General features: G+C 57.7%; 2 protein-coding genes across 5 annotated transcripts in view; both read left to right on the forward strand.

Moving 5' to 3' along the window:
- Window positions 1–31,333: 31,333 nt before the first annotated feature.
- Window positions 31,334–57,664, forward strand: LINGO3 (leucine rich repeat and Ig domain containing 3). 4 transcript variants are annotated; one of them, XM_058858319.1, is made up of 4 exons: window positions 31,334–34,204; window positions 43,231–43,382; window positions 45,540–45,643; window positions 55,688–57,664. In XM_058858319.1, exon 4 carries the CDS (start codon window positions 55,721–55,723, stop codon window positions 57,533–57,535), a length of 1,815 nt encoding a protein of 604 aa, XP_058714302.1. In that variant the 5' UTR covers window positions 31,334–34,204; window positions 43,231–43,382; window positions 45,540–45,643; window positions 55,688–55,720; the 3' UTR covers window positions 57,536–57,664. The 4 variants fall into 4 exon arrangements, with proteins under 4 accessions (XP_058714302.1, XP_058714304.1, XP_058714305.1 ...); XM_058858320.1 differs by lacking the exon at window positions 31,334–34,204 and adding an exon at window positions 34,933–35,022; XM_058858321.1 differs by lacking the exon at window positions 43,231–43,382.
- A 5,729-nt stretch (window positions 57,665–63,393) lies between these two features.
- The window catches only part of PEAK3 (PEAK family member 3), a 4,195-nt gene continuing 1,165 nt past the window's right edge, over window positions 63,394–66,423 (forward strand). Inside the window, exons 1-4 of the mRNA XM_058858318.1 lie at window positions 63,394–63,787; window positions 64,407–64,528; window positions 64,839–65,488; window positions 65,981–66,423. The exon at window positions 65,981–66,423 is cut by the window's right edge and continues 1,165 nt beyond it. Coding sequence (XP_058714301.1) covers window positions 63,624–63,787; window positions 64,407–64,528; window positions 64,839–65,488; window positions 65,981–66,423 — 1,379 coding nt within the window. The 5' untranslated portion in view covers window positions 63,394–63,623. The remainder of the gene's footprint in view (window positions 63,788–64,406; window positions 64,529–64,838; window positions 65,489–65,980) is intronic.

Consider the following 66,423-nt stretch of genomic DNA (forward strand, 5'->3'; position numbering starts at 1 on the left):
TGGTTTGATCTGCTGGCAGTCTCTGGTCAGAGGTGGGGGGTCAGTGTGGCCACATGGGCCCAGGCCACTGCTGAGCAGGAGCTCTCCTGACTCCTTTTACACAAACATCAATCACTGCCTGTGTTCCCACACCTTCTGATCCTTCAGGATCCCTCCAGACTGGCTTTTACTCTTTGTTTCAGAGACCAAACTTTCTTTGGAAGGTTTGCCTTTCCAATGTCAAGGCTGTTTTTCTGAACACCCCAACACTGAAGTTCCAGCTCTTTCTGTAACTGCAGCTCTCCGTACATGGCTCCCTCCTCTCTCATCCTTCCTCCTCTCTCACTCCTCATTGCTTCCCCAGAGACACTGCAGCTCTTTCCTGCTCCTCAGCACTGCCTTTCATCTCCTCCTGTTCCCTCTGGACCCCCTCCCCTGCCCACGTCAGCAGGAACACTGCAGCAAACAGCCAGTGCCCTCCAGGCCACATCCAGGAGTTGGAATCATCTCTCCAGAACTCGTGTCCTTGGAAAAAAACAGCTGAGTGGAGGTGTTGGCACAGAGGGGATGGAGCAGCCCCTTTCCATTTGCTGACTTGGCCCTTGCCTGGCCGTCCCCAGGGCGGGGACGCAGCGTGACAAAGGTGACAAGGCAGGCAGGTCCTGCCTCAGTCAGCACTTTCAGAGAGGAGGTCACCTCTGCTCCGGCTCTGGAAGTCAGCTGGTGTTTGTTCCACGTCCTTGGAGAGAGCTGCAAGAGGGCTCAGGGCCTTGGAGAGCTGGACATTGGGAGCCAGGAGACAAAGGGGCTGCTGGCAGCTGTCCTGTGGGCCAGGCCATGGGCACTGGACCTCTCTGTGCTGTCCTGCACAGCCTGGACAGCCTGGAGCAGCAGTTCCAGTCAGTGCCATGCCAAGTCCCACAGTTTGGGACATCTCTACATGTGGGACAACCTCATCCAGGACTGCAGAGCAGTTGTGGGGTGACCCAGCTGTGTGTCCTGACACACACAGGGGACTCCTGCATCTCCTCACCTTTGGTGATCACTTGTCTGTCCTGCTGCTGTGGGGCTGCCTGTCCAGCTGAGCCACCCCACGGGACCGGCCCTGTCCTCACAAGGGCAGGGTTAGAGGGGTGTTGGGAAGAAATTCCCTCCAGCTCCCCGTGCTGGTTGCAGATCACTGTGGGATGCTACAGCACCAAGGACAAGGAGGGGAAGGCTCTGGCACAGGGAAATCACAGCCCTGGGGAGCAGGACCTGGGGCTGAGGAGGGATGAGAACCTCCACAGGTCCTGGCTGTGCCCTGGCAGCCCAGAACCCCCCCTGTGCTGGGCTGAGTCCAGAGAAGTGTCCAGGGAGGGATTCTGTCCCTCTGCTCCAGAGCCAAGGGACCCCCCATTGCTGCCTCCAGCTCTGGGGCCCCCAGCACAGGAAGGATCTGGAGCTGCTGGAGCCAGTCCAGAGGAGGCCACGGAGCTGCTCCAAGGGCTGGAGACCCTCTGCTCTGGAGCCAGGCTGGGAGAGCTGGGGGTGCTCACCTGGAGAAGAGAAGGCTCCAGGGAGAGCTCAGAGCCCCTTGCAGGGCCTAAAGGGGCTCCAGGAGAGCTGGAGAGGGACTGGGGACAAGGCCTGGAGGGACAGGACACAGGGAATGGCTCCCAGTGCCAGAGGGCAGGGCTGGATGGGATATTGGGAAGGAATTGTTGGCTGGGAGGGTGGGCAGGCCCTGGCACAGGGTGCCCAGAGCAGCTGTGGCTGCCCCTGGATCCCTGGCAGTGCCCAAGGCCAGGCTGGACGGGGCTTGGAGCAGCCTGGGATGGTGGAAGGTGTCCCTGCCATGGCAGGGGTGGCACTGGATGGGATTTGAGGTCCCTTCTCACCCAAAGCCTCCCGGGATTCTCACATTCCCCTGGTGCAGGAGGCAGCTCCGTGTCCTGAGGAAGCCTCGCTCTGCCCTTAAATATTAATGATGATGTTCAGTGGAGCTGCCTCACTCTGAGCTCACATCCAGGGCAACAGTCAGGCTTTTTTTATCTTCATGTGCCATCTGCTCTTTCATCAAAAGATTTGTAAAGGAGAGGCCCTCACATTCAGGAAAATCATCTGATAGATAAACACCCTGTTACACGGTGATACCTTTTATTGGGCTGTTAACTGCTCGAGCTGTGCAAGATAAATAGGTTTAATTAGTGGTAAGACATTCCTTTTTTAACATTTACATGAGTCTAATCATTATTCCCCTTGCATAGGCAGGCTCAGAATTTTAAGCAGACTTCTCTCCTGTGTGGTGTGCGCTGCCAGGAGGGTCCCATGAATAATTTAAGACTGCGTTGTCTTCTGGCCCTCAACGAAAATTCCAATATTTTGCTCCCACTTCCTGAACTCCTGTCCACGAAGGATCGATTGTATTCCCTTGGGAGCTGACTCTGCTGGGAGATGCACGGCCTGGAGTGGAATCTGTCCTTTTTCCATGGCTCTGGGAAGTTTTTACACGTCTCAGGAGGACCAGGGTCAGCCAAAACAGGGCAGAGCAGGCGTTGCTGCCACAGCGGCATCGAGAAGGGTCTGAACCTCCAACACTCCCATAGCAGCTCCTGCTCAGCCCCAGCAATTCTGTTCTCTTGAGAGAACTCAAATGTCTCACCTGGACATTTATTAAAAACTGCTGGGGACCAACAAGGTCCTTCAGGTCATCCAGCTGCCACAGGGCTTTGTTGCAGCCTCTCTGGGGACATGAAATGTCCTCAGGGGCAGCTCCAATCTCTGCTCTGGGCCAGGGACAGGAGCCCAGGAAGGGCTGGAGCTGTGCCAGGCCTTGGGATGGATCTCAGGGCAAGGTTCTTCCCCCCGAGGGTGCTGGCACTGCCCAGGCTCCCCAGGGAATGGGCCCGGCCCCAAGGCTGCCAGAGCTCCAGGAGCGTTTGGACAGCGCTCTCAGGGATGCTCAGGGTGGGGTTCTTGGGGGGTCTGGGCAGGGCCAGGGGCTGCACTGATCATCCCTTCCAACATATTCCAGGATTCTATGATTTGGCAGCTGCCTGCTCTGGCTCCCTGCATTCCCACAGGAACCAACCAAAAAGTGTTGAGAACTGCAAACAAATTTAGGGACACTTCAGTTCCAAAGACCTTGGGAATTGCCAATGTCCCACCCAAACCAGGGTCCTGCCTCTTGTGCTGGGCAGCAGCAAGGGGCTCCTGGAGATGGAGCAGAGCTCAGCCCTCAGGGGAAGGGTGAGGAACAGCAGGAAATCCTGTTCCTTGGGAAGCTTTTCCTAACAAAATCAATCGTGTTCAGAAGATGGAACATCCCACCCCAAAGAAGGTTTCTCTTGATTGTTTGCCTGGCACAGAAATGCTGATGGAGCTGAATGCAAACTCCTTCTGGAGCCAGAGATGGATCTGAGAGCAGCTCCAGGGCCCAGGCTGGGGCTGAGCACAGGCCAGGATGGATCCAGTTCCTTGAGAATGGCTTGGGGTCCACCCTGCTTCTCTGCAAAGGTGGTGATGTCTGGGAGGGAGCAGCTGACAGGGAGATTGGGGCCTCACAGGCAGCACCTGGAGGAGAGGTGTGAAGGTTTTTCCTTAACAATCCCCTGATCTGTGCCTTAGCTAAAGGAGGGTGGAGTTAAACTAAGATACTGAGGGGAAAGGAGAAGAAGAAAAAGAAGGAAATGGTGAAAGAAATCACATATAAAATGTTGGAGGAGAGAAATAAAACCAGTAGAGGGGCTCTGAGCTGGTCACAAAGATGACAAACCCACAGATAACCCACAATTGTAGGGCAAACAGCAACTTTCCTCTCTTGGCACTGCTGGAAAGGGGCAGCAGTGGCTGGAGAAGGGCACTGGGAAGGACATTGGGGCACAGAGCAGGGAGGGCACCGAGGGAAAGGGGATTCTGCCCCTCTGCCCCTCTCAGGTGAGACCCCACCTGCCCCAGCCCTGGACCTGGAGCTGCTGGAGCCAGTCCAGAGGAGGCCACGGAGCTGCTCCAAGGGCTGGAGCCCCTCTGCTCTGGAGCCAGGCTGGGAGAGCTGGGGCTGCTCACCTGGAGAAGAGAAGGCTCCAGGGAGAGCTCAGAGCCCCTTGCAGGGCCTAAAGGGGCTCCAGGAGAGCTGGAGAGGGACTGGGGACAAGGCCTGGAGGGACAGGACACAGGGAATGGCTCCCAGTGCCAGAGGGCAGGGCTGGATGGGATATTGGGAAGGAATTGTTGGCTGGGAGGGTGGGCAGGCCCTGGCACAGGGTGCCCAGAGCAGCTGTGGCTGCCCCTGGATCCCTGGCAGTGCCCAAGGCCAGGCTGGACGGGGCTTGGAGCAGCCTGGGATGGTGGAAGGTGTCCCTGCCATGGCAGGGGTGGGATGGGATGGGATGGGATGGGATGGGATGGGATGGGATGGGATGGGATGGGATGGGATGGGATGGGATGGGATGGGATGGGATGGGATGGGATGGGATGGGATGGGATTTAAAGTCCCTTCCCACCCAAACCATTCCATGATTCCATGAGTTCACACCTGCACACTCTGAGAAGGCAGGACCCCAGGGGCCTATCAGAACAGGATTAATGGTCCCTCTCAGCAGAGTGAGGAGCTCTGTGTGTAAACAATTTTTATTCCCAGGCCCACCAATCCATCCCTGGATGTTCCTGGCAGCGTATCCAAAGTGCAGCTCAGGAATCAGCAGTTCCACCTGGCTGCCCAGCGATCCAAGCCATCAGCTCCCCTGGCCCTGGGCTCCCAGGGACCATTACCCCTGGATTTGTTCCCTGGATATCAATCACTGTTCCCTCTTGGGCACTCTGCCTGAAATAACAGCAGTAAAACCCCCAGCACAGACTCCAGGCTCACAGCACTAAAGGGACAGCATTGCTGCTCCAACTGCAGCAGGTTGTGAAATTGAAGGGCCAGATCCTTGAGATGCTGCGTTGTCTGGCCAGGATCCAGCAGATAAATCAGCTGCTGTTTCATCTCCAGCCAGTGAATCGCCCCAATTAAAATCAGTAAGATTAATCTCATTAATTGGGTAGATATAGGACCTACCTCTGCGTGCTCAGCACAGCCCTTCTGAGATAAAAACCTTGACTGAACCATAATCTACACCAAAAGCATAAGCAAACTTGGCTAAAGTCATCTTCTTTCCACAAATCCCAATTATTGGCAGGAGCCCCGGAGGCAGCTGCAAATTCCTGCAGAGGAGGAGAGCCAGAGGAGCTCTGTGCCTCACAGAAGTGTAATCCTCAAAGGAGCTTGGGGCTTTTGCTGCCTCCAGAGGTTCCTCTCCTGCTGTCAGGCTGGGAGATTCCACTGGAATTACAGGGAAGTGCTGCTCTCAGAGGTCACCTGCAGTGCCACCGAGCCCTGGGGGAAGAGCAAAGGGAGGGAGGGAGGGAGAAAGAGAGGGAGGAGAAATAATTCCCTGACAGCTCCATCCATGAAAGCATTCCCTGCTACTGAAGGCATAAAACATCCCTTGTTTCTCCTTCCTCTCTCCTCCTCCCACCTGCAGAGCTGAGGAACAACATCAGGAGGACGTGGAGCTGCTGGAGCCAGTCCAGAGGAGGCCACGGAGCTGCTCCAAGGGCTGGAGCCCCTCTGCTCTGGAGCCAGGCTGGGAGAGCTGGGGCTGCTCACCTGGAGAAGAGAAGGCTCCAGGGAGAGCTCAGAGCCCCTTGCAGGGCCTAAAGGGGCTCCAGGAGAGCTGGAGAGGGACTGGGGACAAGGCCTGGAGGGACAGGACACAGGGAATGGCTTTCAGAGGGCAGGGCTGGATGGGATATTCGTGGTGATGCAGAACCCTCTTCCTACTCGGCATCTCTGGGTGTGTTAAACCTTGTGTGCCTCAGTTTACCCGGAATTCTGGCGGTCTCTGCAGAGCTCAGGTGAGTCCAGGTGGAGCCCTCCCTGTCCCCCTCAGCCCAAAGGCTCCTCCCCTGCTCCATCCCCTCCTGTTCTCTGATATCCCAAGCATTCCAAGCCCCTGGAGGAACCTGGTCTCTCTCCAGTGGGATACAGAGGGCAGCTGGGTGCAAAGTACAGGAGGTGTCACCGAGGAGAGTTTTGTGTTATTTCATCCCCCAGCAGCTCCAGGCTCTCCAGAGCTTCACAAAACACTGTTTTGATCAGGGACAGAACAGCCCACACCGCCTCTCCTCTGTCCTCCTTTACCCACTAATGAAAACCATCTCCAAGCTAAATTAAATTCTCCCTCAAAGCACACCCAGCCCTGTGGGCAATTAAAGAAACTTAATGAATCTGCTCTTTTTTTTTTCAGTTTTTTTTCTTTTTTTTTTCTTCTTAGGCAATTAACGTGGAGCAGCTACAAAGGTGAACCGTGTATCTTTTAAAATGACTCCAAAAATGACTCCAAATCAGCTTTGGGAAGGGAGGCACTGCTGGGTTAGAAGTTCTTGTAGCACTTTCAGGTGCAGCTGCCCATGCACAGATGGGGAGGAAGCACAGGTGGTCTCTGGGGCACCACAGTTCAGCCTTGCAGATGAAGATGGGCAGTTGTCACCTCTGCTGAGCCTCTCAATTCCCTCCCTGGCTGCTCTCACACGAATCCTGCCATGAGATGTGGAGAGAAGGCTGATGGGCAGAGGTTTGGCACAGACAGGGAGGGGGAAATGTCTTTGGAGAGATCCCAGGGCCAGGGATCCAGGAGTGTCCAGAGGTTGGGGATAACTCTGAGAAAGGCCAGCAACTTCTAAGGATGGGCTGGTAAAAGAAATCAAAATGACATTTTTCTTTTATATCTATTCATATTAGTTTCTCCTTGGTGGTGGCAAGGGGTGGGTTAAATTTATAAGGGAAGTCATTTTAGAATGTCCAGCACTTAAAACTGTCTAGAACTAAGGCAGGTGTTCACACAGAGCAAAACCACCTTGAAAGGGACCATGAATCCCATTTCAATAAGAGCAGAGCTGTCCCTGGGTCTGGCCCTCCCAGGGTGTGAGCTCATGGAATCCTGGACTGGTTTGGGTTGGGAGGGACCTTAAATCCCATCTCATCCCACCCCTGCCATGGCAGGGACACCTTCCTCTGTCCCAGGCTGCTCCAAGCCCTGTCCAAGCTGGCCTTGGGTGCTGCCAGGGTTCTGGGGGCATTGGGAAGGTGCCCCTGGCACAGCGTGGCTCTGCAGGACTCAGCTGGGATCCTTGGAGCAGGATTTGTTCCAGACTCTGCCTTTGGCTGCTTTGCCCCTCAGGTTCTGAATCCCTCACTGGAGCTGAATTCCCACCCATCCCTGGAGCCACAGCAGGATCCTGCTGGCAGGGGATTCCTCCACCTCCTCTGAGCTGTTCCAAGGCTGCTCCCACTGCTGGGGGCTGGAATCAGCCCAGGGGATGCTGGAGGTGCAGGGAAGCATCTGCAGGGGCAGCTCCCGTTTTCAGCACAGGGCAGAGCCACGGAGATGGATTTGCCTTTGCTTTTTCTCATTATCCATGTGGATAAAACAAACAATTTTGTTCCACACTCTGCCTTGACACTTGCCATGATTTGACCCTCAGAGGAGCTGGCTGGTTTATTTGTGGCTGTTCTCCTTTCTCCTGATGCCTTTTCCATGAGCTTGTCTGGACATGGGGGAGTCACAGGCCACAGCTTTGCCCACCCTTAGGAAAACCAACATTTGCAAGAAATCATTTCCCAGCATTTGGGTTGATTTTTGCACAGCCTGGAAACCTTTCCAGGCTCAGGCCATGCTGGAAAAGCCTCTCCTGGTGTTAAACCAGGAGTTCTTCCAGGAGCACAGAGCACTGGGAAGCTCTGTGGTGCTGCTGGTGCCAGTTCAGCATCCCAGGGTGGGAGATGATTCCCAAGAGCAGCTTCACAACCCCATAGGCAGCTGCCCAAGGACAGTGGGAAGGAGGAGGATGTGCATTAATCCATGTCAGCTCCTCTTTTTCCTGTGTCCAACAAATCAATAAATTCTGGCTGGAAATAAAATCATTACTTGCCTTCTCTCGTGTTCCGGCTCAGCACGGAGCTGGAGATGCCAAAGGAAAGGGATTGTTCCAGGTGGATTTATGGAATGGCTGGAGCTGTGCCAGGCCTTGGGATGGATCTCAGGGCAAGGTTCTTCCCCCCGAGGGTGCTGGCACTGCCCAGGCTCCCCAGGGAATGGGCCCGGCCCCAAGGCTGCCAGAGCTCCAGGAGCGTTTGGACAGCGCTCTCAGGGATGCTCAGGTTGGGGTTCTTGGGGGGTCTGGGCAGGGCCAGGGGCTGCACTGGATGGTGATGGTGAGACCCCACCTGCAGAGCTGCCCCAGCCCTGGGGCCCAGCCCAGGGAGGAGCTGGAGCTGCTGGAGAGAGCCCAGAGGAAGGACCAGGATTGATTATCAGAGGGAAGGAGCAGCTCTGCTGGGATGAGAGGCTGGGAGAGCTGGGATTGTTCAGCCTGGAGAAGAGAAGACTCAGGGATGACCTCACTGTGGCCTTCCAGGACCTGATGGGAGCCTGCAAGAAACAGGGAGAGAGACAATTTCCAAGGGCCTGGAGTGACAGAACAAGGGGGAATGGCTTTTCACTGCCAGAGAATAGGATTAGATTGGATATTAGGAACAATTTCTTCCTTGTAAGGAAGGGTGACCAGAGCAGCTGTGGCTGCCCCTGGGTCCCTGGAAGTGTCCAAGGCCAGGCTGGACAGGTCTTGGAGCAGCCTGGGACAGTGGGAGGTGTTTCTGCCATGGCAGGGGGTGGAATGAGGTTATATTAAATTCCTTTCCAGCCCAAACCAGTCTGGGATTCTGTGAAGAGCATCAGGTGCTCACAGTGAGGTTTGAACCCCGAGGAGGGAGCACAGGCAGGATTTTCCCTGCTCAGAAGAGCCACAGTCAGATCTCTTGGAGCATCTGAAGGGAAAAGCACAGACCTGGCTGCACTCCCAGCTGGGGACAGTGGTCCTGCTGCTGTGCCAGGCAGGCTGGAAAAGTGTTTTGTGCCTGTGAGCACGGCTGAGCAGAGAGCAGCTGCTGCCCTGAGCCTGGCAGAGGCTCCCAGGGCTCTGCCCAGCAGGAACGCGGAGCTTCTTCCGGAGCCACGCGCGGGCAGCGAGCACAGCCCGGCTGTCAGGTGTCTGCAGTAATGGAAAGAAACAAACAAACCATTCAGGGAACAAATGAGGATAAATCCAGGCACTTCTACCTGCTCACAAACAGCCTGCCAGCTGAGGAGCTGAAATCCAACCCCCTGGAGAAGCTGGTGGCCTTGGAGCATCCAGGCACCGCTGAAGCTGCGGCCAAGGAGTGGTGCTGGAGGTGCTGGAGGGCAGAGAAGGGGTGTCAGGGGGTCAGAGGGGTGGAAGACAGGATAAACTGGGCCAGGGAAGTGCACATTGGGAAAGCAGGGGGGAAACTGCATCCCCAGGTCCATGGGAATGAAGAACATCCCAGCATCCATCCCTGTGTGCTCCCTGCTGGATCTCCAGGCTGCAGCAGGCTGGGTCATAGCCAGAGCCTGACCTTTACAGCCCCAATTAGCTGGGAGAGGAGCTGTGCAGCTAATGAGCCCAGGAAGGGATTTGTCTCAGCCCCAGGCACCGACACTGGCTGTAAAATTCCTGGCACAGGCAGCAGCTCCGTATCGATCCCAGCAAGGCCGAGTGCTCCCCAACATAAAAACCACTGGGAAATGGGATTTCTCCCTGGGATTTCTTTGCTGTTGCTTGGGTGCCTGTGAGAACCAGACCTCCTCGTGCCCAATGTGGCCAAGAGCCACCTCCAGCAGGTGACATTGGTGGCACTGGAGGTTGTTGACAGCGAGAAATTGTCACCCCTTTGAGCAGGGTGTGACCCGTGATGGCAGCAAACTGGTTAGGGGGTGACTGGGCTGGCTTGAAAAGAGAAGGGATAGATCCTGATTTCCATGGGTTGCAGTGGGAATTCTGGAGAGCAGGGAGGAGAGAACCTGAGGGATGCACTGGAGCCTCTGAGACCAAAGGGAAGAGCTGTCGATTTTTCCTGATACAGTTTGCAGGAATGAGGCACTGGGAAACACTCTGGATACCTGCCCAGCTTAACTGGTTTTCTTGAAATAAACTGGTGCCAGAACATTCCAGAAGGGTCACAGGGAGGGAAGAAGGGTCTCAGTCTCACAGCTGGGGACAGGGCTCAGCACAGTCCTGCCAGAGGGGCTGGGGAGCTGCAGAGGATTTTGAGTCCTGTCCCCAACCCAGCCTCCCAAATTCAGGAGCTTGGAATTGGTTCCTCCTCTGATTCCCCCTCCTTGCAGCCAGGCGTGCTTGGTGCTGCTCAGAGCGTGGGATGAGGAGGGGATAATTAGCCCTGAGCTTTCCTCTACCTGCAGGAGGCTGGAAGGAAATTCTGAGTCAGACCAAAACAACATTTAGAAAATGTAGCAGGCCCGGGCAGGATGATCAGTGGCTGGTAATGACAATTTATCTTGTCACATCATGATGTCTACTGTTGTAATGTCCTCCCTGCCTGGCTTGCAGGGAAAAGGGCATCCTGTAAATCTCAGAGGCACTGGGAGATATTGTCCTTCTCACTTCACAGGCTGGAGAGGTGCCTTGAGCTGGAACCTGGCAGGCAGAGGCACAATTCCACCACAGAGCACCTTTGCTGTGCTGCAGGGAATTTGTTTCCCCTCCTCATTCAGCCGCAGCTCCACTCCTGCCACACAACTCCCACTGCCAGCAATTCCCATTTTAAACAATCCAACCATTTTAAACAATCCTATAACCAGTGATCCTCTCCAGCTGATCATCCCCACGCTGGCACACCCAGAGAAAATGAGTCTTGCACCATGGCAGCCTGCAGGAACACACAGTATTTCTTCCCTTGGGAATTCCTGAAGGGGTACTGGGGATGTCCTGGGTACAAGGATGAACTCAGCCCTTCAACCCACCTGGGAAGCAGAGTGGATTTGTTTCTATTTTGTAGACAAGGTGAAGGACATTTCAAAAAGTTTCTGGGGGCTCAGGAAGGTCCCCAAAAAAGGAATAAACCCCGGCAGTCTCAGGTCCCCATGTCCAGGTTTAACTGGTAAATACAGCAGGTTCAGTCAGCTCCAGGGGAGTTGTTTCCATGTTTTCCCCAGGAGGTGCTGAGCCAGTCAGACAGAGCCACTGCTCTGCAGCAGCTTGAGCATCAAAGGAGAGAGGAGAGAGGTTTACAGGAGCGTAATTCCCAGTTGCCTGTCAGCTCAGAGCACGCACATGTTCAGCTCTCACAGCCCCAGTAACTGATAAGAGCTCGTTTATTAATCCCTGGTAACCCAATCTGCCCTCACAGCCCCAAGTGCCGAGCAGAGATGATGCCCTCAGGAGCTGGAGACCAATTTAAATTTCCAGAGTCTCGGGCCCTGACTCAGTCCATAGTGCCAGTGCTCCTCAGAATAACCTGGGAGTGGATTTTCTGTCACATCCCTGATCCCAGCTCCCCTTCCAGCAGTGCTGGCTGCCACATCTGCTGTGCTGGAGTCACGGACAGGAACCGTGCAGGGGGACACGTCTGACCAGCTCCCACTCCCTCCACCAGCACTGGGATGGATCCTCTGGGTGCTTCCATGCAGCCCCATCTGGAGGAGAGCAGGGACTCCAGGGCCCTCTGTGCTCATCCCTGTTGCTCACTGGTGCTCAGACACTGCAGGAAAAGCTCCCTTGGAAGTGGCAGTTCCAACAGAGAGCTGAGAGCCGAGCCAGACTGGAGGGATGGGGAAAACAAAGTCACTGACTGGAGCAGGAGGTGGCCCAGGTGACACAGCCAGGAAGGGCTGGGAGGCACAGCGAGTTAATGAGCTGTGGTTAATGACCCACATGCAAATCCCCGCTGGTGCAGGGGCCTCAGCGACTCCCAGCCCCCCTGGACTGGGCCCAGCCCTCCCAGTCCCACCTCTCAGGGATCTCCTGGAGAATCCCCTTGGAAGGGGAGCTGGCAGCAGCCCAGCACTGCTGACCCCGGACACTGCTTCAGCAGCCCCCAAACACTGCTGACCATGAACTCTTTCATTCTGGCACTGCAGGTTCTGCTGCTCAATAAAAGAAAAAAAAAAAAAAAAAAAAGCCATTTATGAGGGAACAGTCAATAAAGTGAGACTTGCTTATCACAGCTGGTTAGGAGTGGTTGGAAACTGCACGGTCTGGAACAGTGAGGGGTCACTGTGTCAGGACAGCTGCAGTGTCCTGGAGCTGAGGTCCCTTCTGCAAGGCTGGGACGGGGACCCTGACATGTTCAAACACCCCAGGTTACGGCCACAAAGCTGGAAAGGGGATGTGGTCACTGCTCCCTCCTGGCCTGCTGCAGCTCCTGAGGCTCAGTGTCCCCTGCTCTGCATTCCAACAGTGCCAGCCCATCAGGAACCTGCTCTCAGGAGCTGCTGAGCCTGGGGGTACAACAGGAGAGGGTGCTGGGGTCACCAAAACTCCCTGCTGACACCCGAGTGCTGGCACAAGAAAGAAAAGGAGAGGACAACAGCTCAGATGAAATGTTTGCACTTTTATTCAGGCTCTGAACAGTCACAAACCCACAGCCCCTCGGCTCCCCAGCACTGCTGTGTCCCTCCCAGCTGTGCCCTGCCACCGGCAATGTCACCTCAAGGCGGTCCCCTCAGGGAAGGTGACACCCTGATGCTCCCGGCTGAGCCTGGCTGCTCTGCATTGATGCTCTGAGCCATTGACTGAAGCGTCTCTTCCCCAGGTCTTTAGGGAATCTCAGTTCCTCGGAGCTGCTTTGCAGGATCAGTGGAGAGTGAAATGGCCAGGCTTGAGCTGCCGCGGGTGGACAAGGTGCCTCCTGAGGATCCTCTGGAACAAGTTCTTCCTGGCTGTGGCCGCGGGGAGCTCCAGGCCGGAGCTGCTCCTCGGACAGCCCATGCCCAGGAGCCTCCTGTCCCTCTTCTCTGCCTCTTGGCTTTCCAGAGCCTCTGTTATTCGGATGTCTCTGGCACATCTGGGCAGGGGAAGCTCTGCTGGGGCCGGGCTGTTTCCATCGTCCCTGTGACCGCTGCCACGGGGGCTCGGCTGCTCGCGGTCCCTCTGGCTTCCTCCCATCCCGGAGTCCTCAGCAGCAGGAATCCCGGGATGTCTGCAGCATCCCGGCTCCTCCTGCCAGCTGGGCCGTGTCCCGGCAGCGGGAGCCCGAGGCTGGCCTGAGCCCGAGTGGAAAAAAGCCTCCTCGCTGGTGACCTGCGGGCTCCGCCCCAGGGTGACAAAGCCGTACGGGGTGGTGACCTTGGGGAGGTGCGGCAGGGACAGAGCTGCCCAAGCGGTGGGATCTGGGTTGGAGCAGGATGAGTTAAAGGTGGATGAGTTAGAGCCGTGCTCATCCTGCACCGCTGGCTCCCAGCTGCTCCTCCAAGCCGTCCCCTCCAGCTGTTCCGCCGCCTTGCCCGAGCATCTCCGCTTCTTGTGGGTGTCCAGGGACGGGATAATGAACTGCGGGATGCGGTCGGGAGTCACCACGTGGAAGAAGATGTCGCCGGAGCTGCTTCCCTGGAGCGCGGGGGGACAGAGGGACATGGTGGCCCCGAGGGCTCGCTGGGCAGCGCTGCCCATTTATGCTCCGCGGCCACCCCCGGCTGGTGACGCGCGGTGACGGCACCGCCGGGACACGGGGCTGGAGGGGACAGGTGAGGACACGGCCAGCAGCTCTGTCAGCCGCGACAGGAGCGGGATGAATCACCAGCCGTGGGCACCAGGTGGAAGGGGCAGCCGGGAGCGGCAGACAAACACTTCAGCTCTGTCTAGCAAAGCTCCCGTCGGGAAGCGCTGCGGCCCCCGCGATTCCCCGGAGCGAGCGGCAGCTCCGAGCACCGCGCCCCGAACCCTCCTCCCACCCCGGCCGGGGCTCTGTGCTGGCTCCTTTCCCGCAGCATCCCTCTGCTCCCATCCCGCTGGGCTGGGAATGAGGGGGAACAGCCGCAGGCAGTGCCCAGGCCAGGGGAAAGAGGCTTTGTGCCTCCTGCAGGTGGGGGGTGAGGAGGATGAAGCTGCTCTCCCAGCTTTGCCTTTCCCCCAGCGGGGCAGGGCTGGCAGTGGTTCCCTGCCACTCTCCCCACAGCTAAGGAAGCCCCTCTGCTATCAGGGGATAACTTTGGCTTTAGGGTGGATCCTGCTGGGAAAATGATGCAGACAGGAAAAGCAGCTCCATCTCTGTGGGGCACGGAGCAGGGGGGATGCAGAGGGGCCTCCCCTCCCCTGGGATCACATTTCTCCCATCCCTGGGGGGCTCAGCAGGGCAGTTCTGGCTTCTCATCACCTTCAGCTCTTTGCACCTGCACAGAGCAAGAGGAGAGATCTCAAGTCAGAGCTCCAGGAGGAAACCTCAAACTGAGAGGAAATGACCCCCTAAGTGAGAGCCCTTAATTGAGGCCCAGTGCTGATAGCAGGGGAGCCCCAGCTGAGGGCCTGGGCTGCCGCACCAATTAGCAGAGCCAATTAGCAGAGCTCGTCAGGGTAAAGAGGAGCAGATGGGGCAGGACCTATAAGTACCCTGAGGGCAACACAGGGCTCTAAGCCAGGGCAGTCTGGTGTCTATGGATTAGCCCCCAAAGCCCAGCCTAAAGCAGGTCTGGGCACTGCCCAAGAGGTGCTTTCTGCTGGCAGTGCTCTCAGAGCTGGGCTGGAGGCTCTGACCTTTCTCTCCCTCCAGATGAGGCCACCCACCAGCAGCGATTCCTTCTCCAGCAGGTTCCTGGGCCAGATCCTTCAGCTCAGCTTGATCAAGTACCCAGTGAGTGATGCTGAGGCTGGGGAGGGGGTGCCTAAAACTTCAACACTGTCAGTTTCTGGGGTTTTTCTGCCAGATTGTTCATTTTCTTTCAGTCTTTTCACATTATTAGATATTAAGAAGAAATTCCTCCCTGTGAGGGTGGGCAGGCCCTGGATCCCTGGAAGCATCCAAGGCCAGGCTGGATGGGCTTGGAGCAGCCTGGGATAGTGGGAGGTGTCCCTGGCCATGGCAGGGGGTGGAATAGGTGGTCCTTAAGGTCCCTTTCAACCCAAACAATTCTATGATGTTTTTCCTCTGCATGTACTTGTCCTCTGCTTTTTCCCCCCTTTCCCAGCTTTTTCTCCCTGGCCTTGCCTTGTGCCCCTTCAGCTGCTGGTGGCTGCAGCATTCCAATTTGTCTTCCTCTTTGAGCTAGAATAAATGTGAGGGGTTTGGGAATAAAGTATGGCCCAACAGGTCCTGTCTGAAGTTGGTCCCAATCTCAGCTCCACACTGGGACACAGCAGAGTTTAAGGCTTTCCCTGAGGACTTTGAACACCTGGAAGTTCTCCCATGTGCTGATGGACCTCTTTTTGCAGCTGAAGCTCCTTCAGAAAGCATCTGTCTGGATTGGATTTGTGTTCCCTGTTGGGACCCTCAGGAGCAAACTCTGCCCCCAGTCCCCCAGCAGGCCTGGGCTCCTCGCCAGGAAGCGCCGGGGGAAGCTCGTGCGCCTTCTGCTCTCTGTGACTCCCACCAGGATCCAGAACTTCCTGGGCTACCTCCCAGTGGACTGGGGCCAGAGCAACATGTCCAAGGGTAAGAGCTGGGGCCTCCTGGAACACCTGGAGGCTTTGCAGCTAGGAAGAACACAGTCTGGAATTCCTGCAGGGAGCTGGGAAAACCGCTGTGTTTGTTATGGGTGTGGTGATTGGACCTCCCGTGAATCCCTGCAGAGATCGGGGAGGCTCTGATCAACCCAGCCAGCAAAGCCAGCAAGAGGAAACGGGATGATGTGGCTCTGGAGGAGCAGGAGTCCTGGTTTATGGTGCTGGAGAGGGATTTGCCAGAGGATGACTCTGAAGACCCCACGTATGAGGTGAGATGTTGTGGCTGCTGAGCAAGTCCAAGATGGTTTGGCCTCTGTGTGTGCCTGGGATGCTCTGGGAGTGTCCCTGTGAAGGAGCCTGCAGAGATTTCCTTCCCTATCCCCTCTTTGAAGGCACAGGGTGTCTGAGGAGCACCTGACCATCACCCCAGCACAGTCTGAGCTGGGGGTGCCCCACTCATCCCTGAGGTTTCCCTTTGGCCAATGTCCCCACAAGGCAGCATGTGTCACCCTTGGCTGTGGCTCCCAGTGCTGTTGGGACAGGACTGGGGTGTCCCTCCCCACACTGTCCCTTCCTCAGAGCCTCCCTTTGCCTCTTCTCCCCCAGCCCTCGGAGGAGGAGTTGGACAGTAACGAGTTCCAGTCTGAAAATGACACCGACCTGGAGCTGGAGGAGCAGGGTGGGGTCACCATACTGGAGCCCTCAGCTGTCCAGGTGGGTGTTCCTGCTCCATTCCTGGGAACAGCAACAATCCTGGGCTGGAAGGATCCACCCCAGCCCCTGGCTGCAGGGGGAGGGGGTCTGGGGTTGCTCTGATCTGAATTCCGTGAATCCCTTATGGATTTTGTGCTGCTCTGACTGTGTCCCTGTGCCACACAACCCCCAGGGTTCTGTGCTGCCACCGGGAGCTGAGGATCCAGCTGTGGCCAGCAGTGGGGAAGATGTTCCAGATGTGGCCAGTGGTGATGCCCAGAAGCCACGAGCTGATGGGAGCAGCGGGGATGGCAGCGAGCAGGAGGCTGACACAGCCTGTGACACCAGCATGTCCCACGATGGGGTAAGGACCCTGGGGACAATCCCACCCTCTGGTGTGGAGCAGGGCAGGAGTCACGAGTCCCCTGGATGTCCCCAGGCTCTTTGTCACAGGGCTCTGCTGCCAAGGGGTTCCAGTCCCTGTGCAGGGACACAGCCTCAGTCCCAGGTGTTGGTGGGGTGGTGCTGTGTGTGCCCAGGCACCAGCACGTGACAGCAGTGCCAGGTGCCAGCTTCTGGCACCTCTGACCTGGGGCTGCTGCCAGCAGGTTGCCACAAGCCTTTCATGATTCCCTGGCCCTGATATTTTGCAGTAGAAAATAGGGAGGATTCTGTGTGATGTGGGAATTCTTCACCACGAGCAACATCCCCCTGGTTGCTCTGCTCCCAAAGCACTGCTGGGTACCCTCCCAATTCCCAGGGAGCTGCTGCCCTGGGAAGTGGAGGGTGAGGAGAGAGATGGGGGGGTTACTTTGTCCCCAGTGTCAGTGAGGGCAGGCAGTGCTATGGGGAAAATCTGTTTTCCAGGAAAACCAGGAAGCCTGACTTGTGCACCTGGACCTTCTGGGGCTGCAAAGTGCCTGATTCCCTGGGACAGCTGTGTCCCCGAGGAAGATGTCCAGTTAAATGCTGTGTTCATGTTGTTTGTTTCCTTTTTCTGAAGTTTATAATAAAATCACCCTATTTTTTCACGTGAACTGGGCTCTGTTGGCTGTGAGTACCTGGAGCTGGCATTGCAGGGTGTGGGGCTGCCAGGGTGACCTTTCCTTCTGATCTGGGAATGCTGGAAGGGGAGAAGTGAAGGTGCAGAGTGAGGTTGGGCTGCACTGGGGCTTTCCATGGGCAGCCCATGAGCTTGGACACCCAGCCTGCTCCCTGGATAGCCCTGGACTGCCTGGTGCCTCCCCTTCCCTTCTGGCTTCCCCAAAACCACTGGAATAACCCCTTGGAATAAACTAAGGAATTGAACACAGAGGCCATGTTTTTCAATGAACACTTTAAGGTTTTCAATTTGTGTTTTGTCTGCTTTACCTGGGAGTTGTGAACAGAACCTTCTCCCTCTACATGCATCCAGGGAAGGATCCTCTGAGGAAGTGGGGATTTGGGGTCTGGAAAAGCAGGGTGGGATCAGGAAGTACCTGAATGTGACCCCAAGCTCTGGAGAGAGACCTGAGGTTGCCCAGTGCTGGAGCTATTGCCTGGATCAAGTCCCAAAATCTGAGGCTGCAAAGAGCAGCAACTCCTCCAAATGTGGGTGAGGGAACAGGAACAGCCTGGGGGGGTTCGATCCTTTGCTCAGGGCATGCCTGGAGGCTGTGTCTGGCACCACTGCCTGGAGCTGGCTTTGTGTGGGAATCCAAATGCTAAAATGAACTGTGGCACCCTCCAGCAGGGATGGAGGGCTGAATGAGCTGAGCCCTCAGCTTGGTTTAACCAGGGTGGGCCAGGCCAGCTTAGAAATGCCTGTGCTTGTGTCTGTGCTTGCCCCACGCCACAGCCTCTGAAGGAGCATAAACCCTCTGAGAGGACAGAGGAGCTGAGCTGCCCCAGGGCTGTGCTTGTGTCCCAGCTCCTGTGGGCTGCAGGAAGGAGTGGGAAATCAAAATCCCAGGGAGTTGGAAGTCAGGTAAGGGGGAGGGAGCAGTCCTGGCTCCCAGACCCTGCTGGGATCAGGGATCTTAACCTTAGCCTTATTAAAAGTTGTCCTGCCTGTCAAAGCAGCCCTGCTGGGTTACACCAATCTTTCCAGGGCCTTCTCTGACCAGTGAACCACTTAAGGGTGGAAATTCTGGACCTTTAAACCCATGGCTGGGTCAGGACACCTCTCCTGGAACTGCTGCCCTTGGATTCCTCCCTGGCCCTCTAAAATTGGCTTTACAGCTCTGGCCAGAGCTCCAGCACTGGCTCCTTGTGCCTCTGCTCCAGCAGGGTATGGTTTGGACCAGGCAGGGCTATTTTTCTCTCAGGTTGGTGATTTGTGCACCATTAACAGTCCTGAGTCATGAAACTCAAGCACTCATAAAGCTGCAGTGCCTTGTACCTGGTGTTATCTGCAGCCACAATAGCCCTGCTTTCATTACTGCTGAATAACAGCAAGAATTATTTTTTGTTAAAGGTTGATAGAGGAGCTGATCCTGCAGCTCCTGGATATTATTCTGGGCTCAGCATTAATTCAGGTGCTCCTTGTTTGTGTTCAGGAGCTCTCCCCTTCTCTGCAGCAGAAAGTAATAAAGCATCCTTCACAAAGCTGGGCAGGGGCTCTCTCTGGAATCTGGGCTGGCTTTTCCTCTTGCTCCTGAGCTTTGGGAGCCCTGGATGTGGGGATTGAAGGGCAGGCTTGGTTCCTTGCCTGGGAGTCAGGCTGCAGAGTGGTGGTGTTGGATGTGGTGAGGAAAGAAACAGCCCTAAATCTGTCTCTGAGCTCACCTGCGAATTAATTCTGAGCATACCCAGAGCTCACCAGACCTTAAGCCCTGATTTAGGAAGAAGAGACCTCCTCAGCTGAGCATGGTGGAAGTAAATGGCTTGGAGAAGCAGCTGCAGAGTTTGTTTGAGCCCTGGGTCCAGCCCCAGCAGGTGGCTGGTGCCCGTTTGTGAGGAGGAGGAGTGGGATGGTGGCCCTACAGTGGGTGAAGGCTCAGCCTGGAGCTGTACCTGAGGGTGGCACTGGCTGTTGGTGGCCTCAGGGGTGTCACCACTGAGCTGCTCAAAATGCTGTGTGCAAATGAGCCGCGTCCCTTTGCAGAAGGATGAGACTGGTACATCCCAAAAATGCAGGTTTGGGGTTAAAAGCTGTTTGGGGCCATTCAGTGGGACTGCAGCCATGGGATGGGATCTGTGTGATGCTTTTGGGGACTTCTGGCCCCTCTCCAGGCCTGGGTGAAGCAGGACAGGGATGGAGAGTCTGTCCTGCCCAATCCATGAAGCACCTCTGAGCATCCCTTCCCTTCCTCTCCTTGTTCTTCTTCTTCCTTCCTGGCCTGTGGGGTTTTTTGCCTGTTTTTCCCTGCAGTGTGAGGAGATGGAGCACAGGGACACAGGGTGGCTGCATCCCTCTTGCTTTGGTGTTGGAGTGTGCCAGGAGCAGCCTGAGGGAGCAGGTTATTGGATTTGGGGTGGATGGAGATGCACAGAGCCCTCCTTGGCCTTTTCTTTTCTAGGGAAAAGCTGTGGGATGTGCCCAGCTGAGCCTCTGCTGCCCCTGGGCACAGCCCTGGGTCTCATCCAGGCCCAGATTTTGTGAGATCCTTCTCACCCTTCCCCTCAGTCCTTGCTGAGGAGCAAATTCCTTCCCTCCACCTCTGCATCCCCTGGAAATCTCCAGGCGCGGCTTTTCCAGGCGCGGCTTTTCCAGGCGCGGCTTTTCCAGGCCCGGCTTTTCCAGGCGCCGCTTTTCCAGGCGCCGCTTTTCCAGGCGCCGCTTTTCCAGGCGCCGCTTTTCCAGGCCCGGCTTTTCCAGGCCCGGCTTTTCCAGGCCCGGCTTTTCCAGGCGCCGCTTTTCCAGGCGCCGCTTTTCCAGGCGCCGCTTTTCCAGGCCCGGCTTTTCCAGGCCCGGCTTTTCCAGGCCCGGCTTTTCCAGGCCCGGCTTTTCCAGGCCCCATTTCCCTGCCCCTGCTGCAGACCAGAGGGGTTGGGATGGTGGGAATCATGCAGGATGTGGGGCCCAGAGCTGAGCTCTGCACCCTCCTGGCCTCGGTGGCTCTGAGGGTGACACCAGGGCCAGCCCCATGTCCTCGGCAAGGGCCACCAGAGAGCGAGGCCGCTGCTGTGGGAGGATGGGAAGGAGGGTGTGAAAAACGATGTTCATGTACTTTTTATAGCATTTAAAAGTTTAATAAAAGGACAATTAGGAGATGAAAATAAAGTATACAGATAGGGCCGGGTGTCTCTGCATTCAGCTAAGAGAGCTCACCTTACTAACAAAGGATTGTCCCTTAAAAACAGAATCTTACTATATATCCATAAATTCTCATACATATTTATACATTCTTCTTAGGATCTTTGGGGTTCTTCTGTTTAGTTTTCTCTTGCCCCCTTCCCAACAGATCAATCTTCTTGGTGCCATCAAGATTTACATTCCCTGATACCAGAAATGCAATAAATACCTTCCCCCCCCAGAGTTCTGGTCACTGCTGTCTTCATCTGGATAAGAGAGTTTACAAATGCAGGAGTTCTCTAGCTATTTTTTCTGAGTCTTTGGGTTATACAGACAAAAGCAGTTTTTATTTTAATACTATGCCATGGCCTAACATACATGTATTATACCACTATTTCTAAGTTTCATCAATAACAGAAATAAAGAAAACTATATTAATACAACAAAATTTCCCGTTCTTACACACATAACATTCATTTTAATATTTGCAAAAAGCCAACAATATAATCTGTATCTATAACAAGGGGGAGAGGGAGAGAAATGGAGGGGATAATGCCATTTTTGGGGGATGAGGAGATGAGTGTGGGCCTTGAGGGAGCCTGAGGGGTGAGCAAAGGTGACCCTGACAGCCGGGGAGCACCGAGGACACGTGGCCAGAGCAGCCTGCAAAGGGCTCAGACCTGTGCCGAGGGAGCTGTGTGGGAAACAAATGGCTTAATCGAGGCGAAAACCATCATAATTAGCATGAACAAATCCAATTAGGAGCCGGGGGCGGGTTACCTCGGGCCTGGCGTGGGCAGCAGGGAGGGTTGGGGGGTCCCAGGGCTGGGACAGGGGGTGGCAGGGGGGTCCCTGGGGCTGGGGCTCAGCATCTTCTCCTCCTCGGGCTGCTGGCTCCGTGCCTGGCCAGAGCCTGATGAGGCTGGAGCCGTGGATCAGGCAGGCTGTGCTCAGCCAGGGGCGAGCAGCAATCGCTGCTGCTGTCTAGGCCGGTAATTGAGAGGGGCAGGATCCCCATTCCAAGCCTGCCCCAGGGCTGGAAGGAGCATTTTGCTCTTTCACTTGAGAAACAGAGGACAAACTGCTCCAGTTTGTCCTTCAAGGTGACCGCTGGGGTCCGGGGAGGGGGGATGTGCTCAGCTGCAGCACTGGCACGCTGGAAATAGTGAGGTTAAATATTAACTGTGAGAGCTAATGTTAGAGCAGGAATCCCTTTCCTAGCAAAAAGGGATTCAAAGCATTCATTTCTAGCAAAATCATCTTTATGGGTCATGATTTTAGTTACAGAATTTTCCCGTGTTTTGGGAAAATGTGAAACCAAAACGCTTCTCGCTGGGCTTCTCTCTCCTGTTCAGTCTCCTGCCCCTCCAAGAGTTATTCCTGGAGGAATTCATCCTCAAATCCACCATTTCAGCAGTGAGGCACTGAACACTCTCTGAACTCAGCCCCTGCCTTTTCCAGCCCCACCTTCTGTGCCCAACTGCTCCCACAGTGTGGAAAGCAAAGGCGGAGAGTGGGAACCCCTGTGCCTGGCATGTTCCCAGTAAAACCAGTAGAGCCACCAGCAGGAGGAGCAGGCAGGTGCTTCTGCCATTCCTCAAAAGCTTTGGGAGCTCTCAGGGCTGGGCAATTCCGTCCTTACGGGGTTGGGGTAATCTGGGGTCTCTGTGTGTCCTGCCCAGCCCCCAGTGGTGATCCAACCCCTCCTGGTGCTGTCACCTGTGTGAGGTTCCTGCAGCTGGTGACAGCTCTCAGTGATAATCCTGGCTTTATCTTCCCCCGTGACAGTGGCAGGAATGAGGGAGGCTGTGATGTGTCCCTGAGGAGCCCAGTACCAACCCCAGCCCCTGGGGAGCTCCAGCTGCCCCAAACCCAGCAGGGTTTACAGCTGCAGGGGCAGAGGCCAAACATCTGTCCCCACATCTGCCCATCTCCCAAAGTAACACAGATTCAGGGTGAGGTGGCCAGTCCTGGGTGCCTGGGGCATGACTTTGTGCCTTTCTGGGGACACAGCAAGGGGGTGGACAGGGACAGAGCCGGTGCTGGCTCTGCTTCACTTAGGGATGTGCAGGGAAGGACCAGCCCCATGTCTCGAGTTGCCAGGGAGGGATTTGCATCAGGGCTGACCCTGCTCCCTGTGGATTATCTGGATCTGGGAGCACAAAGACATCTTGGACCAGCTAAGCAGCATTTTACCCCTGGGGAGGGCTCCAGCCAGGTGTGTAACTGGGAGCAGATGGTGACAGCAGTGACAGAGCACTCTGGCCACCACCAGCATCTCTGGACATGGAACCATCCCCTCAGAGATGCACAATTCCCAGCCCAGATATTTTTGGCTGGTGAATGCTGTGAATGTTGATGTTTTCCAAAGGCTCTGAGCCCATATTTGTGCTTTTGCCCTTGTTGGCGTCTCCAAGCTGTTGGTCACAGTTGGGTGGCGGGGAGGAACTGGTGCTACAGCAGATGCCATGGCTGGGCTGGCATCCAGCTGAGGCCTGGAGATTCATTGTGTGTCACACTGTGGGAAAAGTGAGGGAAAAGGGATGGAAAAATGAGGGAAAAGGAGTGTCCAGCAGGTCAGACCCCCCCCACAAACAGTCCTGTTGAGCAGAGCTGGGAGCTGAGCTGTGCCTCTCTCCCAGTGTCTTTCCAGCTCCAGCCCAGTGAAAGCTCTTGGAAGCACAGCTGGGAAGGACAGGGTTAATATGTACATACATTAGGTGTGACTCACCCCACAAAGCAGAGTCATCTTCAGGTCTGATTATCCTCAGCCATGTGCTCCCCAAAACTCGCTGGTTTTGTTCATATTTCATTTAAAGATGCTGCAAGATATTACCTTAGAAAACTGGGAGGTGACAGGGGAGCCTGGGAGCTATGGATGGTTCCCATCCCCACAGAGGGAAGGAGGGATGAGGTCAGTGCCAGCAAATCAAGCTGCTGCCAATGTGTGACCTCCTGGTCCCTGTGGCCTTGAGGGATCCCCAGAAGTCAAGGATGGGCCAGTCTGGAGAAAGGTTATTTATAAGAGTATGTAGGGGAACGATTTCAGACTGAAAGAGAGGAAGTTTAGATGGGAATTGGGATGGAATTGTTGGCTGTGAGGGTGGGCAGGCCCTGGCACAGGGTGCCCAGAGCAGCTGTTGCTGCCCATGGATCCCTGGAAGTGTCCAAGGCCAGGCTGGACGGGGCTTGGAGCAGCCTGGGATGGTGGAAGGTGTCCCTGCCATGGCAGAGGGTGGAACAAGATGGCCTTAAAAGCCCCTTCCCACCCAAACCATTCCATGATTGTGCTGAGTTTCTTGGCCCTGGATCTGCCTGCAGATCCTGCAGCTGGTTCAGGGCACTGAAAAGGTTGGGAGTGTAGATTGTCACCTGTCCCATCCTTGCTGTGACACCCCCTTCTCCCCAGGGACCTCCCTGAGAGCTGTGGATGTTTCTCTGCCCACAGCAGGTGACTCGTGCTCCTGCTGTGTCCCCACATCCCAGCCCCAGGAAGGGGAGACCCAGGCAGGAGAGGCTGCAGGTCACTGCTCTGTCCCCAAGGACCCCTGGCTGGCTCAGTGTCACCCCCTCGATGCCATTGCTGCTTCCAGGAGCTGCCAGCACCTGCCCCATCCCTGCAGAGCTCAGTGGGCACTGCTGGGACCTCAGGGACTGCTGGCAAATGACCAGAGATGTGGCATTTGGTGACACAGGTGGGCGTGGCAGTGGTTGGACTCGATGATCTCAGAGGAGTTTTCCAACCTTTCAGATTCTGTGACTTCCAGCTCCCAGCTTAATCACCAAAAATGCCTTATCAGGAGCAGCCTCCAGCTTCATGCCCACACCAGAACCACAGAACTGTCCTGGTCTTCATCTTCTGCTGTGCTTTCCAGCCAGGCCCCTCACAGGCTCCAGGGTCTCCAAGAGAGGGAAGGAATCCAAGGACCACCTCGTTCATCCCCAGCAAATAGCAAATCCTCCCACCTGGTTTCAGGTTTTTAATGCAGTTCCCAGCAGAGGCAGAGCGTGATCTGCTGACACCAACCCCAGCCCTCCCACGCTCCCAGGGAAGGAGGGGGCTCCTCTTTTGCTGCTTTCTCCCAGGAGTGAGTTCTGGCCTTGGCTGTGTCTCACTTGGGATCAAAGGCCAGGAGCTTTGCACAAAGATTTGAAACAATCCCATTCCTGATGTTGATCAGTCAGGGAAGCTCCTAAGTGGGAAGGGACCCTCAGGGATGATCAGTGCAGCCCCTGGCCCTGCCCAGACCCCCAAGAACCCCACCCTGAGCATCCCTGAGAGCGCTGTCCAAACGCTCCTGGAGCTCTGGCAGCCTTGGGGCCGGGCCCATTCCCTGGGGAGCCTGGGCAGTGCCAGCACCCTCGGGGGGAAGAACCTTGCCCTGAGATCCAGGAAGCCAAGGGGTGTCCTGGGGATGGGGATTTCATCACGGGTATGAAGAGGCTGAGGTGCACACGAGGGCTGGGGGAGCGAGCAGCCCCCATGCATTTCCCCTCCATGCAGGCAGCCCAGAGCAGATGTCCTCCCACCAGCCGTGCATCATTCATGCAAGAGTGCTCCCTATCTGATAAATCATGTTGGAGAGACAAGACACAATGGGGCTTTTAATTATAGAAACAATTAGCAAGGATTAATGACAGCAGTGGTGTGACAGTGTTGTTACTCCCAAAGTTTAACAAAGATTTAGCAGTTTCTGTCAGACGGGAGCACTGAGGTGCTGCCTTGGGTGTTGGGTTCACCTCAGCACCCACCTCTCTTCCTCTCAGTGAGAGACGTCTGGGGGCTTCCAGGAGGTCCAGGGGCTTCAGTGGATGAAGCATTGGGGAGGTTCATGGCAAGGGGCAGGGCTGAGCAAGGGGATGTTGTTCATGAGGGGACACCAAGGTGGAGCAGAGCCTGGAGGTGGCCCAGGGCCTGTGACAGGGAGCAGGGACAGCTCAGTGGCACCAGCCTGTGGCCAGTGTGTCCCCCAGGCTCCTGTGATCTGAGCAGAGGTGCAGCTCCCCACAAAAACCTTCAACAAACACCCTGATACAGCTCCAGCATCAGCATCTCTGCACCTTTCAGAGCCAAGGATCAGATTCTCACTAATCATGGAATGGTTTGGGTTGGAAAGGGCATTAGAGATCATCCCATTCCACCCCTGCCATGGGCAGGGACACCTCCCACCATCCCAGGCTCCTCCAATCCCTGTCCAGCCTGGCCTTGGACACTTCCAGAGTCCAGGGGTAGCCACAGCTCCTCTGGACAACATGTGCCTCCCCACCCCCAGCACACAAAATTCCCACCTGCTTCCCAGACTCAGCAAAAACCCCTTTTCTGCCTCCTAGCAGCTCCATGAGCTGATCTTGGGGCTGGGATCCAAGCTCAATCTGCTTAGAAGACACCACCAGAGCTGATGGCTTGGGAAAACACAAAAATCAGCAGCAGCTTCCCTTTGCCTGCAGCCCTGGCTGTTCCCCACAGAGGAGGCTGGGAACAGCCCTGGGGGAGCAGGGACACAAACACAGAGTGGCAGGAGGACAAGAGACACGTTGGGGTCACCGGGGTGGCCGGAGCTGTCAGCAGAGGTGAGGTGGCACAAGCTACACCAGCCTGGAGCCTCGAGCTGCCCTTCCTCCTCCCTCCTCTGCAGGATGCTGGGTGGGATGCTTGGAATACTCAGTGGGATGCTTGGATAGTGCACACGAGGCTGGGGGCTGGCAGGGGCTGCTCCAAGGGTTTGGCTGCTGGGAGGGGAGAGCATTGGCCTGAGGGAGCTGAGTCAGTCCCTGCTGAACCCCCTGGTACCTGCCCAACACCAGGAGCCTGTGCTGGGAGCTGGGCACCCCCTGCTCTGCAGCACCCTCACCCCCTGCTCAGGCCTTTCCCAGGAGAACCCCAAGGTTTGGTCCAGGATTTACCCCAGGGCAGAGCAGAGAAACTGAAGCAGAGCAAGGGCAACCCTGAATTTCACATGACCTGGGGGTGGAGCAGGGATGCCAGACAGGCTGGACCATGCTTGGCCCAGGTGACTCAGTCCCTGGCCAGTTCACCCAGCATGGCCTGGAAAAGCCATTCCCAGTGCTCCTGCCTGCTGGGGGGTGGCTGGTGGGGAGGTTTCCCAGTCCAAGCTGTCTCCTGCTGGATTAATAATTCACACAGCGAGGCAGGGCACAGCAACCTCCACCCCTCTCGCATGTCCAAGGATCTGGGAGCTGCTGGAATGACGAGCAGGGATAGGATGATGGGGATGGTCACAACAGAGCTCTGGACACTTGGGCACTGCTGCCCATCCTGCCAAGGCCATGGGGTGCAGGGAGATGCACCAGGAGAGCATCTCTGGATCCCTGTGCCAGGTACAGCCCTTGTTTCCAAACAGTTTTTCCTTCCATGGAGGACGTGGGCGGATTTGTTGCGGTGAAAATGAGACACTAATAATGCTGGCTGGGTGCCAGGCCTGTTCTCACCTCCAGCACTGACAGCTCCCCAAAATCCTCCTGCCAGCCCCATTCCATGACAGTCCCCCCACCCCAGAGCCCCCTTGGAGATGTGGGAACAGCCAGGAGTGCCCAGAGCCCAGCCCTGTCTCCTCCAGCCCCCGAGGCTGCCAGAGGGGCTGGAATTGCCTGCCTGGCAGCTGACAGCCTGAGCCAATTCCCACAGGATCCATGGAGATCAGTGGAGAAATTCCTTCATGGCCCAGAGCCTCGCCCAGACACATTCAACCCTGTTCAGCATCAGGGCAGCTGGAGCATTCCAGAACCTGCTCCTGGTCCCTACAGAGGGCACAAGGAATGAGAGGCAGCCGAAACACATCCAGCACTGTGGAGCTTCAGAAGAGACTCTCAGTATCTGGAAACAGCTGGATTCCCTAGGGGAGAAACCATCATCTTCATCCTGGTGTTGGCCAAAGCCCCCGGAGACCAACACAGGGAAATAAAACATGGAACCATTAAGGTTGGAAAAGATCTGTGAGATCACCGAGTCCAACAATTAATGAGGATCCAGCAAATTTGAAGCTCTTTCCTGCAAACACATTTCCTGTTTAAAACCTTTTCCCCAAGCATGGCAGCCTCCCTGTCCCAGTTCTTGGATGGGCAGGGAAATTAATAATGTGTTCAGCCAGGAAAAGTTTCCCAAGTCTTCTTGGTTACTAAAGGATTCGTCAGCGATCTTCCCTCCCAAATTAGACCTTGTAGACCCCCCCCAGCTGATGAATCAGCTCTGCCATCACTGCATCCCAGCATAATTTGTCTTTCAACCTAACAGCTCCCATCCCACTCCAAGGACGTGGAGCAAGAGTAGGCAGCAAAAAAACCCAGGACCCTGTGTGCTGGACTGGGGAGAGCAGAAAAAGGTGGGGACAGGGGGAGTTTCTTCCTTCACTGCTCGAGTTCATATTCTGGACATCGATCCATGTGAGGACAGGGAAGAGGCAGAATTTTGGGGATTGGCACCTCCTTGCCTCAGCATGACCCTGAAGCAGGAAAGGGACTGGGAAGGGCACATCCCTCAAAACAGAGGGCACAGCATAGGGGAGGAAACCTTGAGACCCTCCAGCAAGCAAAGGGACAGGGTGTTGTCACCACTGTCACCTGCCAGCTACACCTGGGCACAGGTAAGGGGCTGGGCAGCTCCTGCTGGGAGGTCACTGAACCCATGCTGGGGTGTGGGTGCTCTCCTTCCTCCATTTGGTGCTGAGTCCTTCCTTCCCAGCAAGGGGACAATCCTGGTGGTGACTGGGGACATGGCCCTGAGCCACCCATGCCAAGTGGCAGCTGTTTTTCCTCAAAACAACACCCTGAGGAGTGACCAGTGGGTCAGACAGGTGCCAGCTGGGAGGGAGCCACCAGGAGAGGCTGAAGGGAACGTCCCTGCCTGGTGGCCCCAGTGAGATCCCTCCTGCCCTGAGCCCAGTGAGCCATTCCTGAGCCATTCCTGGGTGAGAACCTGGCCAGGGCCATCCCACAGCAGAGATGGGCACGGATTTGGGGGTTTTATTGCCATGCAATCCTGTTCCAATTCCGTGGGGTCCCATCCCTGAGCAGGAACCAGCAGCTCCCAGAGCTGCGAGCTGCTGAGGCCGAGCTGGTGAATGAAGGGGAACAGAACCCGCTGTGTCTGCGGGTCACAGTGACACAGGGACACGGGGACATTTCCATCCGGAAGGTTCAAATGCCTTGTTTGCCGTCCGTGGCACCGCAGTGCCTGGAATTCTAATCGCCCGCAAAGCAGCTCTAATGGAATTTGCACAGGAGCTGGGAGCTGCTGGAGGGATTCGATGGCACTCGCAGATAAAGGCAGGCGGGAGGGCGAGGGAGACGGGGGTGGCAGCGCGTTCCTTCCGCACGCCGAGGCTGAGGGAATGTGGGCTGGATTCCATCAGGAGCAATTTCCTCGCTGGGAGGCAGCGGAGTGGCCGCCCCCAGCTCCCCGAGGGTGGGGGAGAGCTGGGATCCCACCGGGAACGGCAGCACATGGATCCCCGAGCTTGTTCAGGGATGGGGAGGCGACCTGGGACCTGGTGAGACAGGAATCACCCGGCAAGGAAAAAACAGCGTTCCACTGGTTCTCATCTGCAGGGCTGGAGCAGAGACTGAGGGGAGGCGGAGGGGCAGGGGCTGAGCTCTGCTCTGGGCCAGGGACAGGAGCCCAGGAAGGGCTGGAGCTGTGCCAGGGCTTGGGATGGATCTCAGGGCAAGGTTCTTCCCCCCGAGGGTGCTGGCACTGCCCAGGCTCCCCAGGGAATGGGCCCGGCCCCAAGGCTGCCAGAGCTCCAGGAGCGTTTGGACAGCGCTCTCAGGGATGCTCAGGGTGGGGTTCTTGGGGGGTCTGAGCAGGGCCAGGGGCTGCACTGATCATCCCTGGGGGATCCAGCTCAGGATATTCTGGAATTTATTCCCCACAACTGATGGTTTATTCGCCTCGACCAGTGGGGCCAGCATTGCCCAGCTCATCTTCCCATCCTGGCAGCTGTGTGGTTTCTGTTTGCCCTGCTAATCCAGGAAGGTGCTGCAGGTACCAGGATACACTGACACAGGAGCTGCTGCCAGCCCCGCTTCCTCCTCCCCACTGTGATCCTTGGCTCCACACCAGGGTTTGCTGCTGCTGCCCAGCCCTGCCCAGTCAGGCAGGGTGGCAGAGCCACCTGTGTCCCCAAGGGCCCCCAGAAGCGCTGGGAGCAGCCTGGGGACACTGCAGTGACAGGGTTGGGGTTGGGGGAGCCCCTGGGGTGGGAAAGCCTCATGTTGGGACTCCTGCTCGGCCCAAAAGCAGCGGGGAGCAGAACATTTCAGGCTCCAAATGCAGCTGGCCCAGGCTGCCTGAGCTCAGGGGATTTGAGGAGCAGGTGCTGGGATGGGGGGTGCACTCTACAGATGTCGCCTCAGATTTTACCCCCAACATTTTCCCTTCTTGTCCACTTATTATTACCTTATTTTTATCAGTGCTGGGGTGTGCTTGGCACAGTCGTGAGGCCATCCTGGATGGGCAGGACAATCACAGAATCACAGAATATGATGAGTTGGAAGGTCCATGAGTCCAACCCTGCCCAGACCCCCCAAGAACCCCACCCTGAGCATCCCTGAGAGCGCTGTCCAAACGCTCCTGGAGCTCTGGCAGCCTTGGGGCCGGGCCCATTCCCTGGGGAGCCTGGGCAGTGCCAGCACCCTCGGGGGGAAGAACCTTGCCCTGAGATCCATCCCAAGGCCTGGCACAGCTCCAGCCTTTCCTGGGCTCCTGTCCCTGGCCCAGAGCAGAGCTCAGCCCCTGCCCCTCCACCTCCCCTCGGGAGGAGCTGCAGCCCCCGAGGAGCCTCCCCTCAGTCTCCTCTGCTCCAGCTGAACGAGCCCAGTGCCCTCAGCTGCTCCTCACATGGCTTCCCCTCAAGCCCTTCCTCATCTTCCTTGCCCTCCTTTGGACACTCTCAAATAGCTCAGTATTTTTCTTATGTGTGCAATCAATCCTCAGCCATGGGCTCTGCGGGGCTGGGCAGCCCTGGAGGGTGACACGAGCTCCAGGTCTGGCAGTGCCCAGCTCCATGACCACGGACAGAGGAGGGATCTGGGGGCTGTGCAAGCCCCCCTGATCCCCAGCAAAGAAGGGATGGCCTTGCAAATGGGACCCGAGGTGGCCTAAGTCGTGCAGCAGGAGAAATGCAGCCTGTGCTGGGAAAGCAGAGATCATTTGCTTTGTCCTTCTCTGAGCAGGGAAATGTTAGGCTGGGTTTGAGGGCTGCTGAGCCTGCACAGCTCCTGCTGAAGCTGGATGGGGCTGGTTGTTTCTGCAAAGAGTTGTCACCTTGGGGTGACTTCAGTGCCAGAAGGGACACCTGGACACAGACGTGAGGGCTCACTTAGGAATTGCAGTGGGAGGAAGGGCAGATGAGGATCCCAGTGCTGCTGTCACTTGAAGCCCAGGCAGTGAGAGAGGGGAAAGGTGCCTCTCCCTCCTGCTTGGATGAAAACCCTTCACCTGATGGTGCTTCTGCTGGGCACAGCTCAGAACAGCAGGTCCCTGGCCAAAGGAACTTCCACTGTTATTACCCAATATTTATTAAAAGTAACTGGGCTTAGTCACGGGCTCAGGCTGTGTGTGCAGAGCGGGGCTCTGGCAGGGAAAATGAGGTGAGCTTGTCCCCCCTCAGGGGCTCGTGCTCCAAATGAACAGATCTAAAGACATGGAGACATTGGGGTCAGGGCAGAGAGGAAACTGGCTTTGGAGGGGGAACAAGAGGGTTTGCAGGGGAAAAACCCCAGCTCCGTGCTCAGCAGATCATGGATGTCACTCGTGGTGTGGCAGCCGCTCTTCCCTGTGTCCCCCAGACCCCACAGTGGGGCTGTGCCCTCTGCTTTCCGTGCTGGAGTCCTGCCAGAGTGCACACCTGAGGTGAAGCTGCATTTCTGGGTGTGATGGGTGACCAGGCCAGAGTGAGCCCATGGGACCTGCTGGTGCCACCTCGGCAGGTCCCTGGGAGAGGGTGGCTCCAGGCTGGATGGAGGGGACAACACAGGGCGGTGTCCCTGGGTCACGGTGCCCTCCAGCTGTGCAGTGTCACCCTGCAGTGGTGCTGGGGGCACTGCAAAGCCTCTGGCCAGCACAGAATAAACCCCCAGGGGCGAGTCCTGGGGACAGCGCTGTCCCCAGTCCCTGTGGTGTGGCTGACTCTGCTCAGGGGTATTTGGGGCTGGGGGGTCTGGGCTGCCCAGCCAGAACTGCCTCCCTGGCACCCCCAAGCCCTCATGGCATCAGTCCAGCACCAAAGTGACTCCTGGTGGGCTCCCCAAAACCCAGATTCTGTAGGACCACGTGGAGTGGGAGCATGCAGCCGGTTCCTTCGAGGAGTTCATTGAGGTTCCGTTTTGGCAAAATTAACGGGCACCAGGAGCCTGCTCTCATCACATGGCTCCCACTGCTGCATCCTGAGTGGGGACAAAAGCCTCTCGGGCTGTCACTGGAGCTGGCAGCGCTGGAATGCTGCATTCAGGCTGGCAGGGGACCAGCGTGGCCGGCGGCAGGAGGGGCTGGCAGGGACCCTGCAGGCAGGGAGAGGCTCTGGATCCTGGGATCAGCAGGGAAAGATTCCTCACTTCACCACAAAGGGCAAACTGGGGGCAAAAGGGACTTTACTTCTCACTTTGTTTGAATTATTTTTCTCTCCTTGGCACGTTTCAGTCAAAAACTCTTTGGGATTTTGAGCGTGTGCCAGAGCAGCTGCGTTTTTTTTTATTTCTCTCACACTTCTTTTTTTTTTTTTTTCCCCTAAATCATTTTGCTGAGTCTGTGTGAAAATGCCCCAGAAAGCAGCAAAACTTGTCAAGGTACTCCCATGGCCAGGGCTCACTTGGAACAGCATCTCCAAAGGCAGGGACCCTCCCTGGAGCACAGGCCCTGACAGCCCCAGGGTCCTGCCACTTCTGTGTGTCCCCCCAAACTGAGGGCGAGTTGGGTTGGGTGTTCTTGAAGGTCTCTTCCCACCGTGATGATTCCATGATTCCACTTGGATTTGTGTTCCCAGCTGGCACCCAGGTGGCCCCATTTCATCCCAATCCCGATGCTCAACAAGATTCTGGGAGGTTTTGGTGGTTTATGGGTCCCCATCCTCATTTGTGGGGATGTTATTTTTGTTTAGGTCCAGGCTCCTGGGAGGTTCCAGGTGGGGGTAAAGCCCCCTAAGGAGGGGAGCAGGTCCCATCTCAGCACCCCAAATGCCACAGCCCCTGGCAGGGACCTCCTCCCAAACCTGTCCCTGGCTCCTGGCCCAAGATCCCTTTGGATTTATGCTCATATTGAAGCAAATTTGAATTAATTGGAGCACGAGACCAAGGGCCCCGTGGAATTCTCCTCTGTCCAGTGCCAAACTCTGGCTTGGGGAAGCAGAACTGGTCACCTCAGCCTGGTGCTTTTCCTCCACAGCTTTGTCCTGTTCCCTTTTCAAAGCCCAGAGAGATGCCAGAAGGACATTGGAGTTAAAGGGTGGGAGAGAGAGCCCAGAGGGGGAGCAGGGCTGAGCCAAAACCCAGAGCACAGGCTCAAATCACAACCTGCCTGTTCCCTTATCCAACCCTGTGCCTTGGCTTCCCCCAAAATAAAATAATGGCATGAAGGGGGCACAGTAAGACAGAAATAACTTTATTTTCTGGTGAGGTACTTGGGGGAGGGGACAAGGACAAAGCAGCCCCCTCCAAGCTGGGACTCCCCCAGTGCATTTGCCAGCAGTCTGCTCCCCCAAAATCACCTCTAACCCTGGCCTGCAGGCAGGAGAGCATCTTCCATCAGGAAAAATCAGCTCAGCCCTTGGCTCCCAGCACTGGGATTGGGAGCTGTGTGGAAGCAGCAGCAATTCCCCCCACCCTTGATTAAAACAGCGCAGCCTGCGGAGCCAGGGCTGGGGGGACGCTGCTAAATTGACTCTGTGCTTTTGATACAGCAGCTTAATGACTGTGTTCAAATTAGCCAGAATCACCTTTCCATCCTGGGGAATGGAAATGAGACGTGGATTGCTCCGGCACACCCTCCCCCCAACGCCGGCCTCTTAAAAATCCATCCCCAACTAAACCAGCTGCAATTTCCATGCCTGGATTTTTCATCTCTTCCTAAGCAGATAAGTTGATATTGTTTAAAACAGCAATGAAATTCCTTCCCAGCCACATAAATCTCCTGGTTTTAAGCGCGGATCCAAGGCTGAGGCTGGGGGTGAAGCTCAAATGGGAAAGCCCGAGCTGCGTGTGCCTGCAATGAAATTATAAATCCACATCCCGGAGCAAGCGAGCAGCAGGAGGCACCAGGAACCTCCATCAGCAGAAGCGCTGGGCTGCAGCAAGGGATGGGAGTTGGGAGTGGAACCGACAAGGCTGGGAGAGCTCTTGGCATTTCTCCTGACAAAATCCTGCACAAACGGAGCCAGTCCAGGCGAAACCACGGCGTTGGACCCACCTGGTGTTCAGTGCTTGAGCCCCGTCCCTTCCCCTGAGTTCTGCCCTCAGTTTCCTCAGCTGTAAAGTGGAGAAGATGCTGCCAAGCCCTGCTTGAAAAGCGCTGTCAGACCCAGCAAATGTCACCGAATGGCTCAGGTGGAGCTTGGTCAGCTGGCACAGAGCACATCAAAGGCACAGGACACTCTGCATCTGAGGCCAGGGACCAGCAAGGCTGAGGCCAGCCTGGACTGACCAGTGATGAGCAGAGAGGAGCAACAATTCCACCCTGCAGGTCAGAGCCAAGGAGGGAATTGGCCTCTGCCATCCTCAAAGCCCAATTAACCAAATCACCACAGTCCAGGAGGCTTCGGCAGGAGGGAAGCGGAGCAAGAGGAGAACTCCAAGGAGGAATGGGCAGTGGTGAGTGCTGTCCCCATGGGGCATGGGGGTGCTGCTGGGGGGCTCCAGGTCATTGTCCCATGAGCCTGGCATCTCCCTGGCCCTGCTGCAAGGGACAGTGGAGCCCAGTGCGGGGGCACAAACACAGGAGCCCTGGCTCGGGGCTGCGCTCATTCCTGAGGTCACGGCTCTATTTGTGCCCTGATTGCCTCAATTTCCCATGGGATGGAGGGGAAATGGCCGTGTTCATCCACAGCCACCTCCACCTCCAGTGCAGAGGGCACAGGTGAGGTGGTCCTGAGACCCTGTCCTGGGGCAGGCAGGGGACACTGGGCTGGGGGATGCGAGCAGGCTGCCATGGGGATGGGGTGGGAGAGTGTCTGGGGGTGCTGGTACGGAGCTGAGGGACCCCAGGGGGGTGACAGGTGGGTACCAGTGGGTGCTGGCACGGGGGTACCCCAAGGTGCTGCCATGGAGTCGGGCACCTCAGGCGGGGCACTCCAGGGCTTGGCACCCCAGGCACCCTTTGCTCACGGCAGCGCGGCGAGGAGACCCCCCGTGCCCTTCCCCGCGTTCCTCCGGGGCTGTGCCCGCTCTCCGCCCGGGGCCGCGCATCGCCCCCGGCCCCGTCCCTCCCCCGGCCGGGCGGGGGGCGCGGGGGGCGGCTCCGCGCACGGCCCGGCGCGGCTGGAGAGGCGCTGCCGCCGCCGCGCCGCCCCCGGGGACGGGCCGGGGCCGGGCCGGGGTCCGTCCGGAGCCGCCGCCGCGCCGCCCCCGGGGCTGCGGCTCTGCCCGCGCCGCCGCCGCAACATGGGCAGCCCCGCAGCGGCCGCCGAGCGGTGAGTGCGGGGTCCCGGGGCCGGGGGGGTCGTGCCGAGCCGCACACGTGGCGCCGGGGGGCGGCCGCCGAGCCCCCGCCGCCCCTGGGGACTCGCAGCCTCCCTCCATCCCTCCCTCCATCCCTCCCTCCATCCCTCCCCGCCGGCGGCTCGGCGGGGGCTGCCCGGCTGTGCCCACCGCCCGCCAGGCCCCTCCGCAGCCCCCGGCTGTGCCCGGGGAGGGGGCTCGGCACGCCAGGGTCGCCCCGGGGGTGGCGGTGCTGTCGCCGCGGCTCCGGGTCCAGCCCGCCCCTGCTCCGCTCCATCCCCCGGCGCTCCCGGGGGTCCGGTACCCGCAGTCCCCCCCCTCCCCGTTCGGGCTGGGGCCGCCGCTCGCAGCCCCTTCCCCCGGCACAGCCGAGCGGGTCCGAGCATCGCCGGGCGTCGGGAAAGCTTTGCCCATCTCCTCTCGCTCGTGTTTCCCCCCCGGGCGCTGCGGGTCCTCACTCCTCGCCACCCCAGGGCCCTTCCTGCCTCTTCCCCGAGCATCCCGGATTTTCGGCGGATTTTCCTGCCGAAAATTCCGAGGGTTGGTTTAGCCGCGGATGTTACCAGGTTGTGTTTCTCGGGGAAATGGAGCAGGCAGCAAGCGCAGCATTCCTGGCTCCTATTGCCGTGCTGGAATAGCAGCCTTTGCCTCTTCCCACTCTCCATCCAGAGTACTTTTGTGCCAGTTCCTTAATCCACTTGGAAAGCGGATTTGAGCTAAAACCTGACAAAAGGTGCTCCAATTCCCACGGCGTTCACGCAGGCAGCGGTTACAGAGGAGCAGCTGCTTCATCTGTTCCTGCCCAGCCTTACCCTGAGATGAGGTTTTTGGGAAGGAGAAAAGAGCAGCCAGGAAGGGAGAGGATGGCAGGAGAAGGCAGAGTGTCTGTGAATGTGATGGAGAGTGGAGCCGTGCCGGGCTCTGCAGCCTGGCAGCACCCAGAGCACAAAGCCAGTCCTTGGGAGCGAGGAGCATTGGAACCGGAGCGGCTGGAGCGGGAAGTGAGCGGGATTGGGGATGTTTGGTGGCCTGGTGAACACCAGCCCAGGCCTGGCAGAGCTCCTGGCTGCTGCTTGGTTCTCCCACCCGCTCTCACCCTGGCTGGGGACGTGCAGCCTGCAGGATGGAGACCCCAAAACCCAGCCCTGAGATAAGGGGTGACACCGTGGGAAAAGCCTCATCCAGGCAGGGAAAAGTTCCTACAAATCTCCCAATCAAAACACGAGGCATTAAAACCAAAAAGCCCTCCAAGAGCAGAATTGCCCAGCAGTGACACGATTATGTGCAGGTTAAAATTCAAAATGCAGGTGTTGAACCCTGCAATAACCCTGTGAGAAGTGCGGGGGCCGTGAAGTTGCTCTGCACCCCAGAGCTCCATCACCCCTTGCAGGATGGAGATGGAATAAAATCCTGGCACACCAGGGCATGCCAGAGAACGTGGTGCACATCCTTTAAATGGGAAAATAATTGAGGATGAGCTGGGGAGCTGCCAGTTGGGCAGCCCAGGGTTGATCTGGTTTAATTTTGCACTGATGTTTTTATGTGGCACTCACGAAGGGGAGGCAGCAGAGCTGCTGCCTCTTGCTGCTGGAGGACTGGTGGAACCGGCTGGGTTTTGGCCAGAGTAGCTTGGAGAGGTGACTTTTTGGTCCACTCAAAATTTCTTACAGTGTCCACATTGCAGAAATCCCACTCAGGTGCCTGAAGAATTTCCCAAAGCGCTTGGGCTGTGGGCTGATCTTGGGGGAAGATGCTCTCCCATGCCCAGCCTGCAGAACAGCTGGAAGAGCATCCCGAGAGTGGGGAGCAGGAGGCAAAGCAGCTTCAGGAAAGAGTTAAAATCTTCAGGAAAGAGTTAAAAATCAGTAGATTTTGCTTTTATCCTGCCCTGTTGGAGGAGGGAGCAGGAGGACAGGAGGAGCAGGGGCTGGGTTGTGTTTCTCCTGTCCGAGGCACCGATGCCGAGGGTGGGACGTGGCTGTGCTGGGCAGAGCTGGGACACATCCCAGGCACAGCCGGGTCCTGCCAGGCTCAGCCTTTCCTGGGGGATGTGCTTTTGCTGATTCCTGGCTGAAGATAGCAGGGCCAGGGGCTTTTTTCCTATTTTGTAGTGTTTAGAGCTCAGGAATGTCTGCTTTTATTAGCTGTGCTAATCCTGCCTCACCAGAGAACTCATCCCTGGCTCCAAGGCCCAAACCTAATCCCTGCTCTTCCCTCCTGGGCCCAAATTAAACACTGGACTCACAGCCCAGCGGCACAGACACAGCACTGGCTGCACTCAGCATTTAAATGCTTTCAGTCCGAGTGTTTGGGGTGGATTTTTCCCAACTCCTGCCTGTGGGATCGCTCCCGGTTCCCCCCCAGCATCCCAGCAGGGAGCAGGTGGCTCCTGTTCTCTCCGTGAGGAGCCGGAGCTGCCATAAGGCAGGAGGAGCTGGGCTGCTCCGGCAGCTCGGAGCGGTGTCGCTGCCGCGTTCGCATCCCCGGGATGGGAGAGAGGTGTTGGAAGCCCTGGGAATAAGGCTGGGAACGTGGAGCACGTGGCGGGCGCGCTGTGCGTGGGCAGCGGCGGTTCCCGTGCCGCCGCTGCGCGTGGGCAGCACGGGTGGGATGCCTGTCACCAGCAACATCTCCCCACGTCCCCGGTCCCACAGCTCCGAGGGGAGGGAAGTGGGAGCCAAGTGAGGCCATCCCTGGGCTTGTCCCCAGTGACACCGATTCGCCACCAGGCTCCAAAACCCTTCTGCGTGCATCCCGTGCCTCAGTTTCCCTGGCTGTACGTGGCTGTGGTCTGGAGGCCTGGCCTTGGAGGGTGGCACGGTCCCTCAGGCTGCCAAACTCTGCTGCCTGTGCACGGCTGTGGAGCTGAGATGGGATTGTCTGAGCAGGCGGAGGGAGCGTCACGGAGCATCCTGCAGGATGGCTGTGACCCATGGTGCTGCAGGCAGGGGGGAAGGTGCTGCCTGAGCTCAAAGAGCCACTCTGTGAGTCCTGGAAAAGCCCCAGAACAAACAGGCAAGGGCAGAAATGTTCAGAGCGGAGATGTGAGAGGAGATGAAAAGCAATAAATCCCACGAGAACGCCTGGAAACGCTGCCGAGAGCCACAGTGGCTGTGGAAGGGAAACGGATCGGGCTGTGGGCACCCTCGGTTGACTTTTCTGTTTGCAAAGTTTTTGTAGGGTTTACCATGAAAGACAAAGCAGCTGCTTCCATGAGGTTTGGCTCAGGGGTTGTGGGAGCAGGGAATGTGCTGGATTCTCCTTCAGATCCCATTTAAGCCGTGGTGTTCTGGGGCTGGAGCTGGAACCCCGTGGGTGCCCCAGCTCTGTGGGGTGTTGGAGGTGGGGGCTGAGGCTGGGCAGGATGGGGGTGGCAAAGTGGGGAAATGGCCCTGGTGGTGGGAGAGCAGAGCCCTCCCCAGGCCCAGGCAGGGGCTGCCATTCCTTCTTCCCCGTGCAAAATGGGCAAGCTGAGGACAGCACCAAATTCACCCCAGAACAACGGAGCAGCAGAGATCCAGACGGAGAATTTGGTCAAACAGAAACAGCTTTACCAGGGATGGGTTCAAAACAAAGCACGGAGGGTCTGGGCTGTGATGCCCAGGCTGCTGTGGTGCCTCAGCATCCACATGGGCACCCCAAGGCTGGGATCCCAGCCCGGGAGCAGAGGCAGGATCCATCTCTCCGAGCACACCCTCCTCCTTCCTCTGCCTCAGCCCAGCTCTTCTCTTGCTTCCCTGCCTTCCTCCCCCTGAATTTTTCATGCCACCACAAGCTCAGCTGCTGCTTGCAGCCCCATCCACCACGAGGGTTTGATTCCCAAAGCTGTCCCAGCTCTGCCCAGCTCAGATCTGGAGCGCCGGGGCTCCTTGTTCAGCTCCCGATGTGCCAACCAAAATAGCAGCGGCCACATACTGGAGTGGAGAGGAACAAGTGTCACTGGGAATTAAAATGACAGATCCCAGCATCAAGGTCTCCGAGGGTTTGTGCTTTATTAAGCAACAGTGAGTTCATGGGAAAGGACTTTGACTCAGAGCACCGGTTGTGTCTACAAGAAAAGAGAACCAGGGACTATATTTAGGCTCAGGCTGTGATGGGGAGACAGGGCCAGGCACTGAGAGAGGGGAGCTGGGCATCCTCAGCTCCGTGGGGATGAGCCCTGGCCCTGCAGAACAGAGTGGGGAGCAGGAGGTGGGTTTGGGATCGTGGAATCCCCAGTGCTTTGGGTGGGAAGGGACCTTAAAGCCCATCCAGTGCCACCCCTGCCATGGCAGGGACACCTTCCACCATCCCAGGCTGCTCCAAGCCCCGTCCAGCCTGGCCTTGGGCACTGCCAGGGATCCAGGGGCGGCCACAGCTGCTCTGGGCACCCTGTGCCAGGGCCTGCCCACCCTCCCAGGGAAGATGCTGCAGAGGAACAACCCCAGTTCTGTGGGGCAGATCTGGAGGGTTCCCCTCCCTGTGCAAGGGGCTGCTTGGGGGTCCTGCACCGCCAGCCCCACATCAGCCATGGCCAGGGGTGTGTGGAGTGGCTGGGAGAGCTCCTCTGAGCAGGAGTCACCTTGGCTGCATCTGCTGGGTTCACAGAAAAGAGGGGACCACGACCCTGCTGTGTGGTCCTCACGTGGCTTCCTCTCCCTTTAATGTGGTTTCCTGCTGATGGGAGTGATTTAACAGATCAATGTTTTCTCTTCTTGCCTCAGGGTCTGCCTCTTCCCACCGCCCCCTCCTATTAAAAATTCATTGTTTCTCCCAGATACTGTTGCTAGAGGGAGACAGGGAGAAATAAAGGAAGTTCTTGGAAAGGAGAAGAGAAAATATTAAGTGGGAAGGGAATTGAGAAAAAAAATTAAACCAAATATTGTCCCTCTCTGCCTCTTGTTGCTCTGGGTACATTTCAGCCCAAGCTCTGTCCCTGTCATGTCACAGAACCCTGATGTTCCCGGAGCTGTGTGGGAACTGGGGGGAGTTTGGGTGGTGGGGACAGTCCTGCTCCTGCCAGGGAGATGGTGAAGCCCCTGCTGGCTTCAGAGCTGGGAGTGTGGGACATCGTGGCTGTTTCACACAGCAAACCCCAGCAGGCACGGGAGGGAAGGAGCAGGAGCAGTGACCTGCAGCGGGGGGATGCGCCTGATCTCCGACTCAATTCCCATCCTCAGCATCTCCAGAAACCTCCCCCCAAGGCCTTGGTTCCTTTTCCTGCTCAATTTGGCCGCTGTTTCCATCCAGGTGAATGAGGGACTTTGTTTGTAAACTGAAATCAGGAGGGTGCTGATGGCTGCTCTGTTGGGATCAGCTCCCCTGGCCCTGCGGCACCGGAGCCGTGGCTGTGACACGGAGCTGCTGGGCTGTGTGCCACCAGTGGGGATGGAGCATGGACTCAGGGGGATTCAGGCAGGCTTGGGAAGGCTCTTTTCCATCTTCTGAAGTGTCCTAGGCACGGTTCTCACAGTGCTGCTCGCAGGGCAGCAGCAGCAGAGGTCTGCAGGGCAGAGCAGGGGAGCTAAAGGGGCTCCAAAGTCCCTCAGCCACACTCCATGCTGGAACACCTCACCTTAGGGGAGCGGATTTGTTTTCATTCAGGAAGACTGGAAAGAATCATTTTCAACCCCTTCTGAGTGGTGCAGCCAGAGGAGCAAACCATGAGGGTGCTTGGTGCTTCTGGCCTCTTTTTCTAGAGGGTCACCCAGGCTGACCTTCCCCGTGCTCAGGACAGCTGGACACCAACCCTTCAATATTGGCACAAGGAGCTATTTTGTGTTTTTCCATTTAAATCTCATCTGAAGGGAAGTCCATCTGGTTCCCTCTGTGCTGCCAGAGGAACAAAGAGCTGTTCCTGGGTCAGTTTTCCACAGGGAGACCCAGGAGAGGCAGCGTGGCCAGGACCTGTGCCTGGTGGTGGGCTGGGCAGGGCCCCTGTAATTGAACACTAATTAGGGATGGAAAAGGAGCAGAACCCTGCAACTGCAAATGGAAGGTGGAGTGACATAAATGAGAGAGAAACTGTGACCTTTTTCCATAAGCAGGAATATTAACCAAGTGTGACTAATGGAGTGGGGGGGAAATAATCCTGCCTTCATTATTCCTTATTCCTGGGCCTGATGAGGAGTAGGAGCCTTGGGCTGCTCCCAGGGAAGGGCAGTGGGTGATGCCAACACCTCTCCCAGCCATGCCCAGTGCTCTGGCAGTCATTCCAGGAGTTACTCTGGAGGTTGGACCCTCCACAGTTCAGGGAGTGGTTTCTTCTCTTCAGGGTCACTTTTCCATCAGGCACCAGCCTTGGGGCACAGCAATTCCCGTGGGAATGTCCCGATGGGGTTTGGCCCCGCTGCCTTCCCCTGCCTGCACCAACATCTGGAAACCTCTGGAAGTCCCGGTCCAGGTTGTTGCTGTGGCAGGGACAAATGGGGCTGTGATCTGTTGGGTCAGGCTCATCCAGCACCAGACAGTGCTGCTGGGTTTTGGGGGTTTATTTTCCATGCCCCGAGGTTCTCTCTGGCTCAGGCTGTTGCTGCCCCCGAGTTCTCGCTGGCCCTGGCCCTGTACAGGGGTCACTCCATGGCCTGGGGACCTGTCCCTGCTGCCTCAGTCCTGGCTCAGCTGTCTCCACCTCAGTGACTTCCCCAAGACTCCTAAGAAAAAGATGTTTTTTCCTGTTTCATTTTTAACAGCTTTACCTCATTTCTCCCTCCATTTCTCTCCCTGGGGTAATTTCTGGCTGTGCCCCCAAAGCTGGGAGATGCTGTATCCCTGCTGTGCTGCTGTGGAGCTGAATTTTTCTTCCTTCCTTAAGCATTTTCCAAATTTTCCCATTTAGTTTTACAGAAAGAAACTCTTTGGAGGCCTGTCACTGAGAGAGGATTTCAAATGAGCAGCTTGTGACACCTCCCTGCAATAATGTGTCATTTTTGTTGTTCATATCTCAATAAATAAAGGTCAGCTGGAAGCTCAGCTGGCTGGGAAATCTGACATTAATTACACTAACGAGCGAAAGTCTCTGGCTTAATGCTCTTGGACACGGGGGTAGTGCGACACTGACCAGATCTTGGGCACTATCAGGTGTCCTGGGATCCATGGAATGAAAAAATCCCAGAATATCCTGAGCTGGATCCCTCAGGGATCATTGATCCAACCCCTGGCCCTGCCCAGACCCCCCAAGAACCCCACCCTGAGCATCCCTGAGAGCGCTGTCCAAACGCTCCTGGAGCTCTGGCAGCCTTGGGGCCGGGCCCATTCCCTGGGGAGCCTGGGCAGTGCCAGCACCCTCGGGGGGAAGAACCTTGCCCTGAGATCCATCCCAAGGCCTGGCACAGCTCCAGCCCTTCCTGGGCTCCTGTCCCTGGCCCAGAGCAGAGCTCAGCCCCTGCCCCTCCGCCTCCCCTCGGGAGGAGCTGCAGCCCCCGAGGAGCCTCCCCTCAGTCTCCTCTGCTCCAGCTGAACGAGCCCAGTGCCCTCAGCTGCTCCTCAGAGCCTTCCCCAGCTCCGTGTCCCTCCTCTGGACACTCCAACAGCTTTGGAGCCTCCTCATCTTGTGGTGCCCCAAGTGCCCCCAGCACTGGAGGTGAGGCTGCCCCAGTGCAGAGCAGCAGAGTGGGACAATCCCTCCCTGGGCTGGTGGCCCTTTGGGCTGCCAGGACTCACTGGTGACTCAGATCCAACTTGCCACCAACCAGGACCCCCAGGTCCCTTTCTGCAGTGCTCTGAGATGAGCCAGATTTGCTGCCATGCATGGAAGAGTTCCTGTGCACATCTCAAGGGATGCTCCTGCCTTAGAAGAGCTCAACTTGGGCACCTTGGTCTGCTTCTCTGGAGGTCTCTGCTGATTTCCAGGACATCTGGGTCCTGTTTGACTTTGGGATTTGCTGCTGAATTTCTTCTTTCAAGGGGATTCCGTGTGCAGAACTGGAAGCTCCTTGATGGAGAAGCCGGTCCCGTGTGGTACCTGGGGAGAGGAGAATCCTCTCCTGGCTCCTCCACTGAGTAGGCAAGAAAAGAGTTCAAATCCAAGTTTTGAGTAAAACACAAAGCACAGGAGCAGAAGGTGACAATGGCCCTGGTGGCACAAAGAGGAGGGCCAGGGAGCTGTGCTGGTGTCACCACGTGGGGCTGAAGGAGGCTTTAGGCCACTTCACCCACGTGCTGGTGGGTCCCGTTTCACAAGGATTAAAATGTATTTGCAGACAAAACCCCCGGAGGTAACCGGAGACAGAGGCTGCTACGTGACCCGGGAGCTGCCAAAAACAAATGCCAAGACCATCAGCTGAGCCCCTGCTCGTTCCCAGGGCTGGGAGTGAGGGACTCACCTGACAAGCCAAGCCCAGGTGGTCTCTCAGTGAGTTTTAATTCCATGTTCCCGATGCTCAGGCAGGGTGGGAGGGGTTGTTCAGTGCCAGGAGCTCAGCACGTTTGGGCTGACTGCAGATCGCTCTCAGCAGCTCTGCAGTAAATACGTGGCTGTGTCCAGCCTGCTGGAATTGCATTGAAATTTTACCTTCTCCATCCCCGGAGCTGGAGCCTGGCCATGGGGAGCAGCAGCTGAGCTGTTGTGGTTGGGATTAACCCTTGGATGGTGCTGGCTCCGAGCATCGCCCACGGAGCCTCCTCCATCCCTGCTGGAATATTTCAGTGTGTGAGTCCCACACTTCCCTCCCAGTTATCCCATCTCCCAGGACTGGAGCAGCCCCAGGGATCCACAAGAGATCTGTGTGCATCAGCCCCTGGAGCCCCAGTCCCTCAAAGCACACACACTGCATCCCCTGGAGGCAAACTCCTCCTGGAATTGCACCAGCTGTACTTGCTGGAGGTGCCACAAGCTCCCCCCTGCAGGTGCTGGGGGCAGGCTCAGGTGTTCCTGGGTGGTTTCTGCATCTCAGGGCTTGGTCTGGGTCGTTCTTGGTGTTATTTCAGGTACTGGGTTGGAGCTACTCCCACACGTGTGTGCTCCAGCCCCCGGTGCTGCAGGGCACGTTCCTGGGGATGGGATCCTGCTGTGATCCTGAGCTTTTCCATCCTGCTGCCAGCCCTGAGCTGTCGATGTTGTCCAGGCCTTACCTCCTGGAGGGGCTGGTGCCTCCCCTGGCTCCAGCAGGAGTGCCCAGGGCAGGGGATTTCTGCTGCCGTGGGGGGTTTAGTGCTGTTCCTTTATCGGGGAGCATCCCTGACTGAGTTCCGTGCATCCCACCTGGGATTTGCATCCCTGCCACCCAGGGACTGGATGGGGTGAAGGGCTCAGTGTATCCCACTGACACTGGGACCTTCTGGGAGCTGGGAATGCAGTTCCTGCCGTTCCAGGGAGAAGCCTGGCTCCCTCAGACAGAGCAGACACGGGGAAGGTGTTCTGGAGCAGGGAATGAATGAGGATTGCCAGGCACTGGTTGAAGTCCTGCAGGCTCACAGCCCCCGGGGCCTGGGGGTGACCAGGAGTGTGGAACCCTCAGCATTGTCCCTGCAGGTTTGAAGGGAATCCCTCTGACTTCGGCTTTGGGGCATTGCTGCTTTCCTGGAGGAATTTTAGCTTTTCCAGAGTGCTGGGCACTGTCAGTTCTCCAGGATCCCCGAAAGTGAGGATTTACCCATCCACGAGCAGCATGTGGACACCGCTGGGGCACAGGGGGATGGGGAGCTCCATCCTCCCGGGATTCCTGGCTCCGGGATGTACCAGGGATGTGATCCCTGTGCCCCCGGGGCCGGCTCTCCTTCCTCTGCCATTCCCAGCAAATCCCGGAAAGCTCCTTTGCCTAAGGCTCCCCAAGCCTCTCCCAGCAGGAATTAACCCCCCTGGCTGCTGCTGCTGCCCACCCAAACCACACCTTCCAAAGCTGCTGGGGACTGCAGCAGGCACAGAGCAACTGCTGAGCTGCAGCAGCAGCGTCTCTGCGTGGGTGCCACCGAGCAGGACCCGAGTCGGGTCATCTGAGGGCTGTTAACCAGGATTTCCGCACAAAAGGAGCTATTTAAATTCCCTTTCTTTGCAATGGGCAAATTAAACTTGATCCAGAGAGTTCAAAGCAATTCAGTAAAACCACAGCAAATCCTTTGTTCAGCATCTGCTGCATCAGTGCTGGGAGCATCTCCCGACACCCCAAGTTACCCCAAAATGCCCAGGGGGTGGACACGGGGCTGGGGGTCTGGCCAGTGGCACTTTTCTTCCTCGTTTGGATGGAATCTGCCCAGACTTGAGGCCTCCTGGGTGGGTTCATTCCCCTCCTGCAGTCCCTGAACACGATTTCCAAACGTCTTCCCCGCTCCAGAGCTACCCACAAAAGTGTGATATAATTTTATATTCATCTGTAGATTTATCTATATAGAACCAGGCAAGCTGCAATGGCCAGGTCACACATCCAGCTGGAGCAGCACTGAGGATGCTCCCCCCTCTCTGGGAAGTGCCTGGGTGCCTCATTCCTGGACTTTTGAGGAGTTTCTTTGGGATTTCTGCGGCAGGCACTGGGGGAAGGTGACTGACAGTGGTGTCCTTGTGCTTTCTGTGCAGAGGAGCCGAGGCTGGCTGTGCTGGACACTTCACCATTTGAACATTCCCAGGCTCCAATGCCTGAGCAGATCCCGATGTTGGAGCGGCCCTGGACCTGCAAAACGGTGAGAACTCCCTGGGCTCCAGTGGGACTGGGGGTTGTGCACTGGGACTCTCAAAACCCAGCTCATTTTTACCTCGTGGCCACCCCTGCTTGGTGGCATTAGCCCCTTCCTTGTCCCCCCCTCCTTGTGCAGGAGGAGCCCTCGGCCAGGCACTTGTCCCGTGGCACAGCTGGGACATCTCCAGCCTGTGGCACCACCCCAGAATGAGCAAGAAGCAGCTCAGGCAGAGCTGTGGTGTGAAGCTCTGGGTGCTGAGCTCGGGTGCTCGCTCAGGGTTGGTACCTTGGACACTGCTGGGCCCCATGCCAGGATCCATGTGCAGCACCAGTTTGAGGGGCAGGGGTTTGGATGGATTTCCTGGGATTTGGGAGCTCATCAGCTGGGAGAGGAGCTCTGGAGGCTTTGCCCCTGCTCTGCTGTCCCTGTCAGACAGGGAGTGAAGCCACACGGCCCGGCTGTCCCATTTCCTTCCACCACGGAGATTTCTGACTTTTGGGATCCTCTTGTGGCTGCACATGGGAAAGGAGCTGCTCTCCTGTGTGCCAGCCCCAGCTGATGCCCCGCAGCCGTGGATCTGGGGACTGACGCCAGCGAGCCTCGCTCCAAATGTCACCGCTGTCACCTCCTCCAGCCCGGGGGAGTTTTGGGGGTGGCACAGCTGGAACCCCCCAGGCTCTGCTGTTCCCCTCTGCAGTCTGGGCAGCGAGGCCAGGAGGGATCTGTGCTCAGCAGGGCTGGGGTGAATCCCCCCGGCCCCCTCCCCTCTCCGGGATTATTTCAGGGGTTGCTCCCGCTCCCGCCTGGCGCCACGGGGATGGATTGGGATGTCAGGAGCCATTTCACCCCTGTAATGGCATTTTGCTGTCGCTGCTCCCATGATCATAATTGGGATGGCAGTAAAATCTCCAGTGCAGCAGCAGCTGTAGGAAGGTCTTAGAAAATGCTCTCAGCCCGGGACTGATGCTGAGCTGAGCTGGGAGGGGGAGGAAAAGCTGTCGCTCCGTGCTCCTTCTGGCTGGAATTCCCACTCCGAGCAGGGTTTCCAGCAGATTGGGGGCTCCACCTCTGCCCCCTTTCCCCGCTGCCCCCGCAGAGCTCCGAGATGAGCAGTCCTGCTGGGACCGGGCTGTTCTCCAGCCACAGCTGCCTGTCCCTGCTGGCCTCAGAGCAGGCAGCTGTCCGTCAGTCTGACCTGTCAGTCTGCTCCTCTGCGCACATGTCCAGCACTCCAGTCGAATTAAAGCCTCTGGAATGATGGATCGCCCTGGCAAGGAGCAGAGATGGGCTGGCAGCTGCCGGGACTCCGGGCTCCCTCTCCAGAGGGAAGCTGGACTTGCTGATGAAGGCTCCCATGGGGCTGAGCCCTCGGGAGCAGGGTCCTTCCTGAGGTCCAGGCTGCAAAGAGCCATTGTTTCATCCAAGAGCTCGGAGGGGCGGCTGGGACTGCCCTGACCGCTGTCACCACAGTTCAGGTGAGGGATTAGGAGGAGATTTTGCACTCAAAGGTCCAGCACTGGCAGCCAGTGACAGCGATCAGGGTGTGATTTATGTGCCAGCCCCCCGAGGGGCTCAGGCCAGCGTTACTGAAGTGCTGAGCTTAATGAACGAGCTGATCTAATGAGGGCTGGCACGGCTGGGCCGGCCGGACAAATGAGGTCGTGTGCTGGGGCAAAGCCCGTGGGAGGCAGCTGGCACTGAAATCACCGGGAAATCGCCGGGAAATCACTGGGAAATCACCGTCCAGCAGCAGGGCAGGGCTCTCCGGGCACTGCTGGCCAGACTGGGACCAGTGCTGGCACTGGGGGGTGGCTGCACGTCAGCATCCCCAGCGCTCCGCACGCCCCCGAGCAGCGTCATCCATCAGCGCTCTGAAAGGTGCCTAATTACAGCCTCTGCTTTCCTCTTCCCCTTATTCATCATCCTGCCCCGCCACCTCGTTTGTTACTGGGCTGCTGGCTTGGAGCAGCGAAGGCACAGGGTCCCCTCCTGTGACGAGGTCTCACGTCCTCCCTGCTGCTCAGAGCCCCTGAGGGTGATGTGTCCCCCCAGCAGGAGGGGACACCCCCAGAGGTGTCCCCAGTGCTGTGCCCAGGGATGTCCTGCCAGGCCAGGCTCTGGCACTTTCCCTCTGTCCCCTCCCATGTGGCATCAGCCACGCTCTGGGTTTGCTCCTGGGCTCCAGGCTGTGTTTTGGTGCAGAGGGTGAGGGATGAGCTCAGGAGGGAGGCAGGAGAGGGAGGCAGCTGCAGAGGAAGGAGCAAATTCCCCTCTGTGATTTAATGCTCTGTATTTGTGTCTCTGTGGGGGCAGGAGCGTGGCCCTGCTTTTCTGTGCCTGCTTTTCTGTGCCTGCCTCTCACAGCTGTGCCACTGGGGCTCTTGTGGGCTCATGTTTTGTACATCCAGCAGCAGCAGGTGTCCTGTGGACCCTGCCACTGAGGTGCCAGGACAGTTGCCAGGGGTTTAGGTTCCTTGTCCCCACTCCTAGGCTGGAAAGAAACCCGAGACCGTGCAAGCCTTGGCCACAGGTTGGTTTGGATGGGCACCTTTGTGCTTGGATGGGGACCTTGGCAAAGCCCAGCTTTGGTGGAGCCGGACTCAGCTGGATTTGCACTGGGAGTCTCCTAGACCTGAGCTGTCATCTTGCTGCTGGGACCCCTCCTGGCTGGGTCAGTGCTCAGGGACAAGGACACCATGGGGGCTGTGGCCAGCACCTGGTCCTGGTGACAGACTGGGACATCAGGAAGTGCCAGCAGCGTGGGCCATGGGCTGTCAGCCTGCATTTGCCTCCCAGCCCCTCCTCATCCTGCCCCTGATGTTAATGGGCTTCTGCAAATTAAAAGTTCTCACTTGGACCCTCAAAGAAAGAGCAGCTGCATCCAGGGACCACAGCCACCATGTGAGGTTCAGCTCCAGGGCTCCTGGTGGCACTGGGGGAGCAGCTCAGTGGCAATGAGGTGTCTGGGATGCAGCTGAAGAGGGGCAGTCAAACAGCCTCTGCTCTCGTGTGGTCCAGCAGGTTCTGAGGCTGTTGAGATCCAGGTCAGGTTCACTCTCAGCCACCATTTCCCAGCAGCAGTCGAGATTCAGCTCTGACTGGTGGTTCAGTCAACCCACCTTGGGTGGAAACAAGAGCCCAGCACCCACCTGCCCTGCCCCCCTCTCCTGCTTTTAGAAGAGTTCTCCACTTTGGTAGAGAAATAGAGATGCTCATGGAATATTAAACACCTCCCCAAAGCCCCTGTTGCTGATGAGTGGCTTCTGCTCCTCACTGCCTGGTGCAGGCAATGACCTTTCAGAAATGTTGTACGTTGTGGCCGTCTCTAAATGTCTCCTCTCCTGGGAGCATCTTGTGGAGATAGAGATTCAGACATGATGTCTGTCAAGAAGAAGAGCAGATTGTGGCCAATCTGGGGCTGCCTGTGCGGTGTTGTCTGGGCCACGTGCTCAGGAATCATAAGGTTGTCTCTAAAAATAAGCAGTGGCTTCTTTTGGGCTGTCTCCTTGGCGCCGTGGCTCATCAGGGAATCCTCGGCTCTGGGGTTTCGCGGCGTTTGCGAGGGCTGGGAGTTTCCACGTGGGAGGGGAGTGGAGAGTCCTGTGGCCACGGCTGCCGAGGACTCGGGATGGGATCCTGGGCTGGGAAGACGGCTCTGTGGAGACACCAGGTTTGCTGGGAAGGAAGGGCAGATCCTGCCTCCCTGGGAGCCGCTCCAGCGCCGGCTCGGCCGCCCCGAGACCTGGGGCTGCTGAGCAGGAGCCGCGTGAGAGGCAGCAGCTGCCACTCACCAAAATAACTCCCTTCTGTGGGAGCTTTGCATGTTCTCCAGCCGTCCCTGAAGTCAGGCTCGGGGATGTTCTGTGGTGACCCAGCCTTGGCTCCTGCACAGACAGCTCCTTCACGCTCCCCTCCCCATTCCCGTGCCTTGCCAGGAAAATCTGCTTCTGCTTGAGCAGCCTTGAGAGGGACACGAGGGTGACATCAGGAGCACGGCCACCATGGTCACAGCCCATCTGGGCTCTGCCAGGGCTGTTGGGGATGGTCACTTGGCCACCTGGTGGCCTGAGGACCCTCAAGCTGCTGGCCAGGTCCTGTGGGGTGGGAAGATTCTCTGTAGGGACCCTGCAGGGTGCCCTCAGTGCCCACCCAGCCATTGGTTCTCCCTTTGCTCCTCCAGCCCTGCCCTCCTGCCTGCCCAGCCCAGCCCTGACCCAGAAAAACGTGCTGAGAGCGGCAGAGCCAGAAAAATTTGTTTCCCAGCCAGGCCCTGATGGGATTAGGAATAACTCTCTCCTGGATAATTCTCCATTAGGTCCGGTGATTGATTTCTTTCCTTCTTTCCCCCAGCTCTGTCCTGCTCTCCCTGTTTCAGCTGGATTATTTATTCTCATGCTTGGCTTGCTAATTGCCTGATCACCAGAGCTGAGGCTTGGGCACATCCCTGGCCTCCTTTGACCCTCCAGTTTCTGCCTCTTTATTTCTGTCTCAGCTCTGATTTAATCCCCTCCACGCCCCAGCATAAACCAGGATCTTTCTGCTGCCCTGTGCAGAGGGAGGAACGTGCTGATGTCACCCCAGGAGCCAGGGAAGGTCTGAGGAATGTTCTTGAAGCTCCTCCCCATCACCTCTATCCTCCCCATGCCCCCCTGTCTTTTCTGGGGTTTTTCCAAGCTCAGTGTGGCTCCAAACCCTCTGACTTTGCAGACTCAAGGCAAGAGATAAAATAAAGCTGCAGGAGCCACACGTTTGCTTTTGGAGGGTGGCACAGGTCACCTTTGGTCCTCATTTCAGCACCCCTGGGAACTGTGCCCTGCTCTGAGCTGCAGCAACAGCTGGAAAAACACAGTTGGATTCCCTGACTTCACATTTGGGCATCCATCTGTGCTCTGCCTGCTCTGAACAATGCCAAGACAGCCCTGTGGTGCCATGATCAGTGTGGGTGGTGTCACCAGTGAAGCTGAGCATGGAGCAGACCCCAGGGACCTTCATTTTTTGCCTTTTCAGCCTAAAATCATATGGGGGGAAGGGTGTTTTTGGAAGATGTAACTGAGGGCTCAGGGTTTTCCAACAGGGAAGAAGGAGCAGACGTCTGGACAGGCTTTGGCACAGGACTGAGGCCTGGGCTCCTCTTCAGGTCTGGAGGAGCTCTGTCCTGGGGCAGCTCTGGCTGCAGTTCTCCCTTCCCCATGGGCAGAGCTTGGAGCCAGGGAATTGTTGGCATCAGCATCCAGAGTGTCCCATCCTCTGCTCCGAGCCCCTGCCAGCAGCTCGGGGAGGTTCGAGTCCATGGAGCCTGCTTGATCCATGGATTCCTGTTCCTGGGAATCGAGATCTCATCCAGGTCACACGCCAGGACAGGAGCACACAGGACTTGTCCTGGTGGAGAGTCCAGCAGCAATCCTGGCCAGCTGTCAGTGAGCTGGGAATCAGCCCAGGGATCGCTCCATGCGACCCCAGCCCCAGCCCCGAGCAGGGTGATGGTGTCTGTGAAGAGGCTGGCACAGCCCAGCATGGCTGGCATTGCCTTCCCTGGCACGGTGACAGGCTGGGGACAGCAGCCAGGGAGCGAGGATGGCGTGGGGACACTCGGCTGCCAGGCAGGGCTGGGCAGAGGCGAGCAGGCAGCACTTGGGGGGGTTCCCAACAGCATTTGGCTGCTGCTGATGTTTGTAGGAGCCCTCTCCTGTCTCATGCCAAGTTTGGGACACACTGGCACTGGCACAAGGTGCTGGCACCTCCCTGATACCCATGTGACAGAGCACTGGGGTTATCACCCCTGTTGATGTTTTCAGGGTGAGGGTCCCACCATCACTTTCTGCTCCATTTGCTCCCTCCCTGCTTTGGGGTCTCCATCCCCTCCTGGGGTTCCCTGCATGCCTGGAAAGATGCAGCAGCATCCCCTGCTTGCCTCAGGCCCCACCATGAGGGACCTGGCCTGGAGCAGCAGCAATGGGGTGGTGGGAGGGGAAGGGCTCAGCAGGAGCATTTTACATCCTGCATGTCAAGGGGAGGATAAAACAAAACCTTGCTCTGACCAAAGTGTTTGTGCTCATGTGATGTCTGAGCAGGGGAATCTGGAAATGGCAGCCTGGGCTGATTGTTTTTGGTATTTATTCACAAAAAGGGAGAAATAATGGCAGCTGAGGAGCAGTTGCTCTTGGAGGAGCTGGCAGAGACAAGCTTGTGCTGGAAAAGCAGGAGCTGTTTGAAGGGTAGAGAGGGAGCCAAATCCCATCTGTGGAATCCCAGAATGGTTTGGGATGGAAGGGACCTTAGACACCATCTCATTCCACCCCTTGCTGTGGGCAGGGACACCTTCCACTGTCCCAGGTTGCCCCAAGCCCCGTCCAGCCTGGCCTTGGACACTTCCAGGGGTCCAGGGGCAGCCACAGCTGCTCTGGGTAACCCCAAGCCAGGGTGGCTGGAGAGCAGCAGCTCTTCTGTACTGATGGTGGCTGGGACAAAAGGAGCTCAGTGGTCACAAATCTTGTTGGGGATGTTGGGAATGAGGCATGGAAGGCTCCAGGGGCTCAAAAAATTGTCCAATTGTCCAAATTGTCCAAATTGCTCTTCTCTGCTTCCCCCATCACAGCCCCCCAGCCCTGGGCTTTGCTGGCTCAGTCCCCAGCCCTGCATGCAGCAAGCTTGTTATTTTTAAAAATAAATTAAATGAGGAGAAGAGCCTCTATCTAGGCCTTGTTCTGGATCTTAATTGCCCTGGCTCCCCAGGGGCGAGCCCGGAAAGCGCTGCACAATGGCTGTAATGAGCTATTAATAAACAGCCCAGCTCCGCCTGGCCCTGCCCGGGACAGAGGGACCGCGGGCCCGGGTGGCCCTGCAGGACACACAGGCTCTGTGGGATGTCCTGCAGAGACCACTGGGGCAGAGCCAGCCCTGCTCCTCACTCGGATTTGCAGGGAATGGCCGTGCAGGAGCCCTTAACCCCGCTGTGGGGTTTGCTGAGGGGTCAGTGGAGCACCCATGGGTGCAGCAGGGCTGGCTGATGCTCTGGCTGTGGAGAGGGAAGGTGAGCCCAGGGCTGCGGCTCCCGCTCTCCATCTGCCAGGGAAAACAACTCCAGCAGGGCTGGAGCTTTGCTTAGAGGATCAGGTGGCAGGAGTAGTAACCAAAAGTGGAGTTGGGTTACCCCGGGCTCATCCATAATGAACACGGGGCAGAGCCTCAGGCAGGGAGGGGATGGGCTGGATCCCCCCGGGGCTGGCAGGGAGGGATGGTGGGCACAGGGCCCAGCGTGGGACACCATTGAAGAGGCACCAGGGCACCTTTATTTAGCGTGGAGACACTGAATTGGACAAATAAGTGTCACAATAAACGGGGAGGGGTTTGTCCTGTGGGTTTGCAGGTCATGCTTGGGGCATCCTTCCCATGCAGCCCCAGCAGAGAGCAGAGTGGGGCCTCCAGGGGGACCAAGGGCAGCTGCCCCACCTCACCCCAGAGCCAGCTCAGGTTCCCAGGGCCAGGCAGAGCCCTCACAAGGTGGCTCTCCTGGAAGGGGAGGCTGCCAAGCAGCTCCAGTGCCCAGGTGGCATTTGGGGACCCCCAGTCCCCACAGGGGGTTTGGTGCAAGCAGTGAAGCTGAGCAGTGCTGGAGAGAGGGGAGAAGGGGGCAGGGGCAGCAGTGGGGTCGGTGATCCCACCCCCCCTGCATCCACCAGCTGTTAATCCTGTGGTTGTGTGAAGTGGTGACGCTGTCCTCTTGGTTTCGTTCCTTGGAGGGAAAAGGGAAATGTGGCAAAATTAAGACAGACACACACACACAAGAAAAAAAATTAAAAAGAAAAAAAGGAAAAAGGTGTCATAGACTCAGAACAGAATTGTTGAGGTTGGAAATCCCTCCAAGATCATCAAGTTCAACTGTAATCCCAGCACTGCCAAGGACATCACTTGCCCCTCAGTGCCACATCCCCACATCTGTAAAAGATCACAAAACCCTGGGATATCCTGAGGGGAAGGGACCCACAAGGATCATCGAGTCCAACCCCTGGCTCTGCACAAGACCCCCCAACAATCCCACCCTGAGCACCCCCGAGAGCGCTGTCCAAACGCTCCTTGAAGATCATCTCCCATCCTTCCAAAATTGCACTTGAGCAATGGGTGTGTTCCCACAGAATTGCTCCTCTTGGATCAGGACAGGAAATTATCCATGGAGGTTGTGTCCTTCCCTGAGACCTGAGCACAGAGTCAATAACCCCCAGGGTCCTGAGGTGGTTCCCATGTGCCACCAGCCCATGGAGACAGGAGGGAGGGTGACACCAGCCTTTGGTGTCCTCTGTCAGCACAGTGTGTGTGAGGAGCAGGAGATGCTGGGCTGGGCCAGCTCCTGCTGTCCCTGCTCCATCAGTGTCACCTCTCTGAGGGATCTGGGGTCCCCATCGCTCTCCTGTCACCCCCTAAGCCAGGCAGCAGCCACCTCAAGATGGGCATTTTTGGGGCCTTTTGGGCACTGAGGACCTGCAGTGGCACCAAGCTGGAGCACTGCAGCCACTCCTCGATGGCCTTCAGCAGCCACAGATGTCACATCACCCTCTTCCCTTGCTCCTGCTGAGCTCCCACAGACAGGTTTGGGGTCCCTGAGGTGTCCAGAGGGACAGAAAGGAGCGTGTGAGGGCCACAGCTTGGGCTCCCTGCAGGTCAGAAGGGCTGGACCCAGCCCTCGGGAACTGCACCCCAGTTTGTCCCAGTGCCGTGGGAGCAATGGGACCCCCCATGCTGGAGGTGCCAGTGTCCCTGCACCTCCCAGGGGTGGCTGGAGGGGCTGGCTCTGCTCTTGGCACCCCCAATATTCTCTTGCCAGGCTCCAAAAAAACACCCCGCAGCTCCCCAGCCGAGAAACTCTGGCACTTAATTAGGTTAATGACCGTGCTTCATTAAGGAAAGGCGGCTGAGGAGTGTGTGGAGGCGCTGGGAGCTGCGGTTCCAGGCAGCCTGGCAGATTTGGGGCGCGGATGGGGAAAGGGAGCAGGAAAGGGGAAGCAAAGAAAAGGGAAAGCGGTGCTGAAGTGCTAATCCCTGGAAAGGAGGGCAGCCGGGGCACGGCGCCGCGGGTCGGTGTTAATCCCTCCTCGGCAAAGATTGTGCCCGGGGCCGCCTTAATCTGGGCTCTGAGAGGGCGGGATGGGGACGGGGACAGGGACAGGGACCGGGATGGGGACGGGGACCAGGTCCTACGAGTGGCACTGAGCGTCCCCTGCCCCATGGGACCCCTCCAAGCCGGGACCTGGGGAGAATTTGTGTCCTGGATGAGCCCTCACATCCCAGAGCAGAGGGAATGGGACATCCCACTGTGTCACCAGAGCGAATGGGACATCCCACTGTGTCTGTCACCAGAGGGAATGGGACATGCCATGTGTCACCAGAGGGAATGGGACATCCCACTGTGTCACCAGGGGGAATGGGACATCCCACTGTGTCACCAGAGCGAATGGGACATCCCACTGTGTCACCAGGGGGAATGGGACATCCCACAGTGTCTGTCACCAGAGGGAATGGGACATGCCATGTGTCACCAGAGGGAATGGGACATGCCATGTGTCACCAGGGGGAATGGGACATCCCACTGTGTCACCAGGGGGAATGGGACATCCCGCCTGTGTGGTGAGCTGTTGATGTCTCTGCCAGCATCTCTTTGTTCCTGCCCTGCCATGGGGTGTCTGTGCCCTGCATTATCCCAGGGTGCTCCCTTCACCCGTGCCTGCACCATCAGGGGCACAGGGAGGGCACAGTGGGAGCAGAGCCTCAGGTGTGGGTCTGCAACCCTGGCTCCTCTCACAAACCTCTCCCCCTGCCTCAGTTTCCCTGTTCTGATGGAGAGTGAGGCTCGTTTATCCCAGTTTTGCACAGGGCAGGATCCCCAGGTTGCACAGTAGGTGAAAGGGATCCAGAGGGTTTCCTGCAGGGACTGGGGCCTTAGCAAGCCCATGGGGCAAGGCCTGGGGAGCACTGGGCAGTCTCAGCTCCCAGACAGGCGCAGTGTGGGCCAGCTTGGGCTCTGTCCCCGCTGACTCCTCTCTCTCTCCGTGGCAGGCGCATGGCAGAGCGGCAGTGAGCCCCTAGACCATGCCCCACACAATGACATGGTGGCTCCCGCTGCTGCTCCTGCACGTGGTCCTGCTGTCCCCGCGGGCGGGCGCCTGCCCCGCGCGCTGCGAGTGCGCCCCGCAGCTGCGCTCGGTGCTGTGCCACCGCAAGCGCCTCACCGCCATCCCCGAGGGCATCCCCACCGAGACCAGGGTCCTGGAGCTCAACAAGAACCGCATCCGCTGCCTCAACCCCGGGGACCTGGCGCCGTACCCGCTGCTGGAGGAGCTGGATTTCAGCGAGAACATCATCTCCAATGTGGAGCCCGGCGCCTTCAGCAACCTGTTCAACCTGCAGACCCTGCGGCTGCGGGGGAACCAGCTCAAGCTCATCCCCCCGGGGGTCTTCACCAAGCTGACCAACCTGACCCTGCTGGACATCAGCGAGAACAAGCTCGTCATCCTGCTGGACTACATGTTCCAGGACCTGCGCAACCTGAAGAGCCTGGAGGTGGGTGACAACGACCTGGTGTACATCTCCCAGCGCGCCTTCTCGGGGCTGCTGGGCCTGGAGCAGCTGACCATTGAGAAGTGCAACCTGACCTCCATCTCGGCCGAGTCGCTGTCCTACCTCCAGAACCTGGAGGTGCTGCGGCTCCGGCACCTCAGCATCTCTGCACTGGAGGACCAGAACTTCAAGAAGCTCTACAATCTCCTGCAGCTGGAGATTGACAACTGGCCGCTGCTGGAGGAGGTGTCTCCCACCAGCTTCCAGGGCCTGAATCTCACCTCGTTGTCCATCACCTACACCAACATCACAGCCGTGCCCGCCGCTGCCTTGAGGAACTTGGTGTACCTGCGGTACCTCAACCTGTCCTACAACCCCATTAGCACTGTGCTGAAGGGCTCCTTTAAAGACCTCATCCGGCTCCAGGAGCTCCACATCGTGGGCGCTCTCCTGGTGTCTGTGGAGCCGCAGGCTTTCTCCGGCCTGAGACAGATCCGGCTGCTCAACCTCTCCAGCAACTTCCTGTCCACGCTGGAGGAGAGCACCTTCCACTCGGTCAACACGCTGGAGACGCTGCGGGTGGACAGGAACCCGCTGGCCTGCGACTGCCGGCTCCTCTGGATCCTGCAGCGCCGGAAGACGCTCAACTTCGACGGGCAGCAGCCCATGTGCTCCTCGCCGCCCGAAATCCAGGGCAACGCCCTGCGCGACTTCCCGGACTCGGTGCTCTTCGAGTACTTCACGTGCCAGAAGCCCAAGATCCGGGATCGGAAGCTGCAGCACGTGACGGCGCGGGAGGGGCAGTCCGTGTCCTTCCTGTGCCGGGCCGACGGGGAGCCTGACCCCTCCATCGCCTGGGTGTCCCCCCAGCACCGCATGATCACCACCCGCAGCACGGGGCGGGCCACGGTGCTGCCCGGGGGCACCCTGGAGATCCGCTTTGCCCAGGTGCAGGACAGTGGCACCTACATCTGCATCGCCAGCAACGCCGGCGGCAATGACACCTACTTCGCCACGCTGACGGTCAAGGGGCGCCCGGCCGACGGCGCCCACCACGCCAACCGGACTTTGTACCTCAGCGACTTCAACGACACCTTCCACAACGACACCCAGGTCTTCTTGAAGTTCACCTTGGACCTCAAGACCATCCTGGTCTCCACGGCCATGGGCTGCATCACCTTCCTGGGCGTGGTGCTCTTCTGCTTCCTCCTGCTCTTCGTCTGGAGCCGCGGCCGGGGGCAGCACAAGAACAACTTCTCCGTGGAATATTCCTTCCGCAAGGTGGACGGTCCCACCACCACCACCGGCCAAGGAGGGGCCAGGAAGTTCAACATGAAGATGATCTGAGCCTCTCCCAGAGGAGAACCGTTGTCTGCTGCTCGGCCCCGGGATGGGGCCAGGAGGGCTGTGGGAGCACTGGCCATGTCCCAGAGCTGGCAGTGTGACCTTGCTGTGCTGGGACATGGCTGGAGACAGAGGTGCCACAGGCCAGCAGGGTCAGAACCATGGGGACCTCAGGGTCAGGGAGGGATAACCCCGATGTCCCGGCCCTGTGGAGAGCCCTCAGGGCTCAGGGGCCGTCCCAGGGGCTCCTGATGTAGCAAGGTTTTTGCTACCAACTATGCATTTCTTGAGCCAAAAGATCAGCAGTGTTTGGGCCTGGGAGAAAAATGCTTCCTGTTTCCCCCCCACCCTTTCCCTTTTTTTGTAAGGGACTCTTCAGAAAACTTTCCTGGTAGTTGTTTGTGGTTCTTTTCTTGGTGTTGGTTAGTCCGATTTTTTCTTTTTTTTTTTTTTTTAAATTAATTTCCAAGAGAAATGTCTTCCGGGGCGATGTGGGACTGGGGAAGTTGTGCCGAGCTGGGGGGGTCCCCAGCCCCTTGGCAAAGACAGACCCCTCCCACCCCGGGCACGGATGTGCCTTGAGAGCTTCTCATCCGTGGATTTAAGATCCAGCATCTGCCAATGTGGGTGCCCGGGGACGCTTCTGCACAAGCAATAAAAACCCTCCAGGGCCAGGCTCTGAGGAGGTGTCAGCAAGAAAAAAAAAGGGGAAAAAAGGCAAAATAAGGCCAAGATTGTTAAAATCAGGAAGAGAAACCCCAGGGCGATGCAAGGCTGCCCCCCCACCCCCGTCTCTGCATCTGCCCGAGTTGGGATTCCTACGGGTTCAAAAGGCACTTTTGGGTTCATTTTCTTTGAGTTGCAAAGTCGAAATCTGCAGGAGAGCAGGACCTGGCTCATCCTATGCAGGGAGGCCCTACAACCCAGGAAAGAAGAGAAGAGAAAAGATGGGAACGAGCAGTCCAGGAGAACGTCCTGGCTGACACCTCCATCCCAGATCCTGCACCCTCCAGCGCTGAGGACCACGGGTCAATGTCCCTGGGGCTGCTCCCAGCTGCCACAGGGGTGGTTCCTGCCTTCCCATCCCACCCCTTCCCAGGCTTTGCCCTGGCTCGGCCTCAGGGCGTGGATTTTTGTGTGGAGGAGAAGGAATGAAGCTGGAATGGAGGAGCCTGGATGTGACCTGGAGGATCCAGGGAGTTCATTGCTTCCTCCTCCTCTTTCTCCTCCCGTGTGCACCCTGGGGGTTGTTGCAGGTCCCACCTCTGTCCCCATTCCTGCAGAGATGTTTCCCACCTGGATGTCCCTTCTCCAGCTACTGGTGGTCAGGCTGGGAGCTGGAGGGGGCAGCTGCCCATCCCCTGACGGGCATCCCAGAGTGGCACCGGAGCATCCAAGGGGTTGGGAGCTTTGTGGGGCACAAGTGGCTGCTCAGAACAACCCTCCAACCCTGTTCTGCTCTTACAGGGTGCCACCCATCCATCCATCCATCCATCCATCCATCCATCCATCCATCCATCCATCCCTCCGTCCATCCATCATCCACCATCCATCCATCCATCATCCATCCATCATCCATCATCCATCATCCATCATCCATCATCCATCCATCATCCATCCATCCATCCATCCATCATCCATCCATCATCCATCCATCCATCCATCCATCCATCCATCATCCATCATCCATCATCCATCATCCATCCATCATCCATCCATCATCCATCATCCATCCATCATCCATCATCCATCCATCCATCATCCATCCATCCATCATCCATCCATCCATCATCCATCATCCATCCATCCATCATCCATCCATCCATCATCCATCCATCATCCATCATCCATCATCCATCCATCCATCCATCCATCCATCCATCATCCATCATCCATCCAGCCATCATCCATCCATCATCCATCCATCCATCCATCCATCATCCATCCATCCATCCATCATCCATCCATCCATCCATCCATCATCCATCCATCATCCATCCATCATCCATCATCCATCCATCCATCCATCCATCCATCATCCATCCATCCATCATCCATCCATCATCCATCCATCCATCATCCATCCATCCATCATCCATCCATCATCCATCCATCATCCATCATCCATCCATCCATCCATCCATCCATCCCTCCCTGCTGTGGGTCCGGCTGTCCCCGTGGCCCCGCATGCCCGGTGCCCCTCGCCCCCGAGCCGTGCATGCCGTGTCCTACCAGGGTCCTGTTTGGTGTCTGGGGTTTTTTTAACCGTGGGAGGGGGGTGGGAGGGGGTCAGGCATGGACCCTCACAGTGGGAGCAAAGGGCAGTGCAGACCTGGCACAGTTTTCTATGTAACGAGCATGTGAGATGTATTTGTGAGCAAAACAAAAAAGGGAAAAAAAAAACAACAAAAAAGGGACTTTTGTGGCTGATTTGGGTTTTTCTCCCCCTTTTCTTCCTCATGTTCCTCTATAAGAAAGGGCAAAATCAGTGGGCAAAGCAGAACCTGGAAAGGGCAGGAATTCACACCCTTGAGCTCTGCAGACCTGCTGCAACCTGGGAAGCCCCTGGAATTCCAGCAGACCTCTCCCCCTTCCCGGGGCTCTGCTGGGATTTGCAGCCCCTGAGCCTCTCACCACCATCAGTCCCACAAACCACACATAAACAATGTGAAACCACCTCCCAGAGGGTACCAAAGTCCATATTAATAACTAATAAATGATTAATGCACGTGTGCTAACAAACTGCTGCTGCTATTAATCGATTATTAATTATTAATGCAGTGTTTATAAGGATGTGCCGAAAGTGGAGGGTGCAAAGGCAGCACCTCAAGTCCTGCTTGCAGGAAAATTGGGGTTTGGGGAGCTTAAAAGGAGTCACATCCACACGAGAGTGCACGGACGTGCACAGGCACACACACCCGGAGCCAAATCCTTGGGTGGGGCTGGAAAATTGGGCACTGGGAGCCTGTGCCTGGGGAAACTGAGGCACGGGGGGGTCGCTGCAGTGGGGCAGGAGCCAGTGGGGAGCGGGAGGTGATGAGTGACCCCCCCAGTGCCGATCCCATCCCGCAGCCCCGGGGCACAGCCCGGCCCCCCCAAGGCCACCCCTCCCCATCACGGGCTCAGCCAGCGCAGCGTCCCCTTGTCCCCCCCGTGTCCCCTCCCCAGTCCCGGCTCTCCCGCACGGGCTGGGCTGGCCCCGGCGCTGCGAGCGGAGCAATGCCTCCATCTGCTGGAGAAACGGGCCCTGGGCCGCTCCAGCCCGAAATTCCAACCCCACACATTCCCTGGGCTCCGGGGACGCTCCCAGCTCCCACCCCACGGGGGAGGGTGGCCCTGGTTGCCAAATGACCGGGAGGCTGCAGCCCCCACGGACTGGGCGAGAGGTGCTGGGAGGAAAGAGGAAATCGGGGTTTCTTCATTTCCTGCTTCAAGATGCATTTCATGGCTCAGGGAGGTGAAAGGTCGAGGTTACAGCTCCTGCCTGTGCCCGGGGCTGTGGGGCACAGGAGCCAGGACTGAGCCCCCTGCTCCTTTTGGGGTGAGCTGCAGGATGGAGATGCTGAGGGAGCACCCAGGTGGGTTCGGTGCCCCCAGGATCGCCCCAGCCTGCCCTGAGCTGGGCATGGAGCATCCCCACAGCACCCACAGGCTGCTGAACAGTGCCATGGGAAAAAAAAAAAAACCAGCAAAAAATAAAGACAATTAGAAAACTGCAATTTTCCAGCAGCTGCATTTAGAGATCCTATCTCCCACTGGGAAGAGAAACCAATTTCCTTACAAACTAAAAAAGCTGGAGCTAAGAAAAGCTTCCCTGCATCAGTCCCCCAAATCCAGGGGGAAAAGGGCTCAGCAGCTCCTGGACCAGAGTCTGCAAATGCCATCAGTGCCACCAAGGCCATCAGGGCCATGTCCTGGAGCAGATTTATCCACCTGGAACAGGCAGCAAAGCCCACCAAAGGATTCAGGGATGCTCCATGGTTTGGAGAATTAAATCAGCATTTTGCACAGTCCTGCACAGGTTGGCAACAGGAAACGATTGTCCTTGTTAAGGGCTTGGGTGACTTTTAAACTTGGCATTCTCCCTGGCTGTAATAAGACAACTGAGGAATCTCAGAGCTAAAAGGCAGCTCCTGGCTGCCCCTCTTTCCCTGGCCACTTCTCTCCAGCTTGGCAGGGCCACAGCAATGGCAGGAATTCTGTAATTTTATTCCTAACATTTTCTGGTACTTCTTAAAGGTCATTTTGTTCATTATGGGAAAAAAAAAAAAAAGTGATGCTCCTAACAAATTTCTTCCCTGGGAGGGTGGGCAGGCCCTGGCACAGGGTGCCCAGAGCAGCTGTGGCTGCCCCTGGATCCCTGGCAGTGCCCAAGGCCAGGCTGGACGGGGCTTGGAGCAGCCTGGGATGGTGGAAGGTGTCCCTGCCATGGCAGGGGTGGCACTGGATGGGCTTTGAGGTCCCTCCTACCCAAACCAGTTTGGGTTGCTGGTGCGGTGTGGGGTGGATGGTGCAGGTTGTGCCCTCCCAGAGCCCTGCACCTCCTCCCTGTGCTGGATCCAAGCATGACTCAGCCCCACACGGTTTTTTATCAGCTCTCACACACGGCCTCAGCACCCAGAAACGGCCCCAGCCACAGATCAGCAGCCACAACCCCCGGCTGGCCTGGGAAATACAGAAATAAACACACAGGAAGGGAACTGTGGGCTCCTCACGGGGGGGGCTGCAGGGTCACAGCACCCACCGAGCCCATCCCAGCCCCCAAAACCCTGCAGGGGTGCCTGGATCCAGGGTCCTGCTGTCCTGGTTGGCCTCAAGCAGTGACATTTTCCACTTTGCCCATGGAAAATCACATCTCCCAAAGCCTGCTCATCCCAACCTCGCTGCTCCCAGGAGAAATTCCTGCAGCTGTCCTGCTGCTGCCTTCCCCCAGCACCCACAGTGGCACCACTGATGATTCGAGGAGAGAATAGAAGGGAGGAAATATTGAAATATTTGAGGTTTAGAGTTTTTTAGAGTGTTTAGAGTCACTTTTTAGTGACTTCATCCTAGAGGGGACAGACACCAATGGGAGGATTTTTTCCAGCAACTGAGTTGGGTCACTTGGTGCTCTTTGAGCATCTGTAAAGTTCTGGGAGACAAAAACAAAAAGGTATTTTCCAGTGGCTGGGCTCCTCTCATGCCATGGCTGCAGGAAATCCCAGCAAAAAGACAGATCCCAGACCAAACAATATTCTAAACTGTAGAGAACCACAGGGATCCTCAAGCCCAACTCTTACAGGAATTGAACCTACCACCTCATTTCATGGAAGAAAATGAAAATATTCCTCCTTGCCAACCCACCCAGAGTAACAACCCAGAGGAAGGGGAATTAATTCTGTGATGTGAGGGGGGTTTGTGGGGGCAATCCCCTCCTCAGAACGGCTGCCACCCTTAAATGCATCCCTAGAGCCATCCAGGAAGGAGGAGCAGCCTGGAGCTCCACGCGGGGCTCGGGGACACAAATCCACAGGTGGCACCGGCGGTGACAAAGTGACCTCAGCCGGGGCTGGAGCTTTGCCAGGGGGCTCAGGGAGCTCCGGGGGCTGCGGGGGAACGAGGCCAAACCCCGGCTTCCTTCAGCCGAGCACGGAGCAGGTTTTGAAAGCACATCCTGCCCTGGGCACAGCGCCTTGCGCAAGGAGAGTCTGAGAGAGCCATGGGCAGCGCCAGGATGGGCCGGGATGGGCAACGGGAGCTGCTGAGGGACCGGGATGTGAAGCTGGAGCTGCTGAGGGACCGGGATGTGAAAATGGAGCTGCTGAGGGACCGGGATGTGAAAATGGAGCTGCTGAGGGACAGGGATGTGAAACTGGAGCTGCTGAGGGACAGGGATGTGAAACTGGAGCTGCTGAGGGACCGGGATGTGAAACTGGAGCTGCTGAGGGACCGGGATGTGAAGCTGGAGCTGCTGAGGGACCGGGATGTGAAACTGGAGCTGCTGAGGGACCGGGATGTGAAACTGGAGCTGCTGAGGGACCGGGATGTGAAGCTGGAGCTGCTGAGGGACCGGGATGTGCAGCTGGAGCTGCTGAGGGACCGGGATGTGAAAATGGAGCTGCTGAGGGACCGGGATGTGCAGCTGGAGCTGCTGAGGGACCGGGATGTGAAACTGGAGCTGCTGAGGGACCGGGATGTGAAGTTGGAGCTGCTGAGGGACCGGGATGTGCAGCTGGAGCCCCATGGGACCCCCCCGCTGCCAGGGACAACGCACAGGTAATGAGGGGTTCCCAAAGGGGGCCCGGGAAGGATTTGCCCAGCTCTGTGCTGTGCCCGGGGGACACAGGGGTCTGAGTGGGGGCACAGCCCGTTGTTCCTCAGCCCCTGCTGTCCCCAGCAGAACGGGGAGGTTTAGAGGAAGCCACCGTGGTTTTGGTACCGCCGGTGGCAGCAAACAGAGCCCAGTGCCAGGACAGGGAAGTGAAACCCAGCGGCTCCATCCCAGTGCCCTCCTCCTCCGGGCTCCCTCTGCTCCCTCCCCATGCCCCGACCCCCGTCCTGTCCCCCACACCCGGCTGGGGGTGTTAAAGGCTTTTCCTGCTCTTGTCCCACACCTCTGCCAGCACTGTGTCCTCCTTGGGGTCACCCCGCAGGACCACAGGTCACACATGGCTGTGTCCCTGCGGGTGGGAACCAGCGCCTGTGGAGCCCCTGGGCCAGCTCCCACCCCCAGGATTTCCCAGTGAGGCAACTGGAGTCACTGGGCCACCAAACTCCCCGTGTTTCTCCCCAAAACCCCTCCGCCAAAGCTCCCCAGGGCACTGCTTCCCCTTTTCTCCGTGCTGTTCCTCTGAGCCGGCAGCGGAGGGGTGACGCTGCCCCCGGCCCCGTGCAGGGCCAGCTCCGCTCTCCGCAGCCTGGAGCCGGCTGTCCCCGGAGCGGCCACTGCCATGCCGGACACAGCGGGGGACTGCCCCCCTCGGCCCCCCAACACAGCCCTCATCTACAGCAACGTGGGTGAGTGATGTCCTGGCCCCACTGTGCCCCTGCCTGGCGAGGTGTCACTCGGACAGTGGCACCAGCTCCTCTGCTGTCCCTGTCCTCCCCCTGTGTCACCCCTCTGGCTGGTGTTGGGTGTGGCTTTGGGACTGGAAGTATGCAGGGGGGCAAAGAACAATGGGCTGTACTCCCATCCCAATCCCAATCCCAATCCCAATCCCAATCCCAATCCCAATCCCAATCCCAATTCCAATTCCAATCCCAATCCCAATCCCATCCCATCCCACTCTCCTCTCCACCCCTGTCACGTCTGTCCCTCCCTCCCCAGGAGAGCTGCGGGCCCACCTCGTCCCCCGCAAGGCCAGCCGAGGGGAAGGCGCTGGGAGAGCCCTCCCTCAGCCCGACCCGGACCCCCGGCCACCCCCACTGCCCAAAAAGCAGCTCCAGCGAGCCGAGTCCCTCCCGGAGCCGGGATCATCCCACCGCTGCCACGGCGACCCTGAGCCACGGGCTGGCAGCATCCTCTACAGCATCCCCCCAGCCCAGCTGCGGCACGGGGAGGGGGCTCCCCCCCGGCACGGACCCTCCTGGGCACCCAAGAAACCCCTCAGCAAGTCCCAAAGCCTGGGGGAGCCGCTGGCCCGAAGCAGCCCCCAGCAAGCCCCATCACCCAGCCTGAAGGAGGTGACATTTGGGACAGCGGACGGGGAGCTGGGGCAGCTCCTGGAGAGCCCGACCGGGATCTGTGGGGTGGTTTTGGGGTGCCAGGAGGCCTCCCTGGCCCGGCTCTCGGCTCACATGCTGGAGGAGCTGGTGGGGCCCGAGGAGAGGCAGCAGCTGCTGGAGGCAGAGCTGGCAGGGAAGCGCTGGGCAGCGCTCCGGGTCCTGCACCCCCAGCCCTGCTGCCAGAGCGGGGACGCCTGGTACTTCAGGGTGGGCTTCACCTTCGAGCACAGCCAGCTGCAGCTGGCAGCCAAGGTAAGGGGGGAATCGGGGCAAAAGCCCTGGGTGGTGCAGAGGGAGCCAGGAGATCCAGGAGCGTTGCCTTTTCCACAGAACACGACACTGGGGCCTCTTCCCCTTTCTGCACCCACTTCTGCATTTGCTGCTGGCGGGGGCTGGGTGATGAGGGGGACAGTTCCCGTGGGGCCAAGGGACACGCCAAAGACGTGGGAACATGTCCTGGTAACTCAGCCAGAGGGGCCAGCACATGCAGAGGAGAGGCTGGGGCAGAGCTGGCTGCCCAGGAGAGCAGGATGAGACCCCAGCCCATCTGGGGGCTGCACCACCCCTCATGTCCCAGCTCTTGCCCAAAGCCATCCTGGCTCCGTTCCTGGGTCCAGAGGGTGCAGGGATCCAGCACCACGTGTGGATCAGAGCAGGGCTGGTGGCCCTGAGCTGCCAGGGTGGTCCAGCCCAGGACAAGGCTCTGTCCTTGCACAGCTGGCCCTGTCCTGTGTGTCCCTGCAGGTCCCCAAGCTGTGCTGCTCCAGCCTGGGGGTGCAGAGCTCCCTGGGGACACACTGCAGCCTCCAGCGCCTGCTCGGCCGCTTCACCGACCGCCTCCCTCAGGAGCTGGTGCTCCCAGGAATCCCTGGAAAACAGAGCCAGGACCCTTCCAGAGAGGAACCAGCCTGTCCTGCCCCCCGGCCTGTCCTGCAGGTGCTCCTTTGTGCCGAGGTTCCCCAGCAGACCCTGGCAGATTTTGTGAAGGGCTCCCACGCTTTGCACAGGACCAGCCCTGGGCACTATGAACGCCTGGGCTGCCTCCTGCTCCTGCAGCTCTGCATGGGGCTGGAGCACCTCCGGGGGCAGAACGTGGCCCAGGGGGACCTTTGCCCCGAGAACTTGCTGCTGGTGCAGAGCCCATGTCCCTCCTGGAGCCAGCAGGGCCAGAAGGAGCCGCTGGGACT

This window comes from Poecile atricapillus, chromosome 28, assembly GCF_030490865.1.
Source record: "Poecile atricapillus isolate bPoeAtr1 chromosome 28, bPoeAtr1.hap1, whole genome shotgun sequence".
In the NCBI taxonomy this organism is placed as follows: domain Eukaryota; kingdom Metazoa; phylum Chordata; class Aves; order Passeriformes; family Paridae; genus Poecile; species Poecile atricapillus.

What these genes read in the sequence shown, in the direction of transcription:
- LINGO3 (XM_058858319.1), top strand. Translation starts at nt 55,721, where the DNA reads ATGCCCCACACAATGACATGGTGGCTCCCGCTGCTGCTCCTGCACGTG.